Consider the following 72,089-nt stretch of genomic DNA (forward strand, 5'->3'; position numbering starts at 1 on the left):
TATCTCTGTAGCTCTCAGCTGAGCACACTTCAATTTGTCCACATCTCCATTTTGCTCCTGAGCTCAGAATTAAAGATATTATTTTAATAAGAATTTCACCAGTGTCGAGTATATAATGGCATGATCATTTTTCAGTTATAGTATTTTACAGTATAACGCATGCTTGCATAGTACATTTTTTCACTCACTATGTAGTGTGTCTTATTGTAATTGGCTTGTGATATCCTGTGACATCTAGATCCTTTTGTATTCTATCTAATTATAGATAACTTAAATAAATCCTTAACTGAGATTTGCCAGTCTGTTAGGAACATTACTTTTATATGCTTATGTTATCTTGAACACATTTTGTTATTTAAAATTACATTGCATATTTTATCCTTTAAAATGTGTAACTAATATCTTGGTATTGTTGTTGTTCAGTCACTCAGTTATGTCTGACTCTTTGAGACCCCATGGACTCAGCACATTATCCTTCAGTCTCCTGGAGTTTGCTCAAACTCATGTTCATATCATCTCAATAGAAACAGGCCAATGATTAAACATTTATTAAAGATACTAACAGCAAACTATGATTACTTAGAATTTCTGTAATCTAATAAGGGAATCTATAGAAAGCTAACAAAAATACTCCATAGTGAAAAAGCTAAAGCTTACTCTCTGAAATGGAGAAAATGATAAAGATGCTCACAATCACTATATCTATGCAACATTGTACTAAAATATCCCACTAGAGAGAAAAAGCAACACAAATTACGTGTGTGTGTGTGTGTGTGTGTGTGTATGCATTTAAAGTTATAAAATAACTCAGAGATATTAGAAAACTGGAAAAATCTCATCACTTTCCCTTTACAGTTCAGTTCAGTTTCAGTAGCTCAGTCATGTCCAACTCTTTGTGACCCCCATGGACTGCAGCATGCCAGACTTCCCTGTCCATCACCAACGCTCAGAGCTTGCTCAAACTCATGTTCATCGAGTCGGTGATGCCATCCAGCCATCTCATCCTCTGTCAGTCCCTTCTCCTCCTGCCTTTAATCCTTCCCAGCATCAGGGTCTTTTCTAAGAAGTCAGTTCTTTGCATCAGGTGGCCAAAGTAATGGTTTCGGCTTCAGCATCAGTCCTTCCAATGAATATTCAGGGCTGATTTCCTTTAAGTTTGACTGGTTTGATATACTTGCAGTCCAAGGGACTCTCAAGGGTCTTCAACACTACAGTTCAAAAGAATCAATTCTTTGGCACTCAGCTTTCTTTATGGTCCAACTCTCAAAGCCATACTTGATTACTGAAAAAAGCAGAGTTTTGACTATACAGACCTTTGTAAGCAAGGTAATGTCTCTGCTTTTTAATACATTTTCAAGGTTTGTCATAACTTTTCTTCCAAGGAGCAAGCATCTTTTAATTTTATGTCTGCAGTTACCATCTGCAGTGATTTTGGAGCCCAAGAAAATAAAGTTTGGCACTTTTTCCATTATTTCCCCATCTATTTGCCATGAAGTGATGGGACTGAATGCCATGATCTTAGTTTCTTGAATGTTGAGTTTTAAGCCAGCTTTTTCAATCTCTTCTTTCACCTTCATCAAGAGGCCCTTTAGTTCCTCTTGACTTTGTGCCATCAGGCTGGTGTCATCTGCACATCTAAGGTTATTGATATTTCTCCCAGAAATCTTGATTCCAGCTTGTGCTTCATCCAGCCCTGCATTAGTAATGCATAAGAAATGTAATCACATGAAGAATAAAAACAACAGCAAAAAATTTTAACTTCCATTCCAGGTTCTGACTTTAATCAGTTGTGGAAATGATACTTAATATTTTTTTTCAGTATCCTTTCCCTAAAATAAGAATTCTGAAGAAGGGGCATCTGAAATTTTTCTATCTCTAAAATTCTATGATTTATAGAAAATCATTTTCCATATCTAGGATAAGTTTTAAATTAATATCTTGAGCACCTTCTCTCTGTGTGACATACACTGCACCAGACAGTGCAGTAAAGCAGTAAACAAAACATATATTTCTTATCTCTTGTTTGAAAAGATAAATATAAAACAATATATTAGTATTTAGTACATTAAAAAAGAAGAAAGTAAAAAAAGAGAATTAGGAAACAGTGAAAGGGCGGGTTTTTTAAATTAATTGGGCAAGGGAAGTTACACTTAGATAGTGATATGTGAGAAACAAAATAATAAGTATGGAAGTCTTAAGTAGAAGTGTGACTGGCGTATTTAAAGAATAGCAAAGAGGTGGGTGTGCCTGGAACACAGTGATGGAAAGAAAGAATAATGAGAAATGAGATCACATATGTTCTGGGACAAGGAGATGTTATGTAGTGCATTGTAGGGTGTTATAAAGACCTAGCCCTCACTTTAAATAAGAGAGGGACCACTGGAATGCTTTGAGTTCAAAATTGACAAGATCTAATGGTATCACTGTGAATGCTCTGTTAATATAGATTAATATGGTGCGAGAACAGTGATCATTTAGGAGATCAGGAAAGTGAAAAAGTGAAAGTGAAGTCACTCAGTCATGTCTGACTCTTTGCGACCCCATGGACTGTAGCCTACCATGCTCCTCCATCCATGGGATTTTCCAGCTATCAGGGCTTTAATTCAAATGAGAGATCAAGGTCGGAGGCTGAAGCATGGTAACTTGGCCAGAGCAGTAGTAATAGAGGGATGAAAAGTGATTTAGTTCTAAATATATTTTAAAGTTACAGAATGTGCTGGTGGATCAGATACAGGGTGTAGGGGGAAAAAGTGTGTATAAGATTATAAAATTACACAGATGTATATGCAGAGTACATCATGAGAAACGCTGGACTGGAAGAAACACAAGCTGGAATCAAGATTGCCGGGAGAAATATCAATAACCTCAGATATGCAGATGACACCACCCTTATGGCAGAAAGTGAAGAGGAACTAAAAAGCCTCTTGATGAAAGTAAAAGAGGAGAGCAAAAAAGTTGGCCTAAAGCTCAACATTCAGAAAATGAAGATCGTGGCATCTGGTCCCATCACTCCATGGGAAATAGATCGGGAAACAGTGGAAACAGTGCCAGACTTTATTTTGGGGGGCTCCAAAATCACTGCAGATGGTGACTGCAGCCATGAAATTAAAAGACGCTTACTCCTTGGAAAGAAATTTATGACCAACCTAGATAGCATATTCAAAAGCAGAGACATTACTTTGCCGAGTAAGGTCCGTCTAGTCAAGGCTATGGTTTTTCCAGTAGTCATGTACGGATGTGAGAGTTGGAGTGTGAAGAAGGCTGAGCGCCGAAGAATTGATGCTTTTGAACTGTGGTGTTGGAGAAGACTCTTCAGAGTCCCTTGGACTGCAAGGAGATCCAACCAGTCCATTCTGAAGGAGATTAACCCTGGGATTTCTTTGGAAGGAATGATGCCGAAGTTTATACTCCAGTACTTTGGCCACCTCATGCGAAGAGTTGACTTATTGGAGAAGACTTTGATGCTGGGAGGGATTGGGGGCAGGAGAAGAAGGGGACGACCGAGTATAAGATGGCTGGATGGCATCACTGACTCGATGGATGAGAGTCTGAGTGAACTCCGGGAGTTGGTGATGGACAGGGAGGCCTCGCGTGCTGTGATTCATGGGGTTGCAAAGAGTCGGACACGACTGAGCGACTGAACTGAACTGAATGCTATGTAAGTGGATACATCCTTCTGTAAAAAACTTCAGGTACATATGCAATGTGCGCTTCTAATTTTTAAAGCTTTCATCTCTTCAATATTACTGATGGAGACAGAATGTAATGTTAACCTGTTAAAAGATTTTTTTTCTGTAAGTAAATTGTGTTATTTACTTATAATAATTTGGTTGTAATAAACTCATTTGCTACCTGCTTCCAAGTAGTATATCTCTATGTCTACATATGCATCAATATCTATGTCTATTTGTATCTAATTAGAGATAGAGATAAATTTACTTTAAGCTCAAAATATGGTTTTGCAAAATTAAGTGACTGCTGAAGTTAGAATTTGATTACCGTCATTCTGCTTTCCAACCATCAATGAAAAATGTTTCTGCCACTTAAGAGTTTCTACCTCTTAAACAAGTTCTTGTCCTCCTTTTATTGATAAGAATGCAAAACTGATCAATGGGTACAACTTCTGTAAAGTTGATGTTAAAAATCTCAGACATCGCTATATTGAATTTTGCTAGTCTGTTATTAGGTTATTTGAGGAAATCTTCCCAGTATCTTCAGAGAATTTCATTTGTAGATTTAATAGTCCACATCTCTGGGAAAATCTTTTCAAATATTATGTGCTTTAAAAAATGCTATATAGATCCCATCACTAAAAAAGAAAATATGGGGCTAATATTCCTATCAATAGTTTTAGATGCAGGAAATTCAAGCACAGTTTCAAAAGGGATAAAAAAAAAAAACTGGCCTACAGCAATAATCATAGCACTTAAGATTGTCAATTTTTGATTATTGCTTTTACTTTACACCTGCTGTGTTCATACTGTGCAGCTCTGAGAATGCATTAGCTGCAAGCACTAGTACTTCCAGCAGACCAGTTAACAACATATTCCAGTTATCAGGAGTCATCCGAACTCAGAGACAGTGTTAGCAAACCACAGTCATTGAGCAAGGCTAGAGGATGGAAAAGAAATTTCAAGTCAGTTTTTGAGAATTCACAGATACCTTTTATATCTATTCTCATTAAAATTGTGCTTGAAAGGTTTTGGTCAGAGTACAAAGTTGAATTTCCTTTTTTATTCTGTTGAGGTGGCAAAAATGTTCTTTTATAATAAATGATTTTAATTTTAAACTTGAAACATTCAGGATGATATGTTTTATTTGGATAAACAGGCACAAAATACATACACACCCTTATACTTATGCACTCATTGCCACAACCTCCCTGACCACCATCCTAAACAGTACTGTAATGTCTCCTGGAATTCATTTGAAGTTGATATATAGAATTTTACATTTCTTTTTATAGTTGTGTTAATAAGGCCCATTAACAATAATTCAGTACAATGGTAAACTGTTTTACATTTAATTTGTGTGTATTTGAGTTTATCTTCAGTGTCCTTTTTAGACTGAAACATTTGCAATCACTAGTGGATATGATGTGCTATGCACAATATTTAAAATAAAAATCTTTCTCTACCCATGAACTGTCATAATGAATGTGATTCTCAGTTAACTCATTCTTTTGGTTAGGTGCAGTGATGGAGCACTTGGAAGATATGTTACCTGAAGCAACAGAAATTACATGAAAATGTGTAAAATAATAGCTGTCTGGGATTATTTTAATCATTTTCATTAGCAGGTCCCTAAGAATAAAACCTCGGAGAAGGCAATGGCACTCTACTCCAGTACTCTTGCCTGGAAAATCCCATGGATGGAGGAGCCTGGTAGGCTGCAGTCCATGGGGTCACTGAGAGTCGGACATGACTGAGCAACTTCACTTTCACTTTTAACTTTCATGCATTGGAAAAGGAAATGGAAACCCACTCCAGTGCTCTTGCCTGGAGAATCTCAGGGATGGGGAAGCCTGGTGGGCTGCTGTCTATGGGGTCGCACAGAGTCAGACACAACTGAATCGACTTAGCAGCAGCAGCAGCAGAAATAAAGCCTAGGGAAAGTTCATTTTCCTTTCTATATCCTCACTCATTTGTTGTTTCTTCCCCTATTTTATTGAATTTTATTCAGTGTCTTCTAAACGTTTTGACCATGGAACACTTTTTCTTTTGTTATACCTATCATTAATTTAAGGAATTATGGGTCTTTAGTTCATACTTTGAAGTAACACTGTGTTACAGTATATAGTTTAACTGGTGAGCTCTGAATTGGAGTTATTGGGTTACTGGTAAAGCTATTCTTTGACCACTGAGTTTAGTTGTTGCACTGTCTGGTTTTTCCTGGTTATTTGTGTGTGTGTGTGTGTGTGTGTGTGTTTAATTTGTCATTTATTTCATAGTTGTTTAATATCTGCTGCTAGATGCTTGGAGTAAAAGTGGTGAATAAATACAGACTTTATTCATGTGTTCATAAAAATTAAAGTTGAGACTCAAAAAAATCTTGACACTAAAATATTTCAAGATACCATATCTGAGAGATAAGGTATGAGTCATAATTGTGAAACTGGAAGCTCTGATTCTTTAAAATGAAAGTGTGACAAGGGATATGGAAACAAAGATAAAGGTAGGGCTGTATAAAGTTGTCAGCATTGATGACATATTTTTGGAATATCACTCATCAATAGTTTGTCATCCCTAGTGTGCCTCAATTGTGACTTGTTAATATTTAAGATATATAGTTTTGATTGTTAGAATTACATAAACCAACTCAACTATTTAAAAGGATTTCATATGAATCTCAACACATTCACTGTCAGAGTCAAATGCTTGCATCCAACTTGGGCTTTTGCATCTAAGGTAAGACTTTCATTCTATCTTCCCTATCTCTTTCCCCACCATTGTAATAGTAGCCCAGCTGACTTCACTGCTCCCTCCCATTTAATAGCCCTCTGGGGAATGAGGCTAGATCCAAGGAGCAGGTGATTTCACTGGGCATGTGGTTCATGTAAGTTTCGTGGGCATATAAACTGGTGGTGCAGAAGCATGTGTTGATGTAAGAACTAAACAGACCTTCTGTTCTGTTGACTCTGTGTTAGAGTAGGCATCACAGGATTAAGTTGCTTAGGCCATAGATTTATTCTCCATGTGTGCTAATTCACTTCAGTCATGTCCAATTCTTTATGATTCTATGGACTGTACCTTCCAGGCTCCTCTGTCCATGGGATTCTCCAGACAAAAATACTTTAATGGGTTGCCCAAACCAGGGATTGAACCCACATCTCTTAGGTCTCCTGCATTGGCAGGTGGTTTCTTTACCACTAGTGCTGCCTGGGAAGTCCATAGATTTAGTCTGTGTACTCTCAAACATATTTTGAAAACAAGAAAACTTTAAAAGTCACTTATGAAAATTTCAATTTTTTAATTTTTTTAATTTTTATTTTTACTTTATTTTACTTTACATTACTGTATTGGTTTTGCCATACATTGACATTAATACACCACGGCTGTACATGCATTCCCAAACATGTTCCCCCCTCCCACCTCCCTCCCCATAACATCTCTCTGGGTCATCCCCGTGCACCAGCCCCAAGCATCCTGTATCCTGCATTGGACATAGACAGGCGATTTGTTTCTTACATAATAGTATACATGTTTCAATGCCATTCTCCCAAATCATCCCACCCTCTCCCTCTCCCTCTGAGTCCAAAAGTCCACTCTACACATCTGTGTCTGTTTTGCTGTCTTGCATACAGGGTCATCATTGCCATCTTTCTAAATTCCATATATATGTGTCAGTATACTATATTGGTGCTTTTCTTTCTGGATTACTTCACTTTGTATAATCAGCTCCAGTTTCATCCGTCTCATTAGAACTGATTCAAATGTATTCTTTTTAATGTCTGAGTAATACTCCATTGTGTATATGTACCACAGCTTTCTTATCCATTCATCTGCTGATGGACATCTAGGTTGTTTCCATGTCCTGGCTATTATAAACAGTACTGCGATGAACATTGGGGTACATGTGTCTCTTTCAATTCTGGTTTCCTTGGTGTGTATGCCCAGCAGTGGGATTGCTGGGTCATAAGGCAGTTCTATTTGCAATTTTTAAAGGAATCTCCACACTGTTCTCCACAGTGGCTGTACTAGTTTGCATTCCCACCAACAGTGTAGGAGGGTTCCCTTTTCTCCACACCCTCTCCAGCATTTATTGCTTGTAGATTTTTGGATCACAGCCATCCTGACTGGTGTGAAGTGTGGTACCTCATTGTGGTTTTGATTTGCATTTCTCTAATAATGAGTGGTGTTGAGCATCTTTTCATGTGTTTGTTAGCCATCTGTATGTCTTCTTTGGAGAAATGTCTGTTTAGTTCTTTGGCCTATTTTTTGATTGGGTCGTTTATTTTTCTGGACTTGAGCTGCATAAGTTGCTTGTATATTTTTGAGATTAGTTGTTTGTCAGTTGCTTCATTTGCTATTATTTTCTCCCATTTAGAAGGCTATCTTTTCACCTTGCTTATAGTTTCCTTTGTTGTGCAGAAGCTTTTAATTTTAATTAGATCCCATATGTTTATTTTTGCTTTTATTTCCAGAATTCTGGGGGGTGGATCATAGAGGATCCTGCTGTGATTTATGTCAGAGAGTGTTTTGCCTATGTTCTCCTCTAAGAGGATTATAGTTTCTGGTCTTACATTTAGATCTTTAATCCATTTTGAGTTTATTTTTCTGTGAGGTGTTAGAAAGTGATCTAGTTTCATTCTTTAATTACTAGAGCTAATCAATGAATATAGTAAAGTTGCAGGATATAAAATCAACACACAGAAATCCCTTGAATTCCTATACACTAATAATGAGAAAGTAGAAAAAGAAATTTAGGAAACAATTCCATTCACCATTGCAACGAAAAGTATAAAATACTTAGGAATATATCTACCTAAAGAAACTAAAGACCTATATATAGAAAACTATAAAACACTGATGAAAGAAATCAAAGAGGACACTAATAGATGGAGAAATATACCATGTTCATGGATTGGAAGAATCAAAATAGTGAAAATGAGTATACTACCCAAAGCAATCTACAAATTCAATGCAATCCCTATCAAGCTACCAGCGATATTTTTCACAGAGCTAGAACAAATAATTTCAAGATTTGTATGGAAGTACAAAAAACCTCGAATAGCCAAAGCAATCCTGAGAAAGAAGAATGGAACTGGAGGAATCAACTTGCCTGACTTCAGGCTCTACTACAAAGCCACAGTCATCAAGATAGTATGGCACTGGCACAAAGACAGAAATATAGATCAATGGAACAAAATAGAAAGCCCAGAGATAAATCCACACACATATGGACACCTTATCTTTGACAAAGGAGGCAAGAATATACAATGGAGTAAAGACAATCTCTTTAACAAGTGGTGCTGGAAAACTGGTCAATTTTAATTATAATCTTCAATTTCTTCAAAAGTATCTTGCAGTAAATAAAGAAGTAAAACTCTTTGGGCATAAAATGATTTGAATGCAGTTTCTAGCATCTGCTTTTACCTGTCATCCAGTCAGATTTCTGTTAAGTATATGGCAGTTTTACCTTGAGGAACCACAGCTATCCCCTTGAACTTACTCTTGACAGGACTATTAGTAAGTACCCATCCTACTCTAAACAAGTGACGTGGGGCATATACTCCAAATACATATATATTTAATTGAGAAGAAATAAAACTGCAGGTTGAACTTAGTCTGGGAGAGAGTTAAAATTTTAAATAAAATAGTGAACAAAGCCATCACAGAAAAGCAAATATTTAAATAAACACTTGAAAGAGGTAAGGGAAGAAGCCACGAGAACATATGGGACATTTCAGTGGCATTGAGATAGGATGTACCAACCATGTCCCAAAACTAGGCTCTTTGCAGGAAGCCATGGAAAGAAAAACAAAAGATAAGGCAGGGTATTGTAATAACTTTGTATTTTACTTGAAACTGGATGACAAGTCACTGAGTAATTTTAGACAGAGGAGAATTATAATATGACCTCTTCTTTAATAGGATTATTTATATGTTTTGAGGAAAGACCAAAAAATAAATTTAAATGCAGAGCTACTAATTTCAGAGAAATAAAAAATATATATATATTATGTTTTTCGCATTTATCTAATCACTACTGGCTTTTATAATTTCTTCATGTAAGTAAACATCACTTCATGGCAAACTGATGGGGAAACAGTGAAAGCAGTGACAGGCTTTATTTTGGGGGGCTCCAAAATTACTGCAGATGGTGACTGCAGCCATGAAATTAAAAGACGTTTGCTCCTTGTAAGGAAAGTTATCACCAGCCTAGACAGCATATTAAAAGCAGAGACACTACTTGCCAACAAAGGTCCATCTAGTCAAGGCTATGGTTTTTCCAGTGGTCATGCATGGATGTGAGAGTTGGACTAAAAAGAAAGCTGAGCACTGAAGAATTGATGCTTTTGAACTGTGGTGTTGGAAAAGACTCTTGAGAGTCCCTTGGACTGCAAGGAGATCTAGTCAGTCCATCCTAAAGGAGATCAGTCCTGGGTGTTCATTGGAAGGATTGATGCTGAAGCTGAAACTCCAGTACTTTGGCCACCTGATGCAAATTACTGACTCATTTGAAAAGACCCTGATGGTGGGAAAGATCGAAGGCTGGAGGACAAGGGGACAACAGAGGATGAGATGGTTGGATGGCATCACCAACTCAATGGATATGAGTTTGAATAAACTCCAGGAGTTGGTGATGGACACGGAGGCCTGGCGTGCTCCAGGCCATGGGGTCACAAAGAGTCAAACACGACTGAGCGACTGAACTGAACTGAACTGAAGTGAAATATATACTTTCCAGTTCCAGTGATTGTGGTTTTGGCAATAGAACTTTGGTCAATGAAACATAATCAGATGTGACTTTTGCCACATTTAAATACAAGCTTTAAGTGCACTTGTGTATAGTTAGACAATCAGTGCCACTTATTCTATCTTCAGGCTAATCTCATCTTCCGGCTAATCTCATCTTCCATGAAGTCAACATGTCACAGATAGTAGCTGTTCCTTCTTCCTTGATGCTAAAATAAAAGAATGTGAAGCCCATTCCTGGTTATATTACAACAAGGCAAAGTGAAAGTGACTCAGTTCAGTTCAGTTCAGTTCATTTCAGTCGCTCAGTCATGTTCGACTCTTCGCGACCCCATGAATCGCAGCACGCCAGGCCTCCCTGTCCATCACCAACTCCCGGAGTTCACTCAGACTCAAGTCCATCGTGTCAGTGATGCCATCCAGCCATCTCATACTCGGTCGTCCCCTTCTTCTCCTGCCTCCAATCCCTCCCAGCATCAGAATCTTTTCCAATGAGTCAACTCTTCCCATGAGGTGGTCGAAGTACTGGAGTTTCAGCTTCAACATCATTCTTTCCAAAGAAATCCCAGGGTTAATCTCCTTCAGAATGGACTGGTTGAATCTCCTTGCAGTCCAAGGGACTCTCAAGAGTCTTCTCCTACACCACAGTTCAAAAGCATCAATTCTTTGACGCTCAGCCTTCTTCACAGTCCAACTCTCACATCCATACATGACCACAGGAAAAACCATAGCCTTGACTAGACGGACCTTAGTCAGCAAAGTAATGTCTCTGCTTTTGAATATGCTATCTAGGTTGGTCATAACTTTTCTTTCAAGGAGTAAGCATCTTTTAATTTCATGGCTGCAATCACCATCTGCAGTGATTTTGGAGCCCCAAAAAATAAAGTCTGGCACTGTTTCCACTGTTTCCCCATCTATTTCCCATGAAGTGATGGGAACAGATGCAATGATCTTCGTTTTCTGAATGTTGAGCTTTAGGCCAACTTTTTCACTCTCCATTTTCACTTTCATCAAGAGGCTTTTTAGTTCCACTTCACTTTCTGCCATAAGGGTGGTGTCATCTGTATATCTGAGGTTATTGATATTTCTCCCTGCAATCTTGATGTTTCTTCCAGCTCAGCATTTCTCATGATGTACTCTGCATAGAAGTTAAATAAGCAGGGTGACAATATACAGCCTTGACGTACTCCTTTTCCTATTTGGAACGAGTCTGTTGTTACATGTCCAGTTCTAACTGTTGCTTCTTGACCTGCATGCAGATATCTCAAAAGGCAAGTCAGGTAGTCTGATATGCCCATCTTTTTCAGAATTTTCCACAGTTTATTGTGATCCACACAGTCAAAGGCTTTGGCATAGTCAATAAAGCAGAAATAGATGCTTTTCTGGAACTCTCTTGCTTTTTCCATGATCCAGTGGATGCTGGCAATTTGATCTCTGGTTCCTCTGCCTTTTCTAAAACCAGCTTGAACATCAGGAAGTTCATGGTTCATGTACTGCTGAAGCCAGACTTGGAGAATTTTGAGCATTACTTTACTAGCATGTGAGATGAGTGCAATTTTGCAGTAGTTTGAGCATTCTTTGGCATTGCCTTTCTTTGGCATTGGAATGAAAACTGACCTTTTCCAGTCCTGTGGCCACTGCTGAGTTTTCCAAATGTGCTGGCATATTGAGTGCAGTACTTTCACAGCATCATCTTTCAGGATTTGAAACGGCTCAACTGGAATTCCATCACCTCCACTAGCTTTGTTCATAGTGATGCTTTCCAAGGCCCACTGGACTTCACATTCCAGGATGTCTGGGTCTAGATTAGTGATCACATCATCATGTTTATCTGGGTCATGAAGATCTGTTTTTGTACAGTTCTTCTGTTTATTCTTACCACCTCTTCTTAATATCTTCTGCTTCCGTTAGGTCCCTACCATTTCTGTCCTTTATTGAGTCCATCTTTGCATGAAATCATCCCTTCTTATCTCTAATTGTGTCCAACTCATTGCGACCCCATGGACTATACAGTCAGTGGAATTTTCCAGGCAAGAGTGCTGGAGGGGTAGCTGTTCCTTTCGCCAGGGCATCTTCCTACCCCAGGGATCGAACCCACGTCTCCCACATTACAGGCGGATTCTTCACTAGCTGAGCTATCAGGGAAGCGAGGCCCCGAAAGTTTAGAAGAACCCGATAGAAATGCAGGCACCCCTAATCATCCATAGAATGTAAACCAGAATAAATATTTGTGGCTGAAAGTCAATAATATTTGAAAGACTGTTTGCTCTTTCATCAAAACGGTATAATGCAGGTTAAAATGGGAATAACACAGCCAAAATATAATGGTGGCTTAGGCCAGTATGATAGTAATGAGAATAGTAAAATTTTAGATATATTTTGAAGGTAGAGACAGCAGAATAGTGGGATAGTTCTTGAGAAAGAGAAGAATAAAGTTTATTATAAGTATTTGAACTTCTAGCCAGACTATGAATTTATGATCACAAAAATATTCAATTATATTTCAACTTAGAATCATTTTTTAATGTTGAAAGAAACTTTCAATCACAAAGTGTATATTTAATCAGGTTATAATTTTGTAGGTGACATATTTAGAAATATCTCTGTGTTGTGCTGTGCTTACTCACTCAGTTGTGTCCAACTCTTTGTGGTCCCATGGGCTGTAGCTTGTCAGGCTCCTCTGTCCATCGGGATTCTCCAGGCAAGAATACTGGAGTGGGTTGCCATGCCCTCTTCCAGCGGATCTTCCTTACCCAGGAATTGAACCGGAGTCTCCTGCACTGCAGGCTGAGCTGCCAGTTGATCTACCAGGGAAGCCTAGAAATATCTCTAGTTTCATACTATAGCCTGTTCAGGGTTGAAAATTGTGAGTATCAAATCTCTATGGTATCAGATCCTAAAGACTAGAATTTAAGGAATAATATAGCAGTCATATTTTATAAAGTATATGTTTCTAATATACTTAAAATTACATTTTCATGCTTAAATTGTCCAAGGCTTTGTGTGCATAAGCAATATAAGCAATTTTAAGGTTACTCTGTGCTTTATAAAAAATAAAAATAAAAATAAAATAAAAATAAAAGTTTTATAAAATCCCCTATGTTTAGCATCTATGGCTAAAAATGAAGACAATTTTAGTTCCTTTCTCTAGCTATGAAATAATGTTTCCATGCCACATACACTTGATATTTCATCAGAGTAACTTAGAAAATTGTGCTATTGTCTTTCTTCAATTTTTGTCTTTTGAAATATTTTATAAACAATATCTAAATGAATGTGATGTCTTGGATATACTGTCATAAGTTTAATAAGAAGCATAGGGTGTATTAAGAATCTTAACTTCTCTCTACATTCTTATAACAAACCTCACTCAGAAATTTTTATTAATAGACCTATCATTTTATTCAGGCATTATGTAAGACAAATGTATTGACATTTAAATATATATGTATCCTGAAATAAACATTCATAAAATTAATATACCCTTTCCTAGTCATGTTTCTGAAAGAAAAATCAGTAAATCCATATTCCTAAAAGAAAGTTTCCCATGCGCCCCCCCCCCCAAAAAAAATTAGGACTTCTGTCATAGCACCGTTGTGATTTTAATGGTTTCTGTTTTAGTATTCTACACAGATATCTTTAATTTAGGCAGACAAAAATGGCTGAATATATTTCACAATTTAGATTTCGCTAAGGGACACATTTTTCTAGAACCATCTGACTGTAGAGTGAGCCAAGTTCTTATTAAACAATTCTACTTTGTTTTTATTGAATTAAATGGTTCGTTGTTTCAAGTTTCTAGAGATTGCTTACCTTCTGGTCACACTGATCTATGCTGCTGCTGCTGCTAAGTCGCCTCAGTCGTGTCCAACTCTGTGCGACCCCATAAACGACAGCCCACTAGGCTCCCCCGTACCTGGGATTCTCCAGGCAAGAACACTGGAGTGGATTGCCATTTCCTTCTCCACTGATCTATGCTAGTGATTTTCTAATCTGAACATCATTTGTTTCCTTGACTGATCAGTATTGTGATTGTAACAGTAGCAGAAAATTTCTGAAGACCCTGGCTAAAGTCATGAGAAAATATGCCCTTTGAGCCTATAATATTCATCTTGCTAACCACTTCTGACACTTCTGAAGATGACAGAAACAACTTCATATTGCTTGCTTCAATATGTGGATATGTTTGGAATTATTACGGCTTCCTTTGTGGCTCAGCAGTAAAAAATCCACCTGCCAGTGCAGGAGACGTGGATTCTATTCCTGGATTAGAAAGATCCCCTAGAAAAGGAAATGGAACCCACTCCAGTATTCTTGCCTGGAGAATCCCAGTGACAGAGGAGCCTGGCAGGCTACAGTTCATGGAGTCACAAAAGAGTTGTACACGTCTTAGCAACTAAACAACAACAACAAATTTGCTTTCTATGGAATAATTCATAATGATTGTAGAGATGGCTTCCTGGTGACTCAGACTGTAAAGAATCTGCCTTCAATGCAGGAGACCCGGGTTCAATCCCTGGGTCTGGAAGATACCCTCGAGAAGGGAATGGCAACCCACTCCAGTATTCTTGCCTGGAAAATTCCATGTACAGAGGATCCTGGCAGGCTACAGTCCATGGGGTCACAAAGAGTCAGATACGACTGAGCAACTAACAGACATAGACTAGTTAGTTTATGAGTGTCAGCATAAACCATTTTGTGGAAGCAGATGACTTCCACAAAAAAGATATTTTGCTGATAATGATTTTAAAAGGGAAGAAACGGAATCTTATTAACACATCCTAAGTCTCCTTCCATGGTATGTTCTGTGCATACACTTAATGGATATTCCTTAAGTAAGTACTATGTATCTGATAGCTGTCATGAGCTTGAGTTTTCAAATGAGGCAGGTGACTACATTTTAAACATATTCAATAATTTTCTGAAGTGCATGGTTTATAAATGGTAGTCCTCAGGTGTGAAAAAGACCCAAGTCCAGAGCCTCAGCTTTTCTCAGTAAATGTTAGTATTAAGAGATTACAGTGCAGCACCCACTTTTTGATATCAGAAGAATCAGAATCACTCTATTGACTATTATAGGTTTTTTTTTTTTTCAGGAAAAAAAGTCTATACAGCAAACAAAAATCTGGTCTGTAGCTATTATATACTTTCTAAGGGTCTAAACATGAGAAGAAATTTTATTTGTATTAAGTGGTTTAGTTTTGGAGACATGGATAATGAGCACAGGCAAGACTAGGGAAAGACTGTCATTGTTGATTTTTCAGAAGGAACATTGATAGTGCCTTGCCAGCAGTTTGCCCATAGCTCACAGCAGAAAGCAAACAGTCTCATAAGTTCAAATCCCAAAAACAGTTTGAAAGCATAAATGGGAAATGTCTTTTGGCCAATGTTAAGCATCTCCCTTTTGCATCCTGTGTGTGATTTTGTGATATATTTATTTTTCAGTTTGCCTTCATTTCACAGCATCCTCATAAATAAAATTCATCTTTGCATTTGCTTTTTTGCTTTTTTTAAATTCATAAAGCCACTTAGAATATCATAATGAAGTTCTCTAGTTCCCTCCCAGTGAAATATGAATTTCAGTTTAATTAACCTGTGACTGTTCAGCAATAATAACCATTGCTAATAGAGACCTCTCTTCTTTTCCCCATTTCTATTTAGTACATCATGATATTTAAATTCAATCCAATGATATTTTCAAGGACATTTAATTTCCCCCAATACTATGGGGTATCATTCTTATCCCAAATTGGTTTTGCTCTTTATATGTTGACCATCCGACTTAACATCTTGGAATCAAGATAAAACTTTTGAATTAAAAAAGGTTCAATTTCTCGCTACTGATCATTTTGAAAGTAAGTGATTACAAATAATATTTTGATATGTTTGTTTTTCTGTATATGTGGGCTAAATATAGAGTTCTGCAGTTTTTGATCTTCAGTTTTGTACTTTTTGGTATGGCTAGCATGATACAGTTTTTATTTTTGTAAAGTTGATATTGGAATGACATGACATTCAGGTCTATGTTTTAATTATGTTATCTGTATAAATCAAGTGAAATATAGTGTTTAGTAGCTAGTCTGTGATTTCCCCAAATGGTGTAATGCTTTCTTATAGAATACTTTTCTTCTGGAAGAATTAAAACATAGTAGTTGTCCCCAAAGTTAATGCCTGTGGAAATGCTAAATAAAATTAATTCATTTAGTAAGGTATTATCAAAAATTTTTAATGTGCTGTGTGTATATTTCTTTTAAAACAGCTTTTGCTATGATCTTTCATACAATTTGAGAAGCACTTTTATTTTCAGATTGACCTATATGAAGCAATTCAAATAATAGATCTTATAAAATTAATTAGTTGGCTTTAATGTTTGAGTGACTGAAATTTAAATAAATTGTTTTAACTTAATTTTATCTATTAATGTGCTCATCTATTAACTTTTCTCTACATACTTTGTGTACCTACAAACAATTTGTAATTTTAGATAGTGGGACATAACAAAGATGACTTAGACACAGTTTCTGCCAAAAGACATGTATAACCATGATGAAACATTGCATATAAGCCGGCAGAAAGTAGACATCAGAGTACATTTGAATGAGAAAAAGCTCTCATACCTCTAAGCTTTTTAAATAAGCTAACATCAGTTTATTGGCTTTAAAGTGTACTAGGTAAAATTATCTAGGAATGGAAAGTGTCATGAGGGAAGAGAAAGTGGAGAAAAGTCTGTAATAATTGTCTACTTCAGAGAAACTGTGGAAGAATGGTTGGCTTTCTCTAAGATGTTTTGACATTGTAAGACAATGTATATTAATAGGCTAAAAGCTGTGAGACTTCTGTATTGTTTTCTAAATAAACTGAAAAACAGTGCAAGGCATTCTATCTTTATTACATGGATTCAGCAAGAAATGCTTAGAAATTAAGCATCCTACTAGTTTCTGTTCTTGAGAATCAGGAAACTTAAGATATTCAAGCTTCATGTTTCTGGATTGTTTGTTTGTTTTTCTTTCTATATGGCACTTCTAGGAAGCTGTTCTGGTATGATGAATTTCCTTAAGGAAAAACTTTTTATAAATGAAGGTAGAAAGTCAGGAGTGAAAACAAGAAGAGAAATAGAACTGCTTCACTAGAAGTTTGCTGGGACAGGAAAATGTCTAAAAACTAGAGGAAAAGATGGGAGAGATTATAAATTTGTCTGATGATTTCCTGGTTATTCATTTACTTCCTTGAGACTTTAGAGACCTTCTACTGAGAAAAAAACAATCACACTCAATGAAGATAAAATGAACTCATTTTCAGAGTGCTTCTCAATCTTCTAAAGTCCATTCATGCTTCAAGGGACCATGTTAAAAACTTCAAGTTAAAAAACTCCATGGGTAGAAGAAAGGAAAAAAAAAAAAGAGTAAAAAGAAAATTATATAAAATGTAAGAGGAGGGCAAAGCAGTAAAATATATTCTGGGTGAGTGCAAAGACAATTGGCGGAGAAGAAATATATAGTTCGTGGGGGGATGCAGAAAGAAAGAGTATGATAAGACAGAGAGAAAAAGGTAAATATATTGAAAGTATTACAAAGGTTTAAAAAATAAAAATGCATAGAGACAGCAGGAAAAGCTTTTGGAAATGGACTAATTTGTAGTATTACTTGTAGTAAGACTATATATATTCCAGAGCTTCCCTCGTGGCTCAGTGGTAAAAAAAAAATCCACCTACCAATGCAGGAGATGCAGGTTTGATCCTAGGTTGGAAAGATCCCCTGGAGGAGGTCATGGCATCACACTCCAGTATTCTTGCCTGGAAGATTCCAAGTACAGATGAGTCTGGCAGGCTATAGTCCATGGGGTCACAAAAGAGTTGGACATGACTTAGTCAATAAACAACAATAAATACATATTCCACTACTACAGGGGGCAGCATAGATTATAAAATATCATTTGACAATATTCAAGAGAAGGATAACCAGAACAAAGGTGAAAATGATAATTCCTGAATCCCTTCAGACTCATCAAAACTTCACAATTCCAAGTGGGAGAGAAATGTGTATTATGAAGGAAATATAGGTATAAAAAGTTATCTTAGACTTCAAATCAAGTTTTTAAGTCATCCAAACAAATCTCTTCTAAGGGGTGATAGATATAACATTACTTTTAAATTACTTTTTATCAAAATATACCATGAAGGCATTTTTTTTTTAAGAATCAAATAATATTAAAGTAATTTTAGTGGCTACTGTAATAAAACATTATTACTGAAAGATGAGGAAAATTAGGGAGAGACTTTGTAGCAATCCTTTTAATATTATTTGGATAATATCTGCATAATATCTAAAATTAGCAGTTTTAAACAAGGAGCATTAATATATGTCACTGCCCATTTGCTTCTTTTATGAAATTTACTGAGTCCTATATCCTATTACTTCTTGTTTAGGAAAAAAGATTAGATTTTATACGTTTGTAAAAGCTAATTCCTTATTCCATGGAATATAACTTCCAGGTTTTGTTGTTCTTCTTGTTCTTGAAAAGGTTGACAAACATAGTGATTGTGCTGTCCATCAGCCCTCAGAATATCTGTATCTTGTCACACAGATACAATCTGGAGAGGTTAACTTCTATGTCTGGCACATATGTTTCATACTGGGATCTCTTTTTACTTTCATACTGGTGGTTCCCTCTAATTCTTCCCTATATTCTATTTATTTTCTAAATTTCATATCTTTCTCTGTCCCGACATACTCTTTCATTTGTTGGTGGATATTACCCACAGTCCACTCTTTTTCAAGGATATTATCCATTTCATGGATATTATCTACTCTTTTTCATAGACAACAGTATACAAATATTTATAGACTTTACAAGTCTGAAAATACATTTATTCTACTCTAAATCTGATTAATAATTTAGATGGATTTAAAATTCTAGACTAAATTTTTCCTGCAGAAATATAGTGCCATTATTGCATTGTCTTTTTGTTATGTTTTACTTTCACTACTCAATTGTTTTACCTTCAATATTCTATTCAGAAAGCCCAAAGTCATTCTGATTTTTGAAACAGTGCATTTTCTCCAGAATTTCTGCTTAAAGAGAATAATCTGTTGTTTTAGCCTCTGTTTTAGGGAAGATCTAATTTTATCCATAGCTATATGCAACCAATGTGTACATTCAATATGGAAATCATGTCCTGCAATTATAAGATGCTTTTCACTTTTTTACATCTTTTAAGATGCTCAAATGATTTTGCACATTTATTCAACTAATATGTTAATGTTTACTGTTACATTTTAATATTTCAAATAGTTGTACACTACTGAGTAACTGAACTGAACTGTTGCATTTTACATATTAAATGAAGCTTGTATTACTGTGATTAAATCCCTACTTATTCATGATGTGTTATTCTTTTATGTTTTGGTGGAGTTAATTTGTTAATATTTTGTTAAAGAGTTTTACATCCATAGTCAAAAGATTGACCCATGCTTTTTCTGTTTCATAATATCTTTATTAATTCTTGATATTAGGGTTATGCTTGCCTAATAGAATGAGTTGTAAGAGTGATTTTTCCTCCTCCGTTTTCTAAAACAGTTTTTGTAAGACTGTTATCTATTCTTTGGTAACATTTATCAGTAATAAAATGTTTATTTATAAATTAATTTGGGGAAATATCGTTAACATATTCAATTTCTATAATGGAAAATAGAAGTTTTCATAATTCCCATTTCTTTTTGTGTCAGTTTTCTTCTTAAGTTATAGCTCTCAAGAAACACTCATTTCACCTAATTTATTAAATTTGTTGGCAGAAAATTATGAATTGTGTTCTTTTATTACTCTTAAAATTTGGAAAATTTGTGGTGACAGCTATTTTATTGCTGATGATGTTGATTTGTGTTCTCGCTCTTTTTGCTAATTAATCAATTTAGTTTGTGATTTCAAAGAACCGATATTTATACATATATATAAACTTGGCTTTGTTTATATCATCTATTGTCTTTCTGTTTCTGTTTTATATATTTTCAAAACTTTATTTCTATTTTTAAATGTGTTTGTGTTTACTTGGCTAAATTTTTCATATTTTAGTAAGGTAGAACTTAGGTCATCAATTTTATATATCCTTTCCTCATTTAATATGCTTAGCTTTTAAAGCTAAATATTTCCATTTAAGCCTTGTTTTAGCTTCACCACAAGGGGCTTCGATATGACGTATTTTCATGCTCATTTAGTTCAATTGTATCAATCTCTACATTTTGTTTGAACTGTTTGCAGCATTAATATTTCATGAAATTATCAATATGTCTGTATGTAACTCTATTTTGTTATTATTTTGTATAACCATTTATTTGTCTTTGCAGTGTTGAATCATTTTCCTTTCTTTTCCTTGCATTTTAAAATCATTTTTAATATATAGATCTCTCAAGTCTACACAATGTTAATATTGTATCACCGTGTAAAATCTTGAAAATACCATCTTTTTAACCTCATTTATCCCTTTCAATTTATAGTTTGTCTCAGTATTGATGTTGTTGTTCAGTTGCTCAGCTATGTCTGACTCTGAGACCCCATCAACGGCAGCACAACACACATCCCTGTCCATCACTAACTCCCTGAGTTTGCTCAAACTCATGTTATCGAGTCAGTGATGCCATCCAACCATCTCATCCTCTCTAGCCCTCTTCTCCTCTTGCCCTCAACCTTTCCCAGCATCATAGTCTTTTCCAGTGGGTTGGCTCTTCACGTCAAGTGGCCAAAGTATTGGAGCTTCAAGTTCAATATCAGTCTTTACAATAAATATTCAGGGTTGATTTCCTTTAGGATTGACTGGTTTGATCTCCTTGCTGTCCAAGGGACTGTCAAGATTCTTCTCCAGCACCACAGTTCAAAAACACCACTTCTTTGGCACTGAGACTATTTATGGTCCAACTCTCATATCCATATATGACTACTGGAAAAACCATAGCTTTGAATATATGGACCTTTGTTGGCAAAGTAATGTCTCTGCTTTTTAATACACTGTCTAGGTTTGCCACATCTTTTCTTCCAAGGAGCAATTGTCTTTTAGCTTCATGGCTGTAGTCATCATACACAGTGATTTTGGAGCCCAAGAAAGGAAAAGCTGTCACTCTTTCCACTTTTCCTCCATCTATATGCCATGAAGTGATGTGACAGGATGCCATGATCTTCGTTTTTTGAATGTTGAGTTTTAAGCCAGCTTTTTCACTCTCCTCTTTCACCTTCATCAAGAGTCCCTTTAGTTCCTCATTACTTTCTGCCATTAGTATAGTAATATCTGCATATCTGAGGTTGTTGATATCTCTCCTGGCAATTTTGATTCTAGTTCGTGAGTCATCCAGCCTGGCATTTTGCATGATGTGCTCTTCATATAAGTTAAAGAAGCAGAGTGACAGTATATAGCTCCTTTCCCAAATTTGAACTGCTTGTTGTTGCATGTCTGATTCTAATCGTTTCTTCTTTTCCTGCATACAGATTTCTCAGGAGACAGGTATGGTAGTCTGGTATTCCCATTTCATTAAGAATTTTCCACAGTGTGTTGTGATCCACACGGTCAAAGGCTTTAGTGTAGTGAGTGAAGCAGACATTTTTTTTTTTTGGAATTCCCTTGCTTTTTCTATGATCCACCAGATGTTGGCAATTTGATCTCTGGTTCCTCTGCCTTTTCTAAATCTATCTTGTACCACTTTATAGTCTTTCTTTTATTTTTGAAAATTCAAAGTTATTTTTTACATTGTTTCTTATAATGTTCCTATCTGAAGGCTCTTATATATTGTAATCTGTTAATTGATTTATCTTACCAAGAGGTTAATTTAAGAAACTTTTAGGTGATACTATACTCAAAGGTTATTGATTGTCTGAAAACTATATGTTCATAAATTACTCATCCATAGCAGGAAATTTCCAGAGCTTCTATTTTATTCAGCCTCCATATCTAGCTTCTACATATATCTTCCTACCTCTCAAAGAAGCTCACAGAACCACTGTTTTGCACCACTTCACTTTGGTTGGTTGGTTGCTTGGTGTTCTGGTTTTTGGTTTTACTACCTGCCTTCCTCCTAGGATTTAAAACCAAAATGGACTGAGCTTGAGAACAAAAAGCAAACTAGGACAAAGTACAACTATTTTCCTAATATTAGAAATTAAAATTTCCCTTATGGTTAAATGTGTAACATAGTTATTACTTATAAATTGCATGAATAGAGAGTTCCATTCCAAATTCATTTCAATGACTTCCCTTGTTGCAGAACATGGGCTCTAGGCACATGGGTTTCAATTAATGTAGCAAGTGGGCTCTAGAGCACAGGCTCAGTAGTTTTGGCACACAGGCTTAGCTCCTCCACAACACATGGGTTTTCCCAGATAAGGGACCGAACCCACATTCCCTGCATTGGCAGGTGAATTTTCAACCACTGGACCACCAGAGAAGGCAATGCATTTATTTTTAATATGCTACTACTTTGTAATTGCTGGTGTTTTCAGGGGCTAATTTCCCTATGTATGATTGTTTATTCTTGAGTTGCAATCTGCCCAAAGACAGTTTACTAAGGCATACTAAGAACAAATCAAGAATTGGGGAATATGTCTAGTTTGATTTCTATTATGGTTTAGAAATGGCTGTTTAAAGATCAGAATTCATGGATGTTAGTGATTTTGCCTATTATATAAAAACAATCTTTAACATGTTACATTTCAGTATCAAACTAGAGAAAAGTATATCAGGTAAGCATCTCTCAAACTGTTAGTTCAAAACCAGTGTTGGGAAGGTATTGTACTGTAACTATTTTAATCAGATTTAATATTGAATTAGAAAAGTGTTTGAACTCAGGACCCTTTCCTTTCAAATTTACATAGTTTTAATGGTGATTCATCTTTTAATTAAAGGTTTAAGCAAATTATCCTCAACAATATTGTAACTATTAAGATTAATCATAAGTTGTAATAGCTTTTAAATTAACAGGACTTTTCATTTTAACAAATCTTTGTGTAGTAGGGCAAGAAATAATTACATTTTATTTCTCTTAAATGTGTTAGTAATTAACATTTATAATTTTGTATGTGAAATAAATGCTTTGATTTAAATATAAAGGAACATTAACAAAGATTGCACATGCTATAATTTAAACTGAAGTTATAGGATATATTTACTCATTTTTTAACATTCAACTTTTTTCTTAAACCTATGACTTTCTAGTGATGATGATCATCTTTTCTGAAGGTGATAGGATTTTCCTGATAAAGATACTCTTTAGAGTATGTTCTAGAAACTAATGTTAAAAATTCTGATATAAACTAAGATAGAAAAGTGCAAATGATGACCAAAAAACAGATGTGGACAGGTTCAGAGTATGCTTCAGTACAGAGAACTAGAAACATCTTATATACATTTTAGAAGATAGTTTCTGGATCAAAGTTCCTAGACACATTTTTAGATAATAACACTATAGCATGAATTATAGGCCACACCATATCCCATCACTGGAAAAGCTATTATATATTACTGAATGTCATCTTAGGGTTTTTGAGTATAGTTTTTCTATAATTACTAATCAGAAGTGCAGTATGTCAAGCGAATACAAACTAAACTTTACTCATATGACAAGTTATGATGAACATGATGTGTTCAGTCATGTCCTGCTCTTTGCAACTCTATGGACTGTAGCTTTCCTAAGCAACCAAAAACAAGGTTTACAGTTTTCAGTGTATTCACTATCAAAAAGGCCCAAATTAAAGCACAAATATCTCTAAGTTTGAAAAATAAATTATCTTTTTACCTGACAGCTTTAAATGACATTTCTGATTAAAATATTCAAAATAATTTTATTATCTGGATTCTTTTTTTATTCTTCAGTTCAATTCAGTTCAGTTCAGTTGCTCAGTCGTGTCCTACTCTTTGCGACCCCATGAACTGCAGCATGCCAGGCCTCCCTATCCATCATCAACTCCTGGAGTTCACTCAAACTCACGTCCATCGAGTCGGTGTTGCCATCCAGCCATCTCATCCTCTGCCATCCCCTTCTCCTCCTGCCCCCAATCCCTCCCAGCACCAGAGTCTTTTCTAATGAGTCAACTCTTTGCATGAGGTGGCCAAAGTACTGGAGTTTCAGCTTTAGCATCATTCCTTCCAAAGAACACCCAGGACAGATCTCCTTCAGAATGGACTGGTTGGATCTCCTTGCATCCGAAGGGACTCTCAAGAGTCTTCTCCAACACTACAGTTCAAAAGCATCAATTATTCAGTGCTCAGCTTTCTTCACAGTCCAACTGTCACATTCATACATGACTACTGGAAAAACCATAGCCTTGACTAGACAGACCTTTGTTGGCAAAGTAATGTCTCTGCTTTTCAATTCTTAGTCAAATTAGAATACATTTTCAGCAACAAATAGAATATTCTATACATCACAATTTTAAAAATTACTCAAAATTTTTTTCTTTTCTAAGTCTACACAAAATGGGAAAGGTATTTCATTTTATAGATTCAGAATCAGTCATAAATATGAATCACAATGCTTTTTCATGACTTTTGGGATAAACCATTTAAATTATAAAAATAGAATCAGAGTAAAAACGTCATTCATGTCAACATTTGGCTTATAGGCTCACAGTCTGTCTTCTCAACATTTCTGGTTTTATTGTCAATAAAAGAAGAGAGTTTAAATATAAAAGCATAAAGTGCCATAGATAGGCTTAGCTGAAAGATTCTAGTATTACTGTTCCAACTGTATAAAACTCAAATATTTCCCTTAACATTTCATCCCAACAAGGCCAACCAACACAATCAATCTGCTCAAATATTTCATTAAATCTAGGGGAAATAAAATCAGTTAGAAGAGGTTTTGCCACAAAAAATGAAATGATTTGTTGTTTGAATTTGCTTTCACTTCATCTTTTGTTGTAGCACGATGGAGATTATAATAAGGTTAAATGTGAAAAGCCTTGAATAATATTAAAAAAATTAAAACGTATGTTTTAAGATTAATAATCTTATATTCTAAAATAATAAATTATTCAAATAATTGTAATGGACAGTAAATAACTTGGAGTTAAATATCAGAAAAGAAGTTAAAAATTTTAGTTAGATGGTAAGTAAAACAGGCCATTGGCCTGGTATATTATCATCCATTAGAGTATATATTAGAAATAAAAAAGAACAATAGAAATGTTATTTCCTTTAACTTGCTTTTTCTATCTGTTTATAAAATTTACAGTCATTTCATCTCTAAAGCTACTTATATTTGGATATTTTAAATTGATAATGTCCATGATTAGTTTTAGCAATGAATGTGGATTAGGAGAATGGGGGATATATAATGAGAGATTAAAACAATAAAATAAATATTCTTGCTACTCTTCCCATTGAGGTAGCAATTAAGAGTTCATTTTCCATCTTCTAGAACCTGGAGTGAATTTAGTGGCTTGTTAGATCCTCGTTAGGTTAATAGAATATACTGAAGACTAGGTACTGATTCTACAATTAAATCTAGAATTCATAAGACACTCTCCCTTTGAGCCACCATGAAAAAAGTGCAGTGATCCTAAGACCCTAATGGAGAATTCCAGGGGCCATTTCAAGTCTACTACTGATCCAGTCACAAGACTCTCATTTTCTTATATTAATGTCTCCCCACCCTCCCATTCCATTTTATTTGATTCTTATTCTTTGTGTTTCTCTATTAATAGTAAGCATCTATTCATTCATGTCCACATCTTTTCCTAATTAGGTGACTTAACATAATAAATATAGCTCTTAAAAAAATTGAAGTATAATTGCTTTACAGTGTTTGATTAGTTTCTGCTATAAAAAAACCAAGTGAATCACCTACCTGTATACATACACCCCCTCACACCCCTCCTCCAATCCTACCCTTCTAGGTCATCATGAATTACTGAACTCAGCTCCCTATACTATACAGCAGCTGTTCAGTGATTATGTATTTTATACATGAAAATGTTTTAACATCGTTATCTGATAGTGTGTTACGGTTCAACTCTGAATCAGGTTCTTTTGATTCCTTTGTTTCTTCACAATTTGTTGGATAATTTTCTCCTGATTTTGTTATTGATCTCACAAAAATTAGGCTATTTAAATTAAATGCTGAACATTATGTGTAAAATTAAGTTCTGAGGTAAATAGTATCCGCATCTTGAAATTAGCATGCCTTTTCTCTCAGAACATTAAAGTGGGATTTACACATTTACAATGAATGAAGTCTATTTAGGTTTTCTTTTTACTATGACTATGGTTAATATCAGTAATCCCAATCATCAGATTCCTCCTGGCAAGCTTCCATCTCCTTACATGTGTACAGTAAGGATTTTGGTGTTTGAGAGCTCCTCTCAGTTTTAGTTCCTCTAACATTAACATTTAGCCAACGTTGTCTATGGGCACTTCAGAGGCAAGCTCTCTCCATGCTCCTTCTCCTCCTTGTCCTGCTTGTTGTTTTTCAGTCTCCAAGTCATATCGGACTCTCCCAGTCCTCATGGACTGCAGCACTCCAGGCTTCCCTGTCCCTCACCATCTTCTGGAGTTTACCCAAGTTCATCTCCTTTGAATCAGTGATGCCATCCAATCATCTCATCCTCTGTCACCTTCTTCTCCTCCTGCCTTCAATCTTTCCCAGCATTAGGGTCCTTTCTAATGAGTCAGCTGTTCCCATCAGGTGGTCAAAGTATTGGTGCTTTGGCTTCAGCAACAGTCCTCCCAAAGAGTATTCAGTGTAGATTTCCTTTGAGATTTACTGGTTTGATCTCCTTGCTGTCTAAGGGATTTTCAAGATTCTTCTCCAGCATCACAGTTTGAAAGCATAAGTTCTTTGATGCTCTGCCTTCTTTATAGTCCAGCTTTCACATACACACATGACTAGTGAAAAGACCACAGCCTTGACTATATGGACCTTTGTCGGCAAAGTGATGCCTTTGTTTTAACACACTGTCAAGGTTTGTCATAGCTTTCCTGCCAAGAAGCAATTGTCTTCTAATGTCATGGTTGCAATCACCATCCACAGTGATTTTAGAGTACAAGAAGAGGAAATCTGTTACTGCTTCCACGTTTTCTCTTTCTAATTGCCATGAAGCATGCCATGATCTTGAGTGAGTGAGTAAAAGTCACTCAGTTTTTATCTGACTCTTTGCAACTCTGTGGACTATAGCCCTCCAGGCCCCTCTGGCCATGGAATTCTCTAGGTAAGAATACTGGAGTGGGTTGCCAGTTCCTTCTACAGGGGATCTTCCTGACCCAGGGATTGAACCCAGGTCTCCTGCATTGCAGGCAGACTTTTTATCATCTGAGCCACCAGGGAAGCCCGTATCTGTTTTTTGTAGGTTTTTTTTTTTTTTTAATATTGAGTTTTAAGCTCACTTTTTCACTCACCTTCTTCACCCTCATCAAGAGGCTCTTCTATTTCTAACATTAGAATTGTAGACTTCTTTATTAGAGTCATGTTAAGGGTGAGAAGTGTCCATGTTAGGAGCAAGAGGTGTGGTTCTGGCTCAGCTTTCTGAAGGTGACTTTGCACCTGAGCCAAAAGTATGGGCAGATTCTCAGCATTTTTTATCCTTTGAATGATAACCAAACTTTCCTTTATATTTCTAGTTGGTCTCAGATATGAATTCTCTTAAACTCTCTCAGTAGAAAAAGATCCATGATTGGTAACCATAGGGTATCTTGAGTCTAGGATGCCTTTCTACTTTTCCTTCAGGAAGAAGAGGGCTTATTTTTCCTACCTTTCTTCTAACCCAAAATTGTCTTTGCCTTTACATGGGAAACAGCTATGCTATCTTTCGTTGTGTCATTTAAGGCTACAACAAGGGTATGAGGAAACGAGTCTTGATATGTGCTGTGTCCCCACAACCACAGATCATACCCTGTATGCTTGCTATTATCAACAGATAGCAAGTCTTTTCTCCTGCCTCCAGTATTTTCTGTAAGTATTCAAGTAGAGATGTGTATGCAAAGGCTTCAAGGATAGAACCAATTCCATTTGGGTCTGTAGCCCCCATCTATTCCAAAATGCCATGCTATCCATATATTTGGCCTCTTAGTGAAATTTTGCTGACTTCTCATCTAGTAATAGTGAATTGTACCTCTTCGGCCAGTGTTTTACAATAGTTGATAAAGTTTATGCACCCTTACTGTTTTGGACTTTTTCCTCTTTGAAATTCATATTACTTGGTTGCTTTGTACTCTCAACTTCACAATGGGTTCAATGAAATTATTATTTGTAATGTATCTGGATTTTTTCATTGTTTTTGGGAAAGCAACGTTCTTTAAAGCTTTGTTATCCTAGATGGAAATGAAAGTTCAGTAGCTTTACTTTTGTAGCTGTATGTGCAGAGTAATTCTGAAACTACTTATGAGTCTTATAAGATTGAGCAAATGAGTATATGTGTGATGTTGTTAAAGCCAGAATTCTCACTGCGGAGCAAGGGGGAAGGCAAATAATGACCTTCTAGGAAAGGAATCATGACTCATTGCTGAGCATTTTTCCAGAAATATGTAAATTAGCAAAGGAGCAGCAGTGTGGCAGCCTTTTTAATACCTAGAATTATGTACTTTATGATGCTTTAGGATTTCATAATATTTAATAATGAGACTCATTGAAAGTAATACTTAGCATTAACATAAAGTTGGAGAAAATAAGCCATTCCTTTCTCACCAGTCCTCAATATTTCCTTGAATACCAGAAATAAATGACACAATTTATCAAAGCAAATAATTATAAGATGAAAATATCTTATTGAATAAAATGCAAGTCATTTTTCCTGGTGTGACTGGGGTGTTAAAGTTTCCTACTATTATTGTGTTACTCTCAGTTTTTCCTTTTATGTCTGTGAGTTTTTGTCTTCTGTATTGAGGTGTTCCTATGTTGAGCGTGTAGATATTTGCAATTGTTATGTCTTCCTCTTGGACTAATTCCTTGATCATTATGTAGTGTCCTTCCTTATCTCTTGTAATATTTTTTTATTTTGAAGTCTGTTTTGTCTGATAAGAGGATTGCTAATCCAGCTTTCTTTTGCTTCCCATTTACATGGAATATATTTTTCCATCCTCTCACTTTCTGTCTATATGTGTCTTTGGATCTGAAGTGGGTTTCCTGTAGACAACATATAGATGAGTCTTGTTTTTGTATCAGTTCAGCCAGTCTGTGTTATTTGGTTGGAGCATATAATCCATTTACATTTAAAGTAATTATTGATACATATGTTCATATTGCCATTTTCTTAATTATTTAGGGTTAATTTTGCTGATCTTTTTTATTCAATCATATTTCCTGAATATATAAGTCCCTTTAACATTTGTCGTAAAGCTGGTTTGGTGGTACTGGATTCTCTTAACTTTTGTTTGTCTGAAAAACTTTTTATTTCTCCATCAATTATGAATGAGATCCTTGCTGGGTACAGTAATCTTGATTATAGATTTTTCCCTTTCAATACTTTAAATATATCCTGCCATTCCCTTCTGGCCTGCAGAATTTCTGCTGAAAGATCAACTGTTAAATGTATGGGGTTTCACTATTATGTTACTTGTTGCTTCCCTCTTGCTGCTTTTAATATTCTTTCTTTGTGTTTAGTCTTTGTTAATTTGATTAGTATGTGTCTTGGTGTGTTTCTCCTTGGGTTTATCCTGTATGGGACTCTTTGTGTCTCTTGGACTTGATTGACTATTTCCTTTTCCAAGTTGGGGAAATTTTCAACTATAATCTCTTCAAAAATTTTCTCATACCCTTTCTTGTTCTCTTCTTTTTCTGGGACCCCTATAATTCAAATGTTGGTGCATTTGACAGTGTCCCAGAGGTTTCTGAGACTATCTTCAGTTCTTTCATTCTTTTTACTTTATTCTGCTCTTCAGAAGTAATTTCCACCATTTTATCTTCCAGCTCACCTTATTCTGCTTCAGATATTCTGCTATTGATTCCTTCTAGAGCTGAAACTCCAATACTTTGGCCACCTCATGTGAAGAATTGACTCATTGGAAAAGACCCTGATGCTGGAAGGGATTGGAGGTAGGAAGAGAAGGGGACGACAGAGGATGAGATGGCTGGATCGCATCACTGACTCAATGGACATGAGTTTGAGTGAACTCTGGGAGTTGGTAATGGACAGGGAGGCCTGGCGTGCTGTGATTCATGGGGTCACAAAGAGTCAGACATGACTGAGTGACTGAACTAAACTAAGAGTATTTTAAATTTCAGTAACTGTGTTATTTGTCTTTGTGTATTTATTCTTTAATTCATCTAGGTCTTTGTTAATTGATACTTGCATTTTCTCCATTTTATCATCTTTACTATCATTATTCTGAATTATTTTTCAAGTAGTTTGCCTATTCCCTCACATTTGTTTGGACTTCTGTGTTTCTACTTTATTTCTTCAATTGTGTAATTTTTCTCTGCCTTTTCATTTTATTTTATTTTAACTTATTGTGTTTGAAGTCTCCTTTTCCCAAGCTTCAAGTTTCAATTATTTCTTCTGTTTGGTTTCTGCCCTCCTAGGGTTGGTCCAGTGGTTTGTGTAAGCTTCAAATAGGGTAAGATTTGTGCTGAGTTTTGTTTGTTTTTCCTCTAAAAGGCTGAGTGAGGTGGTAATCCTGTCTGTTGATGATTGGATTTGTATTTTTGTTTTGTTTATTGTTTAGATGAGATGTCCTGCCCAGTCCTGTGTTACTGGTGATCCCAGGGCTTGTAATCAAGTGGTTTCCTTTGTGTGAGTTATCACTATTTGATATTCCCTAGTTATTTCTCTGGTAGTCTAAGGTCTTGGAGTCAGTGCTTCCACTCCAAAGGCTCAGGACATGATCTCTGGTCAGGAACAAAAGACTCTACAATTGGTTTGTTATGGCATTAGGTGAGATTAAAACAAATATCCAAAAGTGAGTGACCAAAGATGAACCCCAGACAAATGGCAGTTACAAAATCAGACAAATAATAATTAAAATAATGGAATATACGTATATACGTATACAGCCATGAGCAAAGTCAAAACAGTCCAACAAAAATAAAGTATGGTAGATTGACCCAACGAACAAAGGAAATAAAAAAAATATCTGCCAGTTAAGAACAAAACTGACTAAAGCACAAATTGGAAAATGAAACTAAAGCAAGGTGCCAAGTGGGGAATAAAGCAATGAAAATAAATCTAACAAATATGTTGAAGGGAAAGTAAAGAAAGCAAAGAATAAAAGAATAGATATGCAACATTATATAGAGGTAGATGAAAGTGATTTATATACATTAAAGATTAACTGCAAGGAGAAAAGAAGAGTAGGAAAGGCAAACAAAGGAAAAAAATGTGGAAAAAATATAACAAGTTAAAAAAATTAAAAATTAAAATTATAAAAAAGAGAAAAGGCAAGAAAAAAATGGAAGAAAAAAGAAGAGAGAGAGAGGAAAAAAAAAAAAAAAAGGAAAACTTCACAGAACTGTAAAAGCCCAACCTAGAGGGAGAGGTTTATAACAACAGTAAAAATTGTGACTGAATGCATAGAAACACACATTTATATACATTAAAGATTAGCTGCAGGGGGAAAATAACAGCAAGAAAAGCAAACAAAGGAATAAAGGTAGAAAAAATGATAACAGATTATTTAAAAAGAGAAAAGAAAAACAAAGGAAAAAATGAAAAGGAAACCTCCACAGAATTGCAAAAGCCCAATATGGAGGATTGCAAAAGCCCAATATGCGAAGAGTTGACTCATTGGAAAAGACTCTGATGCTGGGAGGGATTGGGGGCAGGAGGAGAAGGGGACGACCCAGGATGAGATGGCTGGATGGCATCACGGACTCTATGGACATGAATCTGAGTGAACTCCGGGAGATGGTGATGGACGAGGAGGCCTGGTGTGCTGCAATTCATGGGGTCGCAAAGTGTCGGACACGACTGAGAGACTGAACTGAACTGAACTGAATATGGAGGTAGAGGTTTATAACAACAATAAAGATATGTGACTGAGGATGTGGGGGAAGCTCAAAAGCTTAATTAGATTTCATAGTGCCAGTAAGGAGAAGGAAATGACAAGCCTCTTCAGTACTCTTGCCTAGAAAATCCCATGGACAGAGGAGCCTGGTAGCCTGCAGTCCATGGAGTCGCCAAGAGTCAGACATGACTGAGCAACTTCACTTTCACTTTTCACTTTCATGCATTGGAGAAGGAAATGGCAACCCACCCCACTATTCTTGCCTGGAGAATCCCAGGGATAGAGGACCCTAGTGGGCTACCGTCTATGAGGTTGCACAGAGTTGGACACAACTGAAGTGACTTAGCAGCAGCAGCAGCAGCAGTGCCAGTAAAATAAAAAACAACAAAGGTGGAGAAAAAAGGAAAAGAAAAATTTCAAAAGATTCAACAGGATAAGTCAAAACATGAGATTAGTAAATGTAAAAAAAAAAAGATTAATAAATGTTTTTTATTGAGTCACTGCTGTCAGAGTCCTTTCCTTTGCTGGAAGTCACAGTACACCTGACCTCCCTAAATTGTCCTCCAACACTGTGTTGATCTCTGTGCCTGCTTTGAGGGCAGCTCAGATTCTAATCTAATCCTACTCCTGTGTGCTCTTGTGATAGCTTACTGTGAATCGTGTTGGACTTGTGATCCTCAAAGAAGATTTAGCTTCAGGACCAGGGACCAGGCTTGATCAGTCAAGAACTGTGTAGCAGAGTTTTATCAAAGTATGAAATGGGACAGAGAAAGCTTCTGACATAGACATCAGAAAGTGGGTGGAGAGTGCCCCCCTCACTAGTCTTAGTAAGGGAATTATATATTTTTAAATTAATTATTACAATAAATCCAAAGAATGTCTCAAGGTTGTAAAGATCTTACTAGACTCACTACCATAATAAACATTTTAAGGTAATAGGATTAGCCAAAATGTTTTCAGGAAGGAGAAACAGGTCTAAAGCGGGATACTTTATTGTTATATAATCCTTACTGAGGAATGTAGAAAAAGAGTTTGTTCTTTCCTCCTCCTTGAGAATGCCAGACCCCTATTTCCTCCTTCAGAACCCCAGATCCTTTTTTCCTCCTCAGGGACCCCAGACTTCCTGTCAACCTGCCTAGGAATTGACTCTCATTGCCCCTTTTTCTTTAGGAGAATTATGTTGCCTAGGGAAAGGGGCGTCGGGTTTGTTCCATAGCTACTTCCTGCTGTTGATGGCCATCATACCTAAATTGTCAAGGCAACATATTCTCCTAACTCTTATACTGAGGGTCTCTTATCCAGGGGCCCCAAGTAGTAGTTGGAGGAAATTGCTGCAGTCACAGGAGTTTAAGCAACCATCTGTAACTTAAAAGCCTTCATGCAACTAGAAACAAATCCAGCTGCACAGTTACAGATGCAGGGAACAAACAGCAAAAACAGAACAATTATAATTATTTCAATTAGGACAGTTTTCCACCATGAGGAACTAGTTAACATCTCCCAAAGTGAGGCAACTGAGGCTTAAGGAGTATCCATAGCCTGAATCATCTTGATCATGTGTTTAGTAAAGTGAGTAACATTAGTGCTTATACTGGGTGTATATGCAGAGCACTGGGTATAAATAATAGCACAAGTTCCTCCTTGTGCAGCTGTCACAATATCTAAGGCAAAGCTGTTTTGTAAACCACCTTTCTAATTTGTATTTGTTCAGCATTAAGAGCTGAAGCAGCTTTCTGAGAATCTTGTAAAGCCTGTTGAGTAAAGTTAGTCAGAGCCTCACCTCTTAGTATAACATCTGTACTTCCCAGAGAGGGGACAAATACTGCAGCCATATAATCATACCAGTGAAATACAGATCTTGCTCAGCGAGTTCTAAGGTGTGGTAAATTAGCAGTCTTCTCTGGAAGCTCTGAAAATATGAAGCCATGAGTAAAAGCTAGATCTATGGTGTATCTCCTTATCCAGCCAGCAGGAAGCCCCACCCATAGGGTACAAGCCACATATCCAGGAGGCCCGTTTGGAGCAAGCCAGCATGACTGAGATATCCAGTCCTAATCAGTGCTTGGCCAGGCAAAGTGAGGACCTGAACTTGGATTGGAAAACACGGCAATGATTATATTGCATATTTCCTGGGGCAAAAATTCCATTTGTTTCAAATCATTATAATTAAGTAGTTAACTTCTGGATATGGCTCTATATGTTCCCAGCATATGGGGGCGCTAGATATGAGACATCCCATTTCAGGCGTTACCATATAACCTCATCCCATATTTGATAAATGTTAGGTAAAAAGCCACCAGATCTAGACCCGTTTACCTTCTTATGTGTAGCAAAATAGTCATTAAAACAAGACAATATATAATCAAAATTAAAAGTCACATTATGTCCATAGTTATATCAGTCCATCTTAGGATTGTTAGATGTCATCAGATCAAGAAGAGTCATCACATACAATTGTTGTTGGTGAAGGTATTCTCAGAGGTGAAGAAAATCCTTTCTTTGAAGTGGAGAAACAAACCATGGGAAGCCTTCAGTTGATGAGGAGTTTGAAAAACTGAAAGCTGAGTCACATAGTTAATTCTAAGGCTTTAGGGTCTATGACAATATCTGTGCACAAAAACAGACTGCCATAGAGACAGTCTCTTCTTCTTAGGGGCAGTTTGTGCCCTCATTAAAGCTATGGGTAAAACTTTAAACCAACTCTCTTGTGTCTCCTGAGTTAACTTACATGGATGTCTTTTAATATCATTAGCCTTTTCAACTTTTTCTGAAGATTGGGGTCTCTAGGAACAATGTAAATGATAAAGTATTCTTAGAGCTTTCAGCACCCCTGGAATTACAGCAGCTTTAAAGATGGAGCATTGTTGCCCTGAACTTCAGAATTTAAGATCTCACATAACTTATGAGCTTTAGGCATAAGTAAAACAATAGTAACAATTACCCTTAAACAATGTGGACATAGCCTTCATTTTCAGTAACAAACTAAACTCTGATCCTGTTCACTTCAGTTCAGGTGCTCAATCCTGTCCGACTCTGCAACCCCATGAATCACTGCATGGGAGGCCTCCCTGTATATCACCATCTCCCAGAGTTCACTCAAACTCATGTCCATCGAGTCAGTGATGTCATCCAGCATTCTCATCCTCTGCTGTCCCCTTCTCTTCCTGTCCTCAATCCCTCCCAGCATCAGGGTCTTTCCCATGAGTCAACTCTTCACATGAGGTGGCCAAAGAATTGGAGTTTCAGCTTCAGCATCACTCCTTTCAGTGAACACCCAGGACTGATATCCTTTAGGATGGACTGGTTGCATCTCTTTGCAGTCCAAGGGACTCTCAAGAGTCTACTCCAGCATCACAGTTCAAACATCAGTTCTTTGGCGCTCAGCTTTCTTCACTGTCCAACTCTCAAATCCATACATGACCACTGGAAAAACCATAGCCTTGACTAAACAGACATTTGTTGGCAAAGTAATGTCTCAGCTTTTTAATATGTTGTCTAGGTTGTTCAAAACTTTCCTTCCAAAGAGTAAGCATCTTTTAATTTCATGGCTGCAGTCACCATCTGCAGTGATTTTGGAGCCCAGAAAATAAAGTTAGCCACTGTTTCCACTGTTTCCCCATCTATTTGCCATGGAGTGATGGGACCAGATGCTATGATCTTCGTTTTCAAATGTTGAGCTTTAAGCCAACTTTTTCACTCTCCTCTTTCACTTTCATCAAAAGGCTCTTTAGTTCTTTTTCACTCTCTGCCATAAGGGTGGTGTCATCTGCATATCTGAGGTTATTGATATTTCTCCTGACACTCTTTATTCCAGCTTGTGCTTCTTCCAGCCCAGCATTTCTCATGATGTACTCTGCATAGAAGTTAAATAACCAGGGTGACAATATACAGCCTTGATGTACTCTTTTTCCTATTTGTAACCAGTCTGTTGTTTCATGTCCAGTTCGAACTGTTGCTTCCTGACCTGCATACAAGTTTCTCAAGAGACAGGTCAGGTGGTCTGGTATTCCCATCCCTTTCAGAATTTTCCACAGTTTATTGTGATCCACACAGTCAAAGGCTTTGGCATAGTCAATAAGGAAGAAATAGATGTTTTTCTGGAACTCTCTTGCTTTTTCCATGATCCAGTTGATGTTGGCAATTTGATCTCTGGTTCCTCTGCCTTTTCTAAAACCAGCTTGAACATCTGGAAGTCCATGTTTCACGTATTGCTTAAGCTTGGCTTGGAGAATTTTGAGCACCTAGTTTGCTAGCGTGTGAGATGATTGCAATTGTATGGTAGTTTAAACATTCTTTGGCATTGCCTTTCTATGGCATTGGAATGAAAAGTGACCTTTTCCAGTCCTCTGGCCACTGCTGAGTTTTCCAAATATGCTGGCATATTGAGTGCAGTACTTTCACAGCATCATCTTTCAGGATTTGAAACAGCTCAACTGGAATTCCATCACCTCCACTAGCTTTGTTCATAGTGATGCTTTCTAAGGCCCACTTGACTTCACATTCCAGGATGTCTGGCTCTAGGTGAGTGAGCACACCATCGTGATTATCTTGGTCGTGAAGATGTTTTTTGTACAGTTCTGTGTTTTCTTGCCACCTCTTCTTAGTATCTTTTGCTTCTGTTAACCATACCATTTCTGCCCTTTATTGAGCCCATCTTTGCATGAAATATTCCCTTGGTATCTCTCATTTTCTTAAAGAGATCTCTAGTCTTTCCCATTCTGTTATTTCCCTCTATTTCTTTGCAGTGATCACTGAGGAAGTTTTTCTTATCTCTCCTTGCTATTCTTTGGAACTCTGCTTTCACCATGTTTATATCTTTCTTTTTCTCCTTTGCTTTTTGCTTTTCTTCTTTTCACAGCTATTTGTAAGGCCTCCTCAGAGAGCCATTTTGCTTTTTTTCATTCCTTTTCCATGGGGATGTTCTTGATTCCTGTCTCCTGTACAAATGTCACGAACATCCATCCATACTTCACCAGCATTCTATCTATCAGATCTAGTACCTTAAATCTATTTCTCACTTCCATTTATGTATAAGGGATTTGATTTAGGTCATACTTGAATGGTCTTGAATGGGACTGGAATGCAAAAGTAGGAAGTCAAGAAACACCTGGAGTAACAGGCAAATTTGGCCTTGGAATGCAGAAGGAAGCAGGGCAAAGACTAATAGAGTTTCGCCAAGAAAATGCACTGGTCATAGCAAACACCCTCTTCCAACAACACAAGAGAAGACTCTACACATGGATATCACCAGATGGTCAACACCAAAATCAGATTGATTATATTCTATGCAACCAAAGATGGAGAAGCTGTATATAGTTAACAAAAACAAGACCAGGAGCTGACAGTGGCTCAGATCATGAACTCCTTATTACCAAATTCAGACTTAAATTGAAGAAAGTAGGGAAAACCAATAGACCATTCAGGTATGACCTAAATCAAATCCCTTATGATTATACAGTGGAAGTGAGAAATAGATTTAAGGGCCTAGATCTGATAGATAGAGTGCCTGATGAACTATGGAATGAGGTTCGTGACATTGTACAGGAGACAGGGATCAAGACCATCCCCATGGGAAAGTAATGCAAAAAAGCAAAATGGCTGTCTGGGGAGGCCTTACAAATAGCTGTGAAAAGAAGAGAGGCAAAAAGCAAAGGAGAAAAGGAAAGATATAAGCGTCTGAATGCAGAGTTCCAAAGAATAGCAAGAAGAGTTAAGAAAGCCTTCTTCAGCAATCAGTGCAAACAAATAGAGGAAAACAACAGAATGGAAAAGACTAGAGATCTCTTCAAGAAAATTAGAGATACCAAGGGAATATTTCATGCAAAGATGGGCTCAATAAAGGACAGAAATGGTATGGACCTAACAGAAGCAGAAGATATTAAGAAGAGATGGCAAGAATACACAGAAGAACTATATAAAAAAGATCTTCAAGACCAAGATAATCATGATGATATGATCACTAATCTAGAACCAGACATCTTGGAAAGTGAAGTCAAGTGGGCCTTAGAAAGCATCACTACGAACAAAGTTAGTGGAGGTGATGGAATTCCAGTTGAGCTGTTTCAAATCCTGAAAGATGATCCTGTGAAAGTGCTGCACGCAATATGCCAGCAAATTTGGAAAACTCAGCAGTGGCCAGAGGACTGGAAAAGTAAGTTTTAAATCTAATGCCAAAGAAAGGCAATGCCAAAGAAGGCTCAAACTACCGCACAATTGCACTCATCTCACACGCTAGTAAAGTAATGCTCAAAATTCTCCAAGCCAGACTTCAGCAATATGTGAACCGTGAACTCCCTGATGTTCAAGCTGGTTTTAGAAAAGGCAGAGGAACCAGAGATCAAATTGCCAGCATCCGCTGGATCATGGAAAAAGCAAGAGAGTTCCAGTAAAACATCTATTTCTTCCTTATTGACTATGCCAAAGCCTTTGACTGTGTGGATCACAATAAACTGTGAAAAATTCTGAAACAGATGGGAATACCAGACCACCTGACCTGCCTCTTGAGAAACCTGTATGCAGGTCAGGAAGCAACAGTTCGAACTGGACATGGAACAACAGACTGGTTACAAATAGGAAAAAGAGTACGTCAAGACTATATATTGTCACCCTGCTTTTTTAATTTATATGCAGAGTACATCATGAGAAACACTGGACTGGAAGAAACGCAAGCTGGCATCAAGATTGCCAGGAGAAATATCAATAACCTCAGATATGCAGATGACACCACCCTTATGGCAGAAAGTGAAGAGGAGCTAAAAAACCTCTTGATCAAAGTGAAAGAGGAGAGCGAATAAGTTGGCTTAAAGTTCGACATTCAGAAAACGAAGATCATGGCATCTGATCCCATCACTTCATGGGAAAGAGATGGGGAAACAGTGGAAACAGTGTCAGACTTTATTTTGGGGGGCTCCAAAATCACTGCAAATGGTGATTGCAGCCATGAAATTAAAAGACGCTTACTCTTTGGAAGAAAATTTATGACCAACTTAGATAGTATATTCAAAAGCAGAGACATTACTTTGCCAGCTAAGGTCCGTCTAGTCAAGGCTATGTTTTTTCCAGTGGTCATGTATGGATGTGAGAGTTGGAGTGTGAAGAAGGCTGAGCGCTGAAGAGTTGATGCTTTTGAACTGGGGTGTTGGAGAAGACTCTTGAGAATCCCTTGGACTGCTAGGAGATCCAACCAGTCCATTCTGAAGGAAATCAACCCTGGGATTTCTTTGGAAGGAATGATGCTAAAGCTGAAGCTCTAGTACTTTGGCCACCTCATGTGAAGAGTTGACTCATTGGAAAAGACTCTGATGCTGGGAGGGGCAGGAGGAGAAGGGGACGACTGAGGATGAGATGGCTAAATGGCATCACAGACTCAATGGACGTGAGTCTGAGTGAACTCCGGGTGATGGTGATGGACAGGGAGGCCTGGCGTGCTGCGATTCATGGAGTCACAAAGAATCAGACATGACTGAGCGACTGAACTGAACTGAACTGAATGGTCTAGTGGTTTCTCCTACTGTCTTCAACTTAAGTCTGAATTTGGCAATAAGGAGTTCATGATCAGAGCCACAGTCAGCTCCCAGTCTTGCTTTTCCTGACTGTATAAAACTTCTCTGTCTTTGGCTGGAAAGAATATAATCAATATGATTTTGGTGTGGACCATCTGGTGATGTCCATGTGTAGAGTCTCCTCTTGTGTTGTTGGAAGAGGGTGTTTGCTATGACCAGTGCATTCTCTTGGCAAAACTCTATTAGCCTTTGTGTGGCTTCATTCTGTACTCCAAGGCCAAATATGCCTGCTATTCCAGGTGTTTCTTGGCTTCCTACTTTTGCATTCCAGTCCCCTGTAATGAAAAGGACATCTTTTTTTGGGTGTTAGTTCTAAAAGTCTTGTAGGTCTTCATAGAACCGTTCAACTTCACCTTCTTCAGCGTTACTTGGGGCATAGGCTTGGACTACTGTGATATTGAATGGTTTGCCTTGGAAACAAAGAGAGATCATTCTGTCGTTCTTGAGATTGCATCCAGGTACTACATTTCAGACTCTTGTGGACCATGATGGCTACCCCATTTCTTTTAAGGGATTCCTGCCCACAGTAGTAGATATAATAGTCATGTGAGTTAAATTCACACATTCCAGGCCATTTTAGTTCACTGATTCCTAGAATGTCAAAATTCACCCTTGCCATCTCCTGTTTAACCACTTCTAATTTGCCTTGTGTCATGGACCTAACATTTCAGGTTCCTATGCAATAATGCTCTTTCAGCATGTGGGCAAGATTCAAGTTGGAGCCTGCAAGAGAGCAGTTTGAAGAGTTTTAAAAGCCTTTTGAGTAACTGGAGATCAAACCAGTTGTCAATTTGGGCCTACTAAGTCTAGTTATAAGTTTATATAAGGCTGGACAAGTTCCCCACAATCTGGAATCCAAATGTAGCAGTAGCCTGTAACTCCTAAAAATCCTCTCAATTGTCTTAAAGTCATAGGTAGGGGATGATTTAGTATAGGTTTAACACTAGAAAGTATTCTTCAAATCAGTGACTGAAAAATATTTGGCTCGTTTAGGAATTTCAGACAATAAATTATAAGGATTAGGCACATTATTCATATATCTTAAACAAGTCTTCATTTATCATTTGACTTTTTCACACCCAAAATATGAGTATTGCATGGACTGTTACAGGGAATTAATAGCCCCTGCTCCTTTAAATTCTTAACGATTTGTTTTAACCCTTCCTTAACCTTGAGATTTAATAGGTACTCTGCTGATATGAAAATCAGTGAGGGTCATTGAGCTTGATAATGACAGGAACAGCAATTTGTGCTCAACCCATAGTTTTTTCATCTACCCCCTCTTTAGACTTTACATTTTGGTCAATTAATGAGAGAGAAGGAGCGGGCTCCATATTTATGAAAACGGAGGCCTGTACCTTGCTCAGTATATCCCTCCCCAGAAGGGGTGAGGGAGATTCTGGCACAATCAAAAACTCATGAGAAAATAGCCAGAGTCCCATCTGCAGTTTAAAGGATGACTGAAATAATAGCATTTGGCTCATCCAGACAGCCCCATTACGGGGCTGTGGATCCGGAGAAAAGCAGACCAGAGGCTCTAGTGAATACAGAGAAAGTTGCCCTAATGTCCAAAAGAAAATTGAGTGATTGGTTCCCCACAGTTATTAATACCTGGGGTTCTTCAGGTGTCATTAGGATGGGGGTTTGTGTGGGGACTCCCGGGCACATTCAGTCCCAATTGTCTTGAGAGTCCAACACCTGGGGCCTACACCTCAGAGGGCAGTCTCTTCTCCAGTATGGTCCTTTGCAGACTGGACATGGAGTCAGAGGCAATTTAGATGCATGAGAGCAATCCCTCTTTAGATGCCCCTCCTTTCCACAAGTCCATCCCTTTTCATCTGGGTTCCTCTGGGCATTTTTCCTCAGGCTGTTTCAGAACACATCTAACAGCCATTGTTGGTGCCACAGTCTATTGCCTGGTTCTTTTTTGCTCTTTTCCTCCTCATATTCTTTACCACAATATACCATCTAAGCCAGATGCAACAGTTTTTTTAAAGACTGATTTCATCCAAACTCCTGTTTCTGTAACGTACACCAGATATCTGGAGCCAACTGAGTGACAGATCTATCTTTTAAGATCATTTCTCCTTCTGCACTTTCAGGATCAACATCAGGAAACTTGTGGTGAGCCTCCCATAGTCTATCTAGGAGTTTACCAGGAGTTTCCTTCTCTCCCTGTTCTAAGACAGCCAACTTAGTATAGTTTAAAGTCTTAGTGTGTGCTTGCTTGAGTCCTTCAAGAATACATCCAGCAAAGTGGCTGTTATGGGAACCGCTTGGCTCCCAGTAGGCAGGAGGGCTATTTTGTGTTCCCTCTCTCCCCTTATCTCAAGTCACTCATCTCCAAAAGTAGTAGCTTCCCCCAAAACTCAAGCTTTCAAGTCAGGTCATCGTCTGTCCCAAGACATACATTATATGTTTTCAAGTAAGCTTGTAAAGTAAAGTTAATCCCATAAAGGCTTCTATGTACTTTTTGAATCCTCTAATAGCCTTGACTGTAATTGGTACTGTTTGAATTTCTTCCAAGACTGAGGCAGCCCCTCCTGGAAGGGTGCCCTGACTCTCAGCTTGTTCAGTTGGGAGCCCCAGATGAAGGGTCAAAGCAAAAGGACAGGAGGGAGCTGAAGGTTTCACACCCAAATCTGTACCCTTAGGACATAAGTCTGGCATGTCACACAAAGAGATAAAGAGCAACACATATGTCACTTCTACCCATTTCTCTTGTTTTCTATAGAACTGGTCTAACTGTAAAATAGCATTATAATTAAGACCCTTTGACCAGCCAGCGTTCCCTATATTCCAAAGGGTACCATGGCCATTCAGTATCACAGAAGATGACCAGACGTGTCTTTTTAAACTCTGGGGATCAAACTTGTCCCAGTTTGTTTTTTTATATATATATATATATATACATTTTAAAGGAGTGGTTCTGGAACTGCCAACTCCCACCTGTAAGAGAGAAAAAAGCAGCATTCATAGCTGTGGGTTTTTTCCACCGGAAGCATCCTTCCCTGCTCTAGATAGGGGTGTAGACAGATTTTCCACCAAAGCTCTCCTTCCCTGGTTGAACTTAGTCTGTCCCTTACTGATGCAGGCATCTTACTCGTCCATCCCAGTTCTACCACTAAGGAGGGATGGAGATGCACCAGGGGTAGACCAGATGGCATTCCACATTGACTTACTTCCATACCACCAAGACCTTTGTTTGATTTGCATGTTTCTCTGATGCTACCCAAGGTGGAACAGAGTAGTTTTTGGAATGTTTACCAGGCTAGGACTACTAGGGGAAGCATTTGTCTTCCATGGGCCTATGCACCTTCTTGAGCACAGTCTTAACCTCAGTAGAAGCAGTGACTCATAGAGACAAACATAAAGATGTCCCTTCTGAATGTCACCATGCCAGTATATGTGATAGCAAAAGAAGTTGTGGAGGGTTGTCCAGCAAGGAAAAAGTGATTTTTGTTCTCAAGTTACTAGGGCCAATCCTTCCAGCTCATTCCCACACATTCCACAAAAGGAATATCTAGGGAGTTGAGACAAAAGTCCCTGGAAAGCCTTCTCTGGTCCACCAAGAGCTAGCGCTACCAAAGGAAGAAGTCCATTGCACTTCCAATCTGACCAAATCCTGCAATTCCCCATCTGTGTCCTCAGAAACCTCATGGTCACTAGCAGTGCTTCTATCCACGGATATCAGAGGCACAGCCATGACAAAGATGCACTTTCAGGTTGCAGGCTCTGTGGCAGGCAGCCAAGAGAGTGACCTCTAGCCTAAGAGACAGTCCTGGAGCTAAAGCTCTGCCTCGCTCCCAAGCATGTTCTTGCCAATCCCAAAGAAAGGCAATGCAAAGAATGCTCAAACTATCACACAATTGCACTCATCTCACATGCTAGTAAAGTCATGCTCAAAATTCTCCAAGCCAGGCTTCAGCAATACATGAACCATGAACTCCCTGATGTTCAAGCTGGTTTTAGAAAAGGCAGAGGAACCAAAGATCAAATTGCCAACAGCTGCTGGATCATGGAAAAAGCAAGAGAGTTCCAGAAAAACATCTATTTCTGCTTTATTGACTATGCCAAAGCCTTTGACTGTGTGGATCACAAGAAACTGTGGAAAATTCTTCAAGAGATGGGAATACCAGACCACCTGACCTGCCTCTTGAGAAACCTGTATGCAGGTCAGGAAGCAACAGTTCGAACTGGACATGGAACAACAGACTGGTTCCAGATAGGAAAAGGAGTACGTCAAGGCTGTATATTGTCACCTTGCTTATTTAACTTCTATGCAGAGTACATCATGAGAAACGCTGGACTGGAAGAAACACAAGCTGGAATCAAGATTGCTGGGAGAAATATCAATAACCTCAGATATGCAGATGACACCACCCTTATGGCAGAAAGTGAAGAGGAGCTAAAAAGCCTCCTGATGAAAGTGAAAGAAGAGAGTGAAAAAGTTGGCTTAAAGCTCAACATTCAGAAAACTAGGATCATGGCATCCGGTCCCATCACTTCATGGGAAAGAGATGGGGGAACAGTGGAAACAGTGTCAGACTTTATTTTTTTGCCTCCAAAATCACTGCATATGGTGATTGCAGCCATGAAATTAAAAGACGCTTACTTCTTGGAAGAAAAGTTATGACCAACCTAGATAGAATATTCAAAAGCAGAGACATTACTTTGCTGACTAAGGTCCATCTAGTCAAGGCTATGGTTTCTCCTGTGGTTATGTATGGATGTGAGAGTTGGACTGTGAAGAAGGCTGAGCGCCGAAGAATTGATGCTTTAGAACTGGGGTGTTGGAGAAGACTCTTGAGAATCCCTTGGACTGCTAGGAGATCCAACCAGTCCATTCTGAAGGAGATCATCCCTGGGCTTTCTTTAGAAGGAATGATGCTATAGCTGAAGCTCCAGTACTTTGGCCACCTCATGCAAAGTGTTGACCCATTGGTAAAGACTCTGATGCTGGGAAGGATTGGGTGTAGAAGGAGAAGGGGACGACAGAGGATGAGATGTCTGGATGGCATCACTGACTCAATGGATGTGAGTCTGAGCAAACTCCAGGAGTTGGTGATGGACAGGGAGGCCTGGCATGCTGCAATTCATGGGGTCACAAAGAGTCGGACACGACTGAGCGACTGAACTGAGCTGAACTGAACTGAACTTTTCACTCCTTGCAAGGCTAGGTGCTTCCATACTTGGAGTCTAAGTAAAAGTACATAGCAACAGCATGGATCACAAGTCTCTTGAAAGTCTATGATCTGACAGATTAGATTAGCAGTTCTAATTCCCGATGCAATTACAAAATGGTCAAAGAGACCAGGAAAAGATGATCGAGAAAGGAAAGTTCAGTCCACATTCTTTGCCCATTTCTGGCCACTCCCCTAGCAGGGACCTTGGGTGTCTCATGACATTGGCAGGTCGATGTAAATTCCTGACAAGGTTCCCCTTTGGGGGGCTGCCTTCAGTCTTTATGAGGCACCTTCAAACCACAGAGCAGAGCTCATCACTTGCTTCATGTAGCATGTGTCATTCATTCACAGAAGCATATCGTAGAGTTAGTAAAGTAAAGCAGAAAACGTGTATACTGAGAAAGCAGAGAGGTTAGAATTCTTCAATGTTCTTACATTGTCCTGAAGATCCCTGTTGAGCCCTCAAGATGAGAGCTTATGGTACATGGAGTCAGATTCATGACCTCCGAAGAAGATTTAGCTTTGGGACCAGGAACCAGGCTTGATCACTCAAGAGCTTTTGTGTAGCAAAATTTTATTAAAGTAAGAAAAGGGACAGAGAAAGCTTCTGACATAGACATCAGAAGGGGGATGGAGAGTGCCCACCTCATTAGTCTTAATAAGGGAATTATATATATTTTTAAATTAATTATTACAATAAATATAAAGAATGTCTCAAAGTTGTAAAGCTCTTATTAGACCCACTCCCACAATATACATTTTAAGATAATAGGATTAGCCAGAAGGTTTTCAGGAAGGAGAAACATGTCCTCAAACAGGACACATTATTGTTATATAATCCTTACTAAGGAATGCAGAAAAAAACATTTGTCCTTTCCTCCTCCTTGAGAATTCCAGACCCCTATCTCCTCCTTGAGAGTCCCAGATCCCTTTTTCCTCCTCAGGGACCCCAGATTTCTTATCAACCTGCCTAGTAATTGACTCTCTCACTTGCCTGCAATGTCCACAGCTATCAGAACTAGTGTGTTTTCTTTTGTGGGAGCTCTCAATGACCTTTTATATATTTCATAGACACGGAGTCTGCTTAGTTGATTGTGTGGGTTTAATCTGCAGTTTGTACATGGCCTTCTTTAGCCACACTGCCCCTGGGTCTCAGTTATGATATTATTTCCACCTCTACAGGTGGGTCGTCCACTGGGGTTTGCTCCTGAGGCTGCCCTGGAGGATTTGGGTTTGCCCCTGTGAGGGCCAGGTGTGGAGATGGTGAGACTGCTTGGGTCATAGGGGTTTTGACAGCACCAGGTACTTAGGGGAGTTGGCGGCTAGGGCAGCAGGAAATATAGTGCTCTAGAAGGGTATGGCAACCAGTAGTGGCCAATATGCTCCAGTATTCTTGTGTAGAGAACACCCCTCCCTGACAGAGAAGCCTGGCAGGCCACAGTCTACAGGGCCACAGAGCTGGACATAGCCTATGTGACCCTATGTGAATAGACAAAGGACTCTTTTTGCCTGTGGCAGCTCTGCCCCAGTGGGAGTTGACCGTGAAGGTGGTGCAGCTGCTTGGCTTGCAGGGACCCTGGTGGTCCCAAGTATGCAGGCACATGGACTGCCTCTGCCTCTGCCACAGAAGTTACGGCCCTATCAGAGTCTTTTTTTCCAGCCTCTTGTAGCTGGTGATCAGAAGGTATCTTTGGCCAGTCTTTCCCCATAGCTTCACCCCTTAGAGGGCTCCCTTGCCTAGGGTCCTTCTCTGTTGTTCAGTGTATCAGGCACATAGAGGGACCCCCCTCACTAGGGACCTACTCTGTAGATTGGCACATCAGGGACTGAAAATGCCACCCTGGATGGGGTCCTACTCTGTAGTTTGGCACATTAGTCACTTAAAGAAGCACCCTGGGTAGGGTCCTACTCTGCAGTTCAGTGCATCAGGCATTTGATGGGCCAGCCTCTCTATTGTTCAGCTGTCAATGATGGCATGTTGGGTGAGAGAGGCTATGGTGATGGCTCCATCCCCTATGCATGATTCAGCAGTATCACTTTGCTTCCATGGCTGGCTGGCTTTCCTCCACAGGCATTTCCCACCACGATTTCCTCCCTCACATCCCCTCAGTCTGTCTCACCACAGTCAACAGCAGCCCTCACCCTGAGATTGCTTCACAATCCCTAAACTCCAGCTCCCAGCCACTGTGCCTTCCAGGGGACCCTCTTTCCTGTCTGGAATATGTATGGCTGTGGCAAGGACTGTCTGATTTTCATTCCATTTAGGCTGCCACAGATCAGCTGTTTGACTCTCAGCCTTAAATGTGTCTCCTCTGTCAAGTCCAGCTCTACAAGCAGGGTTTCTGAAAGTGCAATGTGGTGGGAGAATGAGAAACAAGACACAAAAGTTCAGTGAAAGGTGAGGATCAGGGGACCAACACTGCTCCAGAGTGAAGATGCCAAAACTGAATGCATGCCACCTTTATTATATTCTCAGCCGTGAAGGAAGGAATGTGCAGTGTGTTAAGCTATAACTCATGTGACCTTCAGGGCCAAAGAACAAAGTGATCATTAACCATTGAGTAACCAAGAAATAGTAATCAATAACAAATCAGTAGCTAAGATTAATATTATTATCTATAGATTTCTTCCAGATACATAAAACATGTGACTCTGAGATGCCAGTTGGAAAACAGTCTGAGGTTGGTTTTCTGACCTCAGGATCATATCTTATTTTCAAGATTATGAACTGTTCCCTCTGGACCTGTTTCAAGAGTCTCATGCCTTAAAGCATGCAGTTTATCATTAATTATAAATTCCTTCTGCGGCCCTTGTGGGAGCCTGTTTTCTTCTATTCTTCCTATCTCCTACAATCCTCTGATTCAGATAACTGCCCCAATGTGGGGATCAGACCCCTGCTCCAGTTCCCCCACCTGCTGAGGGCAGGTCCAGTCCTACTAACACTCCTGTTTTCCCCTTTAGTTTCTTCATCCTACCAATTCTGTGTGGTTCTATATATTCTTTTCCACTGGTCAGGTACTCTTGTCCTCTCTCAGCTGGTGTTTTGCATGCACTTCTGTGTCTGAAGGTGTATTCCTGAGGTATCCATGGAGAGAGATAATTTCCACATCCACCTACTGCTCCGCCATCTTGTTCTCCTCCAAGTGGTTGTTTTTGCTTATGTTTTATTCATATTAATAATTATATATATACTCTTTGTATGTATTACTTTTGACAAAATGTTATTCTAGCAAATAGATGGGGAAAAAGTGGAAACTGACAGCTTTTATTTTCTTGGGCTCCAAAATGACTGCAGACATTGACTGAAGCCACAAAATTAAAAGACGCTTGCTCCTTGGAATAAAAGCTATGACAAATCTAGAAAGCATATTAAAAAGTAGAGACATCACTTTGCCAACAAAGTTTTGTATAATCAGAGTTATTGTTTTTTCCAATAGTCATATATGGATGTGAGAGCTGGATCATAAAGAAGGCTGAGCACCAAAGACTTGATGCCTTTTAATTGTAGTGAAGAAGATTCCTGAGAATCCCTTGAACAGAAAGGAGATCATAATAGTCAATCCTAAAGGAAATCAACCTTGAATACTTATTGTAAGGACTGATACTGAACCTGAAGTTGAAACTCCAATACTTCAGCCACCTAACGCAAAGACTGTCTCAGTGGAAAAAAACCCTGATGCTGGGAAAGATTGAGGGCAGGAGGAGAAAGGGGCAACAGAGGATGAGATGTTTAGATGATATCATTAACGCAATGGACATGAGTTTGAGCAAATTCCGGGAGATTATGAAGTACAGGGAAGCCTGATATGCTGCAATCCATGGGGTTGAAAAAGGTCTGTCATGACTTAGCAACTGAATAACAATTGTTTCTTAGGTTTTCTAAAAAGAAAATCATCATTCTATTATCAGAACACATTGAATTCATTGAGATAGAGTGAGATTGGAAAAGGAAAAATAGATGTACCTGAATATATATATATATATTAGTTACTAAATTGTGTCCAACTCTCTTGTGACCCAATGGACTGTAGCCCACCAGGGTCCTTGTCCATGTGATTTCCCAGGCAAGAACACTGGAATGGTTTTCCATTTCCTTCTCCAGGAGATCTTCCTAACCCAGAGATTGAACCCATGTCTCTTGCATTGGCAGACATATTCTTTACTACTGAACAACCAGGAAAGCAAATGAAACTTTTAGATATAGATAATTTTTTGTCTTCCTGTGAATTATTTTTCAGCAGTACATATTTTGAGGTTTGAATTTTAGGCTTGAAGTGATGGTGAAAGAATCTGTTCTTTGAAGAGTTTCTGACTGTTCTAATTCAAGTGGTCTAGACAGCTGATATGAGTATCTGAACCATTTCACTCTTTTCTACAATCTTCCTTATCTCCACTAAAATCTCCACCACTTTGCTGGTTGTCTAACTTGTTAAGTACTCAGTTTCCAACTCTATTCATTCTTGACCTCTCACACTCATTGTAAACTTTTCCGTCTGCCTTCATCAAAATATGAGGTTTTACTCATTTTCTAAATTACTTCAAAAATCAAAAAGGAAGCATTCATGATTAATGTGATTTCTTTTCTGGGTTCCCAATATTTGAACTTCTTCGTATCTAACCTCTCCAGCTATATTGTATCTTCTTTTCTAGTTGATCTGATACAGTGGAGACTTCTTTTAAAAATTTTTTTTTTTTTACTGTTACTTTATTTTGCTTTACAATACTGTATTGGTTTTGCCATACATTGACATGAATCAGCCACGGATGTACATGAGTTCCCAATCCTGAACCCCCCTCCCACCTCCCACCCCATATCATCTCTCTGGATCAACCCTGTGCACCAGCCGCAAGCATCCTGTATCCTGTATTGAACATAGAATTTGTTTCTTACATGATAGTATACTTGTTTCAATGCCATTCTCCTAAATCATCCCACCCTCTCCCTTTCCCACAGAGGTATAGAATGAACTTATATTTTTTTAATCATCATACCACTTCTTATAATCTCCTTTACCCATTTCAACTTTTAATGTATTCTTCCACCTATCTAGAAGAGTGCTTTTGTGAAGACATTAGTTTGTTGAATTTTAAAAGTAGATTGTGTCCTTGAGTTCATTGCAGCACTGTTTATAGTAGCCAGGACATGGAAACAACCTAGATGTCCATCAGCAGATGAATGGATAAGAAAGCTGTGGTACATATACACAATGGAGTATTACTCGGCCATTAAAAAGAATACATTTGAATCAGTTCTAATGAGATGGATGACACTGGAGCTGATTATACAGAGTGAAGCAAGCCAGAAAGAAAAACACCAATACAGTATACTAATACATATATATGGAATTTAGAAAGATGGTAATGATAACCCTGTATGCGAGACAGCAAAAGAGACACAAATGTATAGAACGGACTTTTGGACTGTGAGGGAGAGGGAGAGGGTAGGATGATTTGGGAGAATGGCATTGAAACATGTATACTATCATGTAAGAAATGAAGCTCCAGTCTATGTTCAATACAGGATACAGGATGCTTGGGGCTGGTACATGGGGATGATCCAGAGAGATGATATGGGTTTGGAGGTGGGAGGGGGATTCAGGATTGGGAGCTTGTATACACCCGTGGCTGATTCATGTCAATGTATGGCAAAACCAATACAGTATTTAAAGTAAAATAAACATAAAATTAAAAAATAAATAAATAAATAAAAGTAGACTGTGTCCTTCGGAAAATGTGCTTCATTGGCTCCTTTGGGGAGCAGATCAAAGTTTCAGTAGAGTGTTACGTGTGTGTCCTTGAACACTTGAAAAGGAATGACTGTTCAGCTTGTGTTTAGTCAAGTGCTCTAAAAATGTGAATTATTTCAAGTTAGCAGTGTTAGGTCGTCTACATCTTCACTGGTTGTCTGCTCATTTATTCTATCAATTACTGAGAAAGAAGTTTGCAATTTTTAATTATAATAGCAGATTTTTTTCCTTTTGTATCTATCAGTTTTTCTCATGCTTTATTGTTGTATATATGCACAAGTAAGATTGTTATGTCTTTTGAAAAACTGACCTTTTGATCAGTACGTAATGTCTCACTTCATTTCAGATATTTTTTTTTCTTCCTTGAGGATTGCTTTTTCTGAAATTAATATAGCCAGTTCTGCTCTTTTTGGTTAGTGTTTACATGATATAACTTTTTACATCCTTTTAAGCTGTCCATGTTTTTAATTGGAAGTGCATGTTGTTAAAACAAAACCCTAGCCTAATAATGTTATCAGTTTATATGGCATTCATAAGTATATCCTAAGTAAATAAATAATTCTGTTTCTAACTACATAGCTGTTTTGCTCTCAATGTGAGATTAGTTGTTTTCCCTCTGACATCAGTTCTTTAATGGGTTAAAGAAAGAGCATTAATTTGTAATCTGTCCTTCTTTGTTGGGAAAGGAGTATGTCAAGGCTGTATATTATCACCCTGCTTATTTAACTTATATGCAGAGTACATCATGTGAAATGCCAGGCTGGATGAAGCACAAGCTGGAATCAAGATTGCCGGGAGAAATATCAATAACCTCAGATATGCAGAGGACACCACCCTTATGGAAGAAAGTGAAGAGGAACTAAAAAGCCTCTTGATAAAAGTGAAAGAGGAGAGTGGAAAAGTTGGCTTAAAACTCAACATTCAAAAAACTAAGATCATGCCATCTGGTCCCATCACTTCATGGCAAACAGATGGGGGAACAATAGAAACAGTGACAGACTTTATTTTCTTGGGCTCCAAAATTACTGCAGATGGTGACTGCAGCCATGAAATTAAAGACACTTGCTCCTGGGAAGAAAAGCTATGATCACCCTAGACAGCATATTAAAAAGCAGAGATACTACTTTGCCAACAAAGTCTGTCAAAAAGTCAAAGCTATGGTTTTTCCAGTAGTCATGTATGGATGTAAGAGTTGAACTATAAAGAAAGTTGAGCACTGAAGAATCAATGCTTTTGAACTGTAGTGTTGGAGAAGACTCTTGAGAGTCCTTTGGACTGCAAGGAGGTCCAACCAGTCCATCCTAAAGGAGATCAGTCCTGAATATTCATTGGAAGGACTGATGCTAAAGCTGAAGCTCCAATACTTTGACCACATGATGCAAAGAGCTGACTCATTGGAAAAGACCCTGATGCTGGGAAAGATTGAAGGCAGGAGGAGAAGGGGATGACAGAGACTGAGATGGTTGGATGGCATCACTGATTCGATGGACATGAGTTTGAGCAAGCTCTGGGAACTGTTGATAGTCAGGGAAAATTGGTGTGCTGCAGTCCATGGTGTCACAAAGAATTAGACACGACTGAGTGACTGAACTGAACTGAACAGTAAAGGTCAAGTGATGAGACTTTTCTAGCTTTCTAATAGCTCTGAGTTATAAAACCCTTAAATGTATGTGTGTGTGTGTGTATGTGTGTGTAATTTGTGTTGGTTTGTCTCTCTAGCTGGGTATTTTAGTGCAATGTTGATTAGATATGATAATAGTGAACATTTTAATCTTTGGTTCAGAGAGTAAAATTTAATGTTTTCATTATTGAGTATTTTGTTAGCTTTTTGTAGGTTTCCTTCATTAGATTTCAGAAATTCTATGTAATTATAGTTTGCTGTTAGTATCTTTAATAAATACATAGTATCAATAATAAATCATTAGCCTAGTTCTATTGAGATGATCATATGACATTTTTATTTTTTATACACTTCTTAAAGGCTATATTCCATTTATAATTATTGCAAAGTATTGGCTATGTTCCTTGTGTTGTACAGTATATCTTTGTAGCCTATCTTACAACCAATAATTTATATATATCAACTGCACATCTCTATGTTGTCCCTTCATAAAACTAGTGATAAGCACTAGTTTTTTTCTCTATATCTGTTAGCCTGCTTTATTTTTTGTTATATTCAGCAGTTTTTTCTTTTATTTTTATATTTCACATATAAATGATATAATAAAGTATTTATCTTTCTCTGTCTGACATTTCACTTGGTGTGTCTTCCAAGTCCATCTATGTTCCTGCAAATGGCAGTGTACTGCTGTTTTTTTAGCTGAGCAGTATTCCATTGTGTAGATATACCACATCTTCTTCATCCGTTCATCTGTTAATGGACAGTTATATTTTTTCTCTCCATATCATGGCAGTTGTGATTAAGGTTACTATGAACATTGGGGTGTGTGGATCTTTTCAAAGTAGAGCTTTTGTTTTGTTTTTCAAGTGTAAACTGAGGAGTGGAATTGCTGTATCATCTGGTAGTTCTATTTTTAGTTTTTTGAGAAACTCCATACTGTTATCAAACTTTCAAACATCACAGTGAATCAGTTATGTGTATGTATATATATATATATATATATATATATATATATTTCCATTCTTTTTTACATTTTTTCCCATATAAGTCATTACAGAGTTTTGAGTAGAGTTCCCTGTGCTCTGTAGTAGGTTCTTTGTAGTTATCTCTCCCAATTTACCTTTCTTCCTTTTTCCATTGGTAAGCATACATTTTTTTCAACATATGTGACTATTTGTCTTATAAATAGGCTCATCTGTACCTTTTCTTAACAAATTTTGCATATAAGCAATATTATATGATATTTACCTTTCTCTGACTTGCTTCACTCAGTATGATGATTATTTCATTCTTTTTTATGGCCAAACAGTATTCTGTTGTACATATTTACCATATATTTATCCATTCATACACTAATGAATAGCTAGGTTGCTTCCATGTCTTGGCTATTGTAAATAGTGCTGCAGTGAACATTGGGGTGCATGTGTCTTTGCAAATTATGGTTTTCTCTGTATATATGCCCAGAAGTAGGATTGCTGAATCATATGGTAGCTCTAGTTTTAGTTTTTAAGGAACCTCTGTTGCTGTTCTTAATAGTGGTGTATCAATTTGCATTCTTTTTTAAATCAATTTTGATCACTTAATTTGCTAGAATAATCAAATAACTTATATTCTTGGAATTAAAGAAGTTAACTGTGATGCATTATATGTCTATAGAATATTTTGAAGCTATTATATATTCTTTTAATAATTCATCTTAATAAAATTAATGTTATGGTTTTTTACAGAATTTTATTTACTAATGTATTTTCAGGTTTTTGAATCTAACTTATTCTAGCCTAATAAAATGAATGGCAAAGTTTTATCATTTTGTACTGTCTAGAAGGAGTTTGTGTAAATCAATTTTAGGTTTTTTTTTTTTTCCCTTTAGATGTTTGGTAAACCTCAATGATGTAATATTTTTAATATGGACTTTTTGTGGAAATGTTTTTTATTAAATAATGCAATTTAATAAATATATAAATATAATCATTTATATTATTTTTAATGGATTTTGTGTTCTCTTATCTAAAAAGTATGCTTATTTAATTTAATTTCCATTTCATTTGAAAATATTTATGCATTATATTGTACAGTTTTCTGTTTATTGCTTGAATATTGAATAACTAGGGTATTTTTTCCCTGAATTTTTAAAATTTCTGCCTTTTTTTCTTAATTATGCTTTCCAGACATTTTACTAATGTCTTCAAAGGAACAGCTTTTGGCTTGATTAATACTTGTATTATATGTTTATTCTATAGTCTATTATTTTCTGTTCATCGTCATGTCATATATTCTAATTCTGTTGGTTTTTGAAATCAATATGCAGGTCACTGGTCTTCAGACATTATTTTTTGTATAATTAATTCAAGGATATATATTTCCCTCTATTTCATTTGGAACATTACAGATATTTACTAAAACATGTTTTCACTATCATTCAGTTCAAAATATTTTCTAACTCTGATTATTATTGATTCCTTATATGTGGCTCATTTATGTGTATATTGCTTTATTATTGTTGCTGTTCAGTTGCTAAGTCCTGTCCGACTCTTTGCAAGCTCATAGACTGTAGCATACCTGGCTCCCATGTCCTATGCTATCTCCCTGAATTTTCTCAAATTTAAGTCCAATGGGCTGGTGATATTATCTAGCCATCTCATCCTGTGCCACCTCTTTCTCCTCTTGCCCTCAATCTTTCTCAATATCAGGGTCTTTTCCAATGAATCCATTCTTCTCATCAGGTGGCCAAAGTATTGGAGCTTCACCTTCAGTATCAGTCCTTCCAATGAGTATCCAGGGTTGACTGGTTTGATCTCCCTGCAGCCCAGTGGACTCTCAAGGGTCTTCTTCAGCAACACGGTTCAAAAGCATCAATTCTTTGACGCTCTGCCTTCTTTATGGTCCAACTCTCACATACATACATGACTACTGGGAAAACCATAACTTTGTCTATGTGGTCCTTTGTCGGCAAATTGATGTCTCTGCTTTGCAGTACTCTGTCTAGTTCTGTCATAGCTTTCCTTCCAAGGAGCAAGTGTCTTTTATTTTCATGGCCACAGTCACTGTCAGCAGTGATTTTGGAGCCCAAGAAAAGAAAATCTGTCACTGCTTCCACTTTTCCCTGTTCTATTTCCCATGAAGTGATGGGACCAGATGTCATGATCTTAGTTTTTTTGAATTTTGAGTTTTAAGTCAGCTTTTTTACTCTCCTCTTTCACCTTGGAGAGGCTCTTTTGTTCCTCCTCGCCTTTCTGCCATTAGAGTGGTATAATCTGCATATCTGAAATGTTTGATATTTCTCCTTGCAGTCCTGATCCAGCTTGTGATCCATCCAGCCATGCATTTTGCAAGATGTACTCTGGATAGAAGTTAAATAAAGAAGGTAATAGTATACAGTCTTGACGTACTCCTTGCCCAATTTGGAACCAGTTGTTCCATGTTCAGTTCTCACTGTTGCTTCTTGACTTATATAAAGGTTTCTCAGGAGACAGGTAAGGTGGTCTGGTAATCTCATTTCTTTAAGAATGAATTTTCCACACTTTGCTGTGATCCACACAAAGGCTTTAATGAAATCAATGAAGCAGAAACAGATGTTTTTCTGGAAATCCTTTGCTTTCTCCGTGATCCAGTTAATATTGGCATTTTGATCTTTGATTTCTCTGCCTTTTCTAAATTCGTCTTATACACCTGGAAGTACATTGCTTTATTTCTTAATATTTCGGGATTTTTTGGTCTGTATTCTGTATTTCTAGAGTACAGAGATACAATTCTCTGTATTTAATCCTTTGAAATTTGATGAGATTAGGTTTACATAATTCATTTGGATTTAGAATCCCTGTGAATAAGAGTTGCTTTTTGTAGTTTGTTCTGCAGTTACTTTATGTAGTGTTTTCCAAATGGCAGTTCAGTAAAAACTTGGTTAAATTTTCCAAATATCCCATCTCTTTACAGAATATTTTGAAAACTTTTCCATAAATTACCAAAATGTGCTAAAATCTAATATATCACCATTAACTTTCTATTTTTTCTGATCTATAAAACCTTGCTTTGTGTAGTTTATATGTTTACAGAAGTATACAAATTTAAATTGCCATTTATATTTGACATTAAATTTTTGCCAAAAAATTTCATCATATTTTTATCTTTATAAAGTATATTTCATAATGTCTTCTAATGATTTTGTCTTAGCATTTCATTTTTCTATTATTAATATATTTTATAAGGTATTTCTGTATAACTTACTCCACACTTTTACTTTCAAACATTTTCTGCTCTTATTTTTGTGTTTCCTTTTAAGCATCAAAATGTGCTTATTTTTAATATAAACTGAATAAATATTCTTCGAACTGGAATTTTTAAAATACATTTATTGTCATTACTTATTTAGTTTAAATCTATAATCTTTCTCTTGCCTCTTCTCTAGTCTTTTTACCCCTCCTTACTTGACTGCTTTGGTCTAGATAAAGCTTTGCATCTTTAGTCATTTCTAGTTTCCTTCTTTATTGGTTATGTATTTAAATTTTATTCTATTTTAATGGTGATATTAGATATTACATGTTCTTTCTCTTAGTTATTTGATTTCTACATAAAGTATGAGTTTTACTATTTCAAATGGCATAAGGCACTTAGAACAGTATTTCTCTTATCTCTTCTTTCTTGGTGAACAATTTCCATTTATTTTTACTCAGATTTTAAAATCATCAGATATTATTGCTACTTCATATAGCAAATTATTGTTTATATTTGCGTGTATTTATTGGGTTTTTTTTTTTTTTTTGCTAAGTTGTTTATGTATGCCCTTGCTTACATTTTTTTTTTTTTGGCAGTGATATTATCAAAGAGCTATTTCAGTTTATGTATGCTTAATATATCCTCTGTTAATTTTTTTTACTATATTTAATTTTGAAAGATAGTTTCACTTGATGTATATGTCTAGCCTGGTAGTTATTTTCTCTCAGGGTTTCAATAATATCATATTTTATCTTCAGGGTGCTATTTTATCTTCATTGGTGCTATTATCAGAATTACTTTTGCTCCTTTGAAGGTCTTGTGTCAGTAGATCCTCCCTTGACGCTAATATTTTCCTCTTTGTCTTTGGTTTTAGCAGTTTTACTCTGATGGATCTGACAGTGGTTTTCTTTAAGTTTATCCTACCTAATATTTATAGAGCTCTTAATTCTCAGTGTTTCTCTCTTTTATCAGTTTAGAAAAAGTTTTTGGCCATCCTATCTTCTCATACGGTATACTCCTCATAGCTCCATTTTTCCTTGGGGACTCCATGTACATTTATGTCAGAACTTTTCAGTAGGTTTTGTTATATGTATTATGGTTTTGTCAGTATGTCTTGAACTTTATTCTTTACATCTGATTTTTTCCAGTTGGGTATTTTCTTTTGATTCAATGATCCTCCCTTCTTTTTTGCCTAATTTGCTGCAAAATCTTCTAGCATTTTTATTATTTATTTATTTATTTATGGTTGCTGCACTGGGTCTTCCTTGCTTTGTTCAGGCTTTCTCCAGTTGCAGAGAATGGGGGCTGCTCTTGGCTGTGGTACAAGGACTTCTCATTGCAGAGGCTTCACCTGTTGAGGAGCACAGACTCTAGAGTGCAGACTCAGTAGTTCTCGCTCATGAGATTTGTTGCCCAATGGCATGTGTAATCGTCACAGACCAGGAATCAAACCCACGCTTCTTGGATTGACAAATTCTCATCCACTGCACAGCCAGGGATGTCCTCTTCTAACATTTTTTGAATGCCCATTGTTACAGTCTTCAGTTTCATACATTTTCATTTATTTTTTATGGTTTTCACATTTTTGAGTTAAAATATCCTTCTTGTCTATTTTTTCTCTGATAACTACAATTTTGAGATCACCTCTGTGTTAGATGTACCATTTATTCCCATTTTACTCATTTTATTATGTCTTCGGGCATTCCAGTCTTTTAAAAAGAATATTATGGCCATTTTATATGACAACAAATTAGATAAAATATATATTTATTGGTCCTGCAAATGCTATCAAGTTCCTCTTAAAAATATTATACCACATTGTTAGAACAGGCGCATATTAATGTTGAAATTGAGTCTAGTCAAAGCTGCTATTTAACCTTTCATGAAACCTTGTCTATTTCCAATTTGGTCTTATGTGGGCTTTGTGTGTGTGTGTGTGTGTGTGTGTGTGTGTGGTGTGAAAGAGTTTATCAAGACCCCTAATACAAGACGACCTCTGAAACATTTTTTTCCCCACATCGGTATGAAAGTCTTGGCAGCTTTCATCAACTTCCCAGCATTTTTAGCTATCCCTTTCTCTAGTGTTAAGTCTATCATAGTGGCATCTCTTAGAAATCAAGATGTGGCTTGATTTTAAAATTGCTTTGAACTATTGGGCTTACTTCAAAATGCTTTCTTCCACTCTAACATATTAGTCCTTCATGGCTTGGCTAACTTCTAGCCCAGAAACTCAAATTTTGTCTTCCTGCTTCGTGAGATTGTGGAAAGTTAACCAATATTTACCAGCTACAGCTACCACTTTCTACTTCATTATTACTTATCCTTTTGTTGCTACTTTCAAAAACTGTAAATGTTTGGTGGGGGAAGGCATTGAATAGTTTGCATCTATTTCAATATTCTTCTCTTCTTTTTGTGATTCTCACCCCTTAAACTGTGGATGTTTTGGTGTACCTCTGATGTCTTCAAAACCATGCATTTTGCATGTTATAGTTATTAAATTAGGGGCTGATGTGCAAAAAGCTAATCTGTCCCTATTCCATCATAACAAATACTGCTATTTTCTTATTATTTTTCAATCAATTTTATGTATCGGTTTCTATGTGTGCTGCTTGATATTTATAATTTTATAGTATTTACATCACAGTCTTTCATACATTTTACTGATTTTTTAATTTACATTCCTCAAAGTATAAATACAGGAATTGTACCTCAAAAAAATCAATTGCCTTGACTATTAAATCAATCAAGTCAATAATGAAGTTGTCATAGTAACAGAGTTTTTTTGGGTAGAGCTAGTTACATCAATCCGAAATTTTTTGTTTCCTTTCATAATATTTGGGAAAAAAAACTTCATATGTTTTTCATACTAAAGAGTAAAATTTTTGTGCCATATATTGTTCAGTAGTATAGGCAATTTTGCCCATGCTGCTGTGCAATCCCAGAAAAAGCAGAAATAAACAAATAGGACGTTTTTTCTTCTGTTTTCTTTTAGTTAGAAGGTATGCTTATTGGCAAACTTTGTGGAAAGATGGAGACAAAAGAAAGAATACAGTTTCTGTTTTTGTTATTCTAGTGTCCATGTGACTAGAGAGTATGATGCTATAATAGCAGAAAGTGAAACTACCTTTCTAGTTGATAAAAGAAAAGGGGAGGAAAAATAATACTAACATTGCAATACCCTAAAGGGATTTTACCAAGCAGGGAAGAATTTTTTTTTTTTTTGGTGGGGGGGAAGAAATTTTATGTTTGTACTTTCATAATACCTTCCCTTTGTGTTTTTTATTTCACCTCAGAGCTAATCTGTTTGGGCAGGTTTATTCCATGAGGAGCAACTTAGAAGTATTCCACAGAGGCTGAAATGTAAAAAAACAAAATGCACAGAACCAGAAAAGTTCTGTGTGTTCCTATTACATTCTTTTTAATGATCATTATACTTTTGTTTAGTTGATAAATCCTGTCTGACTCTTTTGTGGTCCCATGGACTATAAACTGCCAGGCTTCTCTATCCGTGGGATTCCAGGCAAGAATACTGGAGTGGGTTGCATTTCCTTCTTATGGATCTTCTTGACCCAGGGATTGAACCCAGGTCTTCTGCTTAACAGCAGATCCTTTACCACTGAGTCACCTGGGAACGCCTTGTTACTGATTAAACTCTGGTTCATAGCATGTTATTGTGGCTAATTGACATAAAATTTTACTCTTTGGCAAAGGGAAAAATGATGGAGAATGGATACAAAAATTCTACATGTAATTATGAATCACTGAGCAATGCTTAGGTGATAGACTCTGAAGAATCCATAGCCCAAACAAGATGCAGTACCAGTCTCATAAGGTGAAAGGGAACTTTGTGAAGACAAGTAGATTTGAAGGGTGAGGAGTGGTTAGTGAAAGAAAGGAGGATGAGCAAAAGGATTAAACGAAAGTAATGCTGATGTGGCTGTGCCAGATTGTTAATACTGCCTTTGAAACTGAAACCTGATTCTCACAAAAGTGACAGATGTTGCAGCTTTGGCCAATTAAGGGACAAAAATAAAAAAATAGTAATTTTATGCTCTGCTAGCTGTATAACAGGTACTTGAAAACTAATGAACTAGTCCAAAATAATCAAACATAAAAATAGTTTTATTTTTAAGTAAAAAAAAAAAAAATAATAAAGAAGGAAACAATGGCAAAAAAAATCACATATACATTCATAAGAATTTGTAGAATACAAATTACAGAAGACACTGCTCTATGGAAGTCAGAAAAAAAGCCACCTTCATATAACTCACGTTGCATGCTATTTATTTTATTACCATTTCAAATAAGTTATCTGTTTATTATTTTTATCTATTTATTGTTTAAAGGTTGTTAATACCATTTTTAGAAAGAACATTTTCATTTTATATAAATTTTCCAAAATTATTTGAGCTTTCAGAATAGAGATTTTAAATGATAAATACGCCTTCCTATCCATTTTTTATTGTGATAAAATATATGTGACATAATATTTTCCATTTCAACTGAAGTGTACAGTCAGTGGTATCAGATACACTCATGCTGTTATGCTACCATATCACCATCTACTTGCAGAATTCTTCATATTTTAAGACTAGAGCTCTCTATTCTTTAAACAATTCCCTATTCCCTTCTTCCTCAGCCTCTGGAAGCCACTATTCTCCTTTCAATCTCTATGATTTTGATTGCTTTTAACAAGAAGTTTTATATACATGTAAAACAAATGGCAGAAAGAAAAAAGTAAGTATCTTCTTATTGGTAATTACTTTAAATATAAATGGATTAAGTTCTTCAAATGACAGAATTTAAAAAAAAAAAGAAAAAGAAAAAAAGCAAACAAAGAAAAAACCCAGGAGCCAATCATATGTTGTGTACAAGGTACTCACTTCAGAACTAGAGACAAATGTCTAATAATGGATTACCATCCAAAATAAATAATTCCTAAAGCCATCAACAACAAAACAAACAATGCAATTTAAAAATGGTAAAAGGAATTAGATAGACATTTCTCTAAAAACAATTAAAAGCTGGTTCTCAAAGAGATAATGCTGCTATGAACGAACATAAGTATATAAATATCTTACCAACATTTATTTTCTCTGTTTTTTTTTTAATGGTAGCCATAGTATATGTACATGTATAACTGATTCACTTTGCTGTACAGAAAAAAGTAACACAACATTTTAAATCAACTATACTCCAACAAAAATTAAAAACAAACAACCAAAAAAAAAATAGTGGCCATCCTAATGGGAATACCTTTGATTTGCATTTTTCTAATGTTGAACATCTTTTCACATGCTTAGCCATTTTTATATCTTTTTTAGAGAAATGTCTATCTAATTCTTTTTACCACTTACATTTAAAGTAATTAGCAATAAGAAGATACTTTTTTCTTTCTGCCATTTGTTTTACATGTATATATAACTTCTTGTCCCTAATGTTTTGTGTTACTCTTCTTTTTATTTAGTTGGTTTTGTGCAGTGAAGTATTGAGATTTCTTTATTTCTATTTTTTTATATACTATAACTATTGTCTTTATAGTTACTATGGAGACTACATTTAGCATTCTAAAACTGTAACACTCTAATTTGAATTTATACTATCTTATTTAATGACATAGCAAAAATTCCGTTCTGTACAGTCCATCACCACCCCTTTCTTCCTTAGCTTCCCAGATGGTATTAGCGGTAAAGAACTTGTATGCCAATGCAGGAAACACAGAGACATGGGTTTGATCCCGGAGTCAGGAAAATCCTCTGAAGAAAAGAATGGCAGCTCACTCTGGTATTCTTGCCTGGAGAATCCCATAGACAGAGGAGCCTGGCAAGTTACAGTCCATAGGGTCACAAAGAGTCGAACATGACTGAAGTGAATTAGCATGCACACACCACCCCTTTCAGTTGTTGATGCTGCAAAATTACATCTTCATAAATCTTTTGCCCAGCAATACGAACTAATAATGCTTTTAATTACAACTGTTTTATAAAATGTTAAAAACAAAATGTGAATTGTAAACAAAAGTTACAAAACTCTTAGCTTTTAGAGTTATTGCTTTTTAACATAGTACTCTGTTTCATCCTATAGGAAACAAAAAGTGCAGTTGTGCACCCATTGTTACAATTATGTTAAGATTTATAATTTTTCATGTGTTTATCTTTACAAAGATCTTTATGTCTTTATTTGGCTTTTAGTTCCTGTCTGGTGTTACTTTATGTTGAACTATAGGACTCTAGCATTTCTTACAGAGCAGATCTAATGGTAACAAACTCCCTCAGACATTGGTTATCTAGAAATGCATTAATTTCTCCCTAATATATTTTTCTCTCTAAGTTTTACTTTTTACGTTTTGTAATGAATGCATTTGGAATTTATTTACTTAAATTCATACTCTCATAAATAGCAGTTATATGATTATTTTCCCTGATTTTTTAAGGAGTTTTACCAAATATATAGTTTTTGGTTGATAGATTTTTTTTTTTTTCTTTTAGCATTTTGAATATATTGGCCCATTACTTTTTTGACCTCTATAGTTTCTGATAAGAATTCTGCTTATAATCTTAATGAGGATCCTTTGTATGTGACAAATAATTTCTCCTTTGCTGCTTGTAAGATTTTCTCTTTGTCTTTCAAAAGTTTAATTATAATATATCCCAGGGTGCAACTTTGAGTCCATCTTACTTGAAGCTGTTTACGCTCTTGGATGTTTATATTCATCTTTCTTCAAATTTAGATGCTTTGGCCATTATTTCTCCAAATATTCTCTCTGCTTCTTTATCTTTCTCTTCTTCTCTTTCCAAAAGGCATATATTGGGCCACTTGATGGTGTCCCCAAATTCCCTTAGGCTCTTTTCCCTTTTATTCAATCTTTTTTTTTTTTTTCCTGTTATCCTACCTTCATGTTGACTGACACTTATTCTAATTAATCAAATCTCTCTTTGAATCTTGCTAGTGAATTTTTATTTTCAGCTATTATATTTTTAGCTCTAGAACTTTTATTTAGTTTATTTTTATATATTTTATCTCTTTATTGATAGCAGTGATACTGGTATCAGTAGTGATATTGGTGATTACATATCAGTGATAATCTGTAGCATTTGTCTATTTCACTTGTCTTGCTTAACATAATACCCTCCAGGTTTATCTATGTTGTCACAAAGGACAGGAATTCCTTTTTCTTTTTTTTAAAGGATGGATTATATTTCTGTGTGTATGTGTGTAGATAAATAGATGTGGTCTTTAATTTTTTTATATTGCATCCTTAAAAATTATTTATTTTGTAACTAGAAATTTATAATATTTGAACCCCTTCACCCATTTTGTCTACCCTCTAACAAGTCATCAATATGGTCTTCATATCTGTGAGATCAATTTTTTTTTTTGATCCTACATATACGTGAGATCATAAGATATTTGTCTTTTGTCTGATTTCATTTGGCATAATGCCCTGAAGGTCCATCCATGTCACAAATGGCAGATATTTCTTCTTTTTATGGCTGAATAATACTCCGTGTGTATATATGCCATAATTTCTTTGTCTGTTCATCCATTGATAGATATTTAGCTTGTTTCCATACCTTGGTTATTGTAAATAATGTTGCAGTGAACGTAGGGCTGCATGTGTATTTTTAAGTTCGTATTTATATTTTCTTTGGATAAATATTGATAAGTGGAATTATGGGTCATTTGCAGTTCTATTTTTAATTTTTTGAGAAACCTCTATACTATTTTCCATAGTGGCTACCCCTATTTACATTCCCACCGACACTGCACACACGTTATCTTTTCTCCAAATCTTAGCCAACACTTGCTATATGTTTTATCTTTTGATAATAATCATTCTAATAAGTATGAACTGATCTCTCACTACGGTTTTGACTTGTATTTCAAATTTGAAATGCAAAGGTTGAGCACCTTTTTCATATTCATATTGACCATTTGTATGTCTTTGTAAACACTTCTACTCAGGTCCTTTACCAATTTGTTTTGTTTTGTTTTAATTTTAGTTTTGTATTTGCTATTGGGGCTTCCTTAGTAGCTCAGTTGGTAAAGAATCCGTCTGCAAAGCAGGAGATCTCGGTTGAATTCTTGGGTTGGGAAGATCCGGTGGAGAAGGGATAAGCTACCCAATCCAGTATTCTTGGGCTTCCCTCATGGCTCAGACGGTAAATAATCTGCCTGAAATGTGGGAGACCTGGGTCCTATCCCTGGGTTGGGAAGATCCCCTGGAGAAGGGAAAGACTACCCACTCTAGTATTCTGGCCTGGAGAATCAGGTCACAAACAGCCACTGAGTGACTTTCACTAGATACTAGATTAGACATTGAGTTATATAATTTCCTGTATATTTTGTATACTAACCTCTTTTTATTGGATATATTATTTGCAAATATTTTCCATAGGTTGTCTTTTCATATTGTGATTGTGAAATAAATGATGAGTTGTATTACTCTCAAATATAATAGGCCTATTTATACCATATATTTTCTTATACAAAGACAGTTTAAGACCTTAGACTTTAGATTTTAGATTTTTAGAAAATGTCTAGTGAAGGTCTCTCAGTAGTTACTGACTCTTTGCAACCCCATGGACTATACAGTCCACAGAATTCTCAGAATACTGGAGTAGGTAACCATTCTCTTTTCCAGGGAATCTTCCCAACCCAGGGACTGAGCCCAGGTCTCCCACATTGCATGCAGATTCTTTATCACCTGAGCAACGAGGGAAGCCCAAGAATACTGGAGTGGGTAGCCTATCCCTTCTCCAGCAGATCTTCCCAACCCAGGAGTCCAACCAGGGTCTCCTGCATTGCAGGTGGATTCTTTACCAACTGAGCTACCAGAGAAGCCCCAGAAAATCTCTCAGCATTCTTCATATGACCATTCTTGTATCGACTCCACAGAAAAACCAGAAGTAGAACACTATATGATTGTCTATTGTCTCTAAAAATATTACAAGAGCTTAGTGGCTTGAAATAACATAAATATGTTATCTAAGAATTTTTTTTTTAGGTTTCAAGCCCAGGTATTTGTGAGCCTGAGTGTGGTTTTAACTGATTTCTCTGCATAAATTATTCAGGGAAGAAATCAAAGTGTTAATGTGACTGGTTTTCCTTTTGGAGGCTTTGGGGAGAATCCAAGTTCATTCAGGTTAGTGACTGAATTCAGTTCCTCCTGGTTGTAGCATGAGGTCCCATTCTTTACTCACTCTCAGCTAGTCCCCAAGTCTTGGCTTCTAGAGGTAACCTGTGTTACATAGCTTCAAGGCACTTTCTACATTTTGAAAGTCAGCATCTTTGGTGAAATCCTTTCACTGTACTTTGAATCTCTCATCTTTCCTTTTGCTTAGTCATCCCTAACTCTTTTCTTGCCATATCCTTCACTTTAACCCAACTGACCTTATGTGCTTTTATGTGCTCGAGTGATTGGAAGGGACCCATCCCAATATTCCTGGATAATACCCCTATCTTAAAGTCTATAATCTTTATTCCATCTGAAAAATCCCTTTTCTCACATTACTTAACTTATCTCAAGACATAACATTAAGAAGCAAATATTATAGAGGCCAAAATTGTGTTTACCACAAGCATCATACCTTAATTCAATGAACATTGACTGTAAACCAAGTTAATGAAGAGGTAATATGCAAAAATTGACTATAAATTAGAGAACAGAATAGCTTGTTTTTCAGATTACCTTGTTTAGTAGCATTTATTTTAGCTAGATTTTTGGCAGAGGTGTAGTAACCAAAAGGTAAGTCTAAGCACACCTGCAAAAACCTGAACCCCAAGTATTCTTAGAGAGATTCATATGTTTCATACAAAAGATGTTGAGTGGAAAGATTGATATCCTATGATCAATGAGGAAAATTTGGTCTGTATTCACACAAAGAGATCATCACCAGGACACATGCAGAATGGAAGAGCCAACTATCTTTGCAGATATATCTCCCATTTTTAATTTTGTCACATACCTTAACAAATATTTAGACATTTTTAGGGAAATTTAAAAATATTTTCAGATTGAATAAGCTATGCATGCTAATTTCAATGCTGTCTCCACAAATGTCATTGATTTTTGAACTTATTTGAAAATTTTGAAAATGTGACAAAATTGAAGTTCTAAATTAGTCATCAACTAAATTTTAGGGAGATCAATTTAACAAAATACTATCATATTTCTAAGTGTTATTTTCTTCCCCCAAAATTATTTTTAATATAATCTTAATTATTTCCTTTGATTTTTATTTCTTTTTCTAGTTATAAAAGTATTACCTTCTAGTTTTAGAAAAAGTTTAAGATCATAGACAGTTAGAAAAATTATTTGTGTCTATGTGCATGTCTGTGTGTATTTGCAGGTAGTTCTACCATTGAGAGGCAACTAATTATTGTTAACATTTCCTTCTTATCAATTTTTTCTATATATATTTTGAATAGGTAATTTCAGATGGCTCATAAAGTACAGTACCCAGCTTATTATAAGCCAACATTACAAAGTAAATGAACATACTTCATTCTCTTTAACATTTTTAGAATAACATTCTTCCTTTGAAAATCATCTGTTTATTTTCAACTTTTACCAAACAACATTATTTCTACTTTACCAATGATAATATCCACATTCTGGGCAAAAGAGAGATAACAAAGATAAGCTTTGCTTTTTCCATTCTCCTGGGCAGTTAGTAGTCAAATTCTGTTACAATCTAGGTTGCATTATACAGTAGTGAGTTGTCATTGTTTTGAAAAGAATTCTAAATTTAATATTTGCAATCCATCGATACCTCATTCTGCAAAAGTCTAGTTCCAATTAACTGAGAACTTGTGTTCTGTCACCTTCCAGAGATGATGTTTGCTGCCAAAGATGTTCTTTTCTTCAATCAACTTGACTCTGGTCAACAACCCCGGGTTAGTAATCATCGCCATTCTATCCACAGGGTCTCCTTCTTAAATATTCCTTCTGTTCTGTCTGACAGGTGTCCTTTGCATCCTTTACACACTTGTCCCTTTTAAGTCTAACCCACAGAATTACATCTTTGAGGTACCTTGGTGCTAATAACTAATAGACTATATGCTTTCCTAAGGCAACAGCCTGAAGTAACCCAAACTCTTCAGTTACTGTGCTTATATGAAGCTACTATTTCCTGAGCTCCAAGTTATTTTGTTGCTTGAGCCCTGACCAGAATGCCTGCTCTAGTGCTCATTTACCTGGAAGCATTATATTCATATTTCTTTTGCACCTCCTTTAATATGTCTTATTTATCTCATTCCAACTATGTTATTTTTCTCTTCAGTAGTTAACTTCTACTCATTCTTCACATCTGTTATTGCCTCAAGCAGTCTGTATTGACCTTAGAGCACCATACCAGTTATAATTTTACCTTTATCTGTGTGATCTGTAGCCCTGTCCCCTCAATTGACTACAGTCTTCAGGAAAGCATAATATTTTTATGCCCCTGCTTAAGATGTTTCTTGGCTGCCTGTCCTGTGATTCGGGATTTAGAATGTTGACTGAAATAAGAAGTAAATGAACGCAAACTTTGCAGATCTAATATAGTTAATAGTTGTTTTGTAAAAGTAATACCTGTATTTTTTAAATAACATTCTGTCCTCTTGCACAATTTTTTAGGATAAATGATATAAGTAACCATTATGCATACCTACTATGCATGAGCACTAACTGTGCTGGGGTATTGTACGTGTCTTTTATTATTCATAAGCACACAAGACTCCTTGTCAGATGAATTGCTCTACTACATTTAATATGGAAAAAAATAACTTTGATAATCTGATTAAAGAGCTTGTCAAGTGGTATATTTGAACCTAGTTACACCAGGAACCCGGATTGATACTCAGTGCATGCATTGTGCCATATCTAAAATAGGAAGTAAAGTATGTTTGATAAAAGTATATTCCATAGCATCCTTAGCAAAAGAGAAAAGTGACTCTTGGCCGGACTTCTGATTTTCCCCATTTTGCTCTCTGATTTGGCCAGAGAGAAACATTTTTAAAATCATATCTTATAGAAAATTTTAGCAAAATTTTCAATTTGGATTGGTCAGCAGTTTGCAAAATGCTGGAACTCAGTGGTAAAATAGCTCTGGGTCTAAAGCTTCAGAGGAGCAAGACTCCTGGCTGTTAAGTACACCACTTCGAATTGAGGAGCAGCATGTCATTTTATAATTTGACATTTCATTTAAGATGTTATTTGGAGGGTTAGGGGAACACCATCATACCAAGCAAGCAAAACCCACAACAATAGATAGGATATGGGAAACAGACATTTCCATTGCCTGGGATTCTTCAGGCAAGAATACTGGAGAGGGGATCATGCCCTCCTCTACAGGATCTTCCCAACACAGGGATTGAAACCATGTCTCTTATGTCTCCTGTATTGGCAATACAGTTTTCCTACTAATCGTGCCATCTAGAAAGCCCAGAGAATAAAATATTTAATGTAAAGATGTTATACATTATTACTGATAAGTGAACTTCCAGATGTTCAAGCTGGTTTTAGAAAAGTCAGAGAAACCAGAGATCAAATTGCCAACATCTGTTGTATCATCGAAAATGCAAGAGAATTCCAGAAAAACATGTATTTCTGCTTTATTGACTATGCCAAAGCCTTTGACTGTATTACAACAAACTGTGGAAAACACTGAAAGAGATGGGAATAACAGACCACCCGACCTGCCTCTTGAGAAATCTGTATGCAGATCAGGAAGCAACAGTGAGAACTGGACATGGAACAACAGACTGGCTCCAAATAGGAAAAGGAGTACATCAAAGCTGTATATTGTCACCCTGCTTATTTAACTTATATGCAAAGTACATCACGAGAAATGCTTGGCTGGAGGAAGCACAAGCTGGAATCAAGATTGCCAGGAGAAATATCAATAACCTCAGATATGCAGATGACACCACCCTTATGGCAGAAAGTGAAGAGGAACTGAAAAGCCTCTTGAGGAAAGTGAAAGAGGAGAGTGAAAAAGTTGGTTTAAAGCTCAACATTCAGAAAACTAAGATCATGGCATCTGGCCCCATCACTTCATGGGAAATAGGGAAACAGTGGAAACAGTGTCAGACTTTATTGTTTGGAGCTCCAAAATCACTGCAGATGGTGATTGCAGTTTTGAAATTAAAAGACACTTACTCCTTGGAAGGAAAGTTATGATCAACCTAGATAGCATATTCAAAAGAAGAGATATTACTTTGCCAACAAATGTCTGTCTAGTCAAGGCTATGGTTTTTCCAGTGGTCATGTATAGATGTGAGAGTTGGACTGTGAAGAAAGCTGAGCACTGATGCTTTTGAACTGTGGTGTTGGAGAAGACTCTTGAGAGTCCCTTGGACTGCAAGGAGATCCAGTCAGTCCATCCTAAAGGAGATCAGTCCTGGGTATTCATTGGAAGGAATGATGCTGAGATTGAAACTCCAATACTTTGGCCACCTCATGCAAAAAGCTGACTCATTGGAAAAGACCCTGATGCTATGAGGGATTGGGGACAGGAGGAGAATGGGACAACAGAGGATGAGATGGCTGGATGGCATCACCAACTCGATGCACATGAGTTTGAGTGAACTCTGGGAGTTGGTGATGGATAGGGAGGCCAGGCGTGCTGTAGTTCATGTGGCAGCAAAGAGTCGGACATGACTGAGCGACTGAACTGAACAAAACACAAATTAAACAACTCATTAGCCACATTAACAAAAACTGCATTTGAAGCATCTATCCTCAAATGAGCTACTTTGCTAAATGTTACGGGAGTTGCAAAGAAGTTTGAATCATCACTAGGCTATCCAAATCTATAGTCTACTTAGGAAAAGAACCAAGAGAAGGGACTGGAGACATAGAGAAGCAAACAGAAATGTTGACAGCCCAATATATTCAATCAATGATGATAGCATACCAGTTAGGAAAAAAAAGTCATTTCTTGTTGATGAGAGGAAAACAACTCACCTAGAATCACAAAATGTGACAAGTATTGAATCTACCTATACTTTTTCATTTTTATTTTTAGGCTGAAAATGTTAAACAACCATTTTCCATGTTAATTTTATCTGTATGTACAGATTGCTGCTATTTTCCCAATCACAGTACTTTATATTTTATTTAAATTTTATAGATTTTCTGATATTTTTCTAATATTTTCTTCTTAATGTAGTCTTCCTAAGATCCATGAAAACATCAGATTTAGAATAGATTATTTAGGTTAGAGAGCAGAAGAACAGAGACTATGACTGTGGAAGACTATACAATACAGGACAGAAATCTAAATTCCAAATCATGGTTATTAGCTGATTTTAGGGCATTGTTCTTTCCCATGAGTTGCTCTTTTTTTGGCTCCAGGTTTACAATAAGAAACCCAAAATAAACCCTGAAATCTTATTATTAAATGCAAAATTGGCTTCATGCATCTTACTTGCCTTTGCAACAAAATGATACCTTCTTCAGTGTTAATATTGGCTTAATTCACCATTGATAGGTTCCTAAGAGAAAAAAGGATATTTCCAGTAGTTGTTTGATGTGCTATAGTTGTTTAAACTGTGGCTATATATATATATATATATATATATATATATATATATATATCTCCATTGTAATTAAAGTTCAAAGTTTAAGTAAATGATGCAGCTTAATGGCAAAACTGAAGCTTGCTTGCATGGGCCCTCCACTCTGTCAAGGTCTGCTTTGCCACTCTCTCAGATGAAGTTTTATCCCTGTTTTCTTTTTTTTTTTTTTCCTCTCACATGTGGCATAGAGATGGGAGATAAATTTTGTGTCATCTTTTGATGCTTTAAATTATGTGCAGAATCTGAGAAACATGGGACCTAGAGGTAACTGAGAATGTAAATAGGAATGAAAAGGCTAGAATGATCTGAAAGAGATATTTAGGTTGCTACAACCAGACGAGAATACAAAAAGGGGACAAAGTTCATTGGTCAGTGCATTATTCCCTCATTGATTTTCCCTGCCAGTTCCTTTCAGCTCATTGATTTCCATTGCTGATTGAGTCATGTTCATCTGCTGTTAGGAGGTCACTTCATTTCTCTTTTGCTCATTTTTTTCTGCCTACTCAGCACTCCTGCACATGTGTGTGTCACTATCACTAATCTCAATTGTCTGCTGTCAGAAGAGTGATATACTTTTTGCACAATGGGCCATGAGATTCAGGGTGGGTGTTTCAGGCAGTCACTGCATAAACTTAACCAGAGTGTACTCACAGATTCCCTTGTACACTGCATTCATTGTGGGTTTTTACTCTGTATCAGATTTAAAGGCATGCAATGTGTATGGTTCACTGTTGTCATTCGCAGTACACTCGAAAACTGGTAGGAGGAAGTAATGCTCTGATCTCTCTGAAAACAGTTGATGTCACAGTACCAGAGTACAAAATAAATACCACCTGAAGGTCACATCTCTCTCATACCACACTATCCA

The sequence above is a fragment of the Budorcas taxicolor genome, chromosome 8 (genome assembly GCF_023091745.1).
Source record: "Budorcas taxicolor isolate Tak-1 chromosome 8, Takin1.1, whole genome shotgun sequence".
In the NCBI taxonomy this organism is placed as follows: Eukaryota; Metazoa; Chordata; class Mammalia; order Artiodactyla; family Bovidae; genus Budorcas; species Budorcas taxicolor.